We start from the raw sequence: 72,089 nt of genomic DNA, 5'->3' as shown, positions 1-72,089 counted from the left end.
CCTTCCCACAGAGGAGGGCAGATTTGCATGACTGGCCTGGGCTTTCCAACACCCATGTGGGCGCAGGTGGACACCAGGTGTCCCTGAGAGCTCCCGTGAGAGACCAGGCAGGAGTGTCCGGGGGACATGCTCAGATTAGGGGAGCTACAGTCTGCCTAGCAGATGGGTCCCCCGATGGATCAGGCATTGGAAGGACTGCAGTGGTAACTGCAGCAGGCAGGGTGTGACTGTGGAGGTGACCGGAGGTGTCCCTTTGGGCATTGTGTTTTGTCCTGATGCCTCGCCCCTGCCTTTCTCTGCTTTCTGAGGCAGCTCTCCTCCACTGAGCCCTTCCCCATGACATGGGACTCACCTCAGGCCCAGAGCCCTGGAGCAGGCCAGCCATGGACTGGAACCCCAGAAACTGGGAGCCCCAAATCAACGTTTCTTCCTCTGAGTTCTTCTGGTCACATGTTTTGGTCATGGCTGTGAAGCTGGCTAGCACACATTACCTTTGAAACCTGAGTTCTACCTTAACACTTTGTGAATCTCCTTATGAAAGTTGACTTTTCCCCAGGAAAGGAAGCCTCGAGATGGAGCTCTTCCAGGGACCTCTGCTGCGCCAGTTAGCAGACAACCCACCTGGTCCTGGCTCGGAACCCTTCTGAGCTACACAGCACAGACCCACCAAGGAACATGGCCAGCCCCAGAGTCCCCACCAGCCCTCATCAGACCCAGGAGCCCAGCCAGCCTGCTGCTCCTAGCTGGGAAGAAGGATGAGGCTGTGCTGAGCGCCAGGCTTCGTCTGTCCAGATGAACCTCAGGCTGCTCTGCCCTGCGCTGACTCGGCTCCAGAGTGACTCCATTTGTCATCTCCAGGTCACTGGTTCTTGGTGGGGAGGAAAAACACAGACCAAGTTTTCCAAACAGAGGACCCTGAGTCCAGGTGAAAGGAAACGTAAGAAGCAGGGCTGGGCGAGGAAATTCTGAGGACTAGGGGTCCCCTTTCCAAGGTGGTCTCTGTAAATGCTTGAAATTACTGCCACTATTAAGCTGCTAAGCCTCCCCAAAACATGACTCAGAAACACAGGTAGCAGATGGTAACTGGGCCTCTGTTCTGAATAAGATATTTACCCCGCGTTTTCCTTCAGCTTTCAGTGAGATCAACACCAAATGTCTAAGACACACTGCCTTATTTTTTAAAAAAGGAAAGCAAAAGAAGAGGAAATTGTCAATTTTTTAACTTCAAAATTAAATTATAGATACACAGAAGTGTTTTCTGAGTGGTTTTGCCTCCATAGCCACCCCACGTCCCTGGCCTCTTCATTAACTTCCAGTGTGAATGTCTGAGGTGTCTGTGCTCTTGCTGTTGGTTATGGGGAAAGTGGAAGTGAAGGCAAGTCCCACACCTGAAGAAAGAGACTCACTGGACTGGGAAAGGGATATATGATGGCAAGTGGTGGCTGGAGCTGCACAGGAATAGGGGGAAGCAGTGGGGGTGACGGGGCGAGGCTGTTCAGAAGGAAGAGCCAGAGAGCACCTCTGGAAGACAGACTTTCTGAGTCGCCATCTGAAAGAAGCCTGGGGAGACCTGGAGGACATCTGGGGGAAGGTGCTTCCAGCTCCTGTTGGTGACACACATGGTGTACCAAGGAAGAGTGACAAATCAGTGTGACTAAGGCAGATGACAGGAGGCTGTGCAGGAGCTGAGCTTGGAGGGTGCCTCTTAGTCCATTTTCTGTTGCTCTAATGGAGTATCTGAGGCTTGGTAATTTATAAAGCAAAGAGGTCACTTTGACTCTTGGTTCTAGAGGCTGGATATCCAAGGGTGTAGTCAGCTGCTCCCCACCCTCTGGTGGGCCTCCTGTTGCTTTGGCTCCTGGTGAAGAGCAGAGGGCCAGCAGATCTGTGTGGAGGAGAAAAGAGCCCATGGCAGGAGGAGGTTTTAGCCAGCTCTCGGGTCTCCACCCATTGGCTCACATTTCTCCCACACACCCACCTCCCAACACTGCCTCGCCAAGGATTGAGGATCTGACTAGTGAACTTACGGGACTCTCCAGCCCCAGCAGAGGGCTTTGCTGAGGACTGTGGATATCGAGCATGAGGGGAATGTGCTGGAGAAACTTGAGGAGGGAAGAGATGTGATCCTGTCTACACGTAAGACTCCTCTGGTGACTGAGCAGGGACAATCAATGGTGGAGAGGCAGCAGGGGACCCATTAAGCAGGTGCTCAGAGTTCACACTGGAGGTGAGGGTGATGTGGACTGAACTGGAAGCTGTGAAGACTGGGAAATGTTGTCTTGGGATGAACCTGAAGGCATAGTCCATGGCAGGCTGGTGTTGTGAGTGGGATAGTGGCCTTCCAAAGGTGTGTCCTCAGCTCTGTCCCTGGAACATATGGATGTGGCCTTATTTGGAAAAAGGATCTTTGCAGAGATGAGTAAGTTTCATATCTTGAGATGAATATCCTGGATGGCTCATTGGGCCCTAAATGACAAATCTCCTCACAAGGGACTGAAAGGGGAAGACAGATCATGAAGAGAAGGCTGATGATTTCAAGGCAGAGTGGAGCTGGCAGGGCCAGCAGGGTCCCCATGGTTTTGGCAGTGCACAACCCTGCAGCTCCCTGTGTTCAGACTTCCAGCCTGAACTGGGAGAGAGTAACTGTTGTTTTCAGCCACCAGCAGCTCTGGACAACAGGCTGGGAGACCAGGGATGGTGTGTGAGTCTGTAGCTCAGGGGAACCAAGGGCTGGAGATATGTCTCTCCGGGTGGTGTCTATGAATACTTGCTTTACAGCCAAGGCTCAGAGCATCTCAGCGGAGGTGGCATGGGTGCAGGAGGGACTGCAGTGCCTGGTCCCACAGCAGGCCAGCTCCAGAGGTCAGCTAGAGAGGAGGTGTGGTGGGATGAGCCATGCCCCCTGTCAGGAGAACCAAGGAGGAGCCCTGTCACTGAAGCTCAAGGAGATGTGTCCAGAAGGGAGGGAGCATTGCTTCCCTAAGTGCAGACAGCTTGACTGAGATGAGGACTGAGACTTCAACCTGATAGCAAACACAGCTCCTGTGTAAGCATCATATAGAGGAGACACAGGTGGAAGTGATCAGAAAGACCAAGCGAAAGGTGTAGCAAGTGCAGAATCTCAGAAGGATTCCAGCAGGAGTCAGGCAATCATTGACTCAGAGTAGAACCTTGGTGAGGGTGGAGCCACAATACTCAGTGGGGGAGCCAAACTGGATTATCTATACACCACATGATGCAGAAGCAGTTCATGCAAGGAGAAATCCCCCAGAATGCAGAGAAAGGATGAACGCCCCGGGTGCAGAGAAAGGAGGAATGTCCAGGGTGCAGAGAAAGGAGAAGCACCCGGAGTGCAGAGAGAGGAGAAACACCTGGGCTGCAGAGAGAGGAGAAGTGCCTGGGTGCAGAGACTGGGACACACTGACAGGTCCAAGTGGACAGAAGTTAAGTTTACAGAAGATCTGAGCAACATAAGCAAAGGAGGCCTGCTTTGTGTGTGTGTGTATGTGTGTATGTGTGTGTGTGTCCACACTTGCTTGATAACAGAGAACACAGCTTTCTTTCTAGCACACATAGGCTACTGGAGAACTTCGCCATTTTGGGTCACAAAGAAAACCTTGCCAAGTGCCTATAGTGGGCAGAATGTCCCTAAACACGTCTGAGTCTAGAACTGGCAGCCTTCCAGCCCTGCCAGACCCCTGCACAGCTGGAGTGCTTGGCAGGTGTCAGGACAGCTATAAACCCTGAAGTGCGGAGATTATTTTAGATTATTGGGATATGCCCAATCTAATCAAGGAGCCCTGGACAGCCCAGAACTTTCTTCACCTGGACTGGGACAGTTGAGTGGAAGGAGAATCCCAGAGATTCAAAGCAGGAGAGACTCACTGCTGTTGCTGGGAGGAGCCTGTGGAAGGCAGGGGAGGAATGTGGGAAGCCCCATGAGCAGATCAGCCATGGCTGCAGCCAGCCACGGAACAGGGACCACAGACCCAGGGCCATGTGGACATGAGCCCTGCCCAGGCCTCAGAGAGCCTGGAGGCAGAGTCCCTCCAGATCCTCCAGATAAGAGCCCAGGCTGTAGGCCTCTTGATTTCAGCCCTGGAGGACCAGGGCAGAGAAACCAGTCAGGCCCATCTGGACTTCTGCCTGCAGAACAGTGTACAATAAGATTGTCTTATTTTACTATGCTGACTTCATGGGGATTTTTATGGCAGCCATAGAAAAAATGAGACAATTCCAAATAGCTTAAATGATTTGAAAGGCCATTTCTGAGCACAAGATGCAATAAAAAATTAGTAAAAACAAAATTTGGAGTCAAATGGCAAACACACACTAGACTGCAAAATTTCTGAAAGAAAATTAAAATGAAATTTTATAGAGCTGAATTCTTAAAGCACAATAAAGAAAATTTATGGCCTTAAATATTTATGTTAATAGAACAGAGAGTTAAACATCTACCACAGAAGAGTAAAAAATGTATCAAAATAAACTAAATGAATAAAACAACATAATAAATCACTCTCTGAAAACTGTATGACAGAATTTAATCATTAATTTTTCAAAGTGAAAAATCATAAGTACACAAATAAATAATAAAGGGGGAAATATAATTTAGTAATTTCATATGAAACTATTTTACACAAGTCTAAACACATTTGACAACCAAATGAAGTGGAATGTTTTCTATGAAAATACATTATGTCAAAACCGCTGCCTATGGAGAGAAATTTAAAAGCCAGTTTCCATAGAACGCATAGAGAAAACCTCAAAGATGCAGGCTGGTAGGGTTTTCTGGGCATCTACCAAATCTTTTTGTTGCTGTTGTTCTTTATAGACACACATGACAGCAGACTGAATTTTGGCATTTTGTACACACATGGAGTATGCCTTATTCTAACTGGGATCCCATTCTTGGTGTTGCACATGATGTGGAGTTACCCTGGTCACGAAAGTAATGTCGGATTTACTCTCCTGTCCTTTCCATTCCCATCCTCCCCTTCCCTTCCTCCCCCTTTGTCTAATCCAATGGACTTCTATTCTTCCCCTCTCCACCCTCCCTGTAGTGTGTTAGCATCAGCATATCAGAGAGAACATTTGGCTTTTGGATTTTTGGGATTGGCTTATCTCACTTAGCATGATACTCTCCAGTTCCATCTATTTACCAAAAAATGTCATAATTTCATTCTTCTTTATTGTTATGTAATATTCCATTGTCTATGTGCACCACATTTTCTTTATACATTCATCTTTAGAAGGGCACCTAGGTTTGTTCCTTGGCTTAGCTATTGTGAATTGAGCTGCTATAAACATTGATGTGACTGTGTCACTATAATATGCTGACTTCCAAGTCCTTTGGGCATAAACTGAGAAGTGGGATAACTGGGTCAAATGGCAGTTTCATTCCAAGTTTTCTGAGGAATCTCCATACTGCTTTCCATAGTGGTTGCACTAATTTGCAGTCCCACCAGCAATTTATGAGTGTACCTTTTTCCCCACATCCTCACCAACATTTGTTATTATTTGTATTCTTCATAATTGCCATTCTGACTGGTGGAAGCTGAAATCTGAGTGTAGTTTTAATTTGCATTTCTCTAATTGCTAGAGATGTTGAACATTTTTTAACCATTCATGTTTCTTCTTCCATAAAGTTCTTGTTCAATTCCTCTGCCCATTTATTGATTGGGTTCTTTCTTTTTTTGGTATTAGTTTTTGAGTTCTTTATATATCCTGGAGATTAGTGCTCTATCTGAGGTGCAGGAGGTAAAGATTTTCTCCCATTCTGTAGGCTCTGTCTTCATGTTCTTGATTGTTTCCTTTGCAGTGAAGAAGCTTTTGAGTTTGATAACATCCCATTTATTGATTCTTAATTTTATTTCTTGAGCTTTATGAGTCTTATTAGGGAAGTCAGTTCCAAAGCTGACACGGTGAAGATTTGTGCCTACATTTTCTTCTAGTAAGTGCAGGGTCCCTGGTCTAATGCTTAGGTCCCTAATTCACTCAGTTTTGTGCAGAGTGAGAGTTGGGGTTCAATTTCATTCTGCTACATATGGATTTCCAGTTTTCCCAGCACCATTTGTTGAAGATGCTATTTTTTGCCAATGTATGTTCATGGAGACTTTGTCTTGTACAAGATCGCCGTATTTATTTGGGTTTGTCTCTGTGTCTTCTATTCTGTTCCATTGATCTTCATTTCTGTTTTGCTGCCAATACTATGCTGTTTTTGTTACTATAGTTCTGTAGTATAGTTTAAGGTCTGGTATTGTGATACCTCCTGCTTCACTCTACCTGATAAGGATCGCTTTGGCTATTCTGGGCCTCTTATTTTTCCAAGTGAATTTCATGACTGCTTTTATTATTTCTAAGAAGAATGTCATTGGAATTTTAACAGGAATTGCGTTAAATCTGTATAGAACTTTTGGTAGTATGACCATTTTGATAATATTAATTCTACCTATCCAAGAGCATGGTAGATGTTTCCATTTTCTGAAGTTTTCTTTGACTTCTTTCTTTAGTGTTCTTTAGATTTCATTGTAGAGAACTTTCATCTCTTTTGTTAGATTGATTCCCAAGTATTTTATTTTAATTTTTTGAGGCTATTGAGATAGGGATTGCTTTCCTGATTTCTCTTTCAGATGACTCATCATTGGTGTATAGGAATGCAATTGACATATGGGTGTTGATTTTACAGCTTATTGCTTTGCTGAATCCATTTATGAATTCTAGAAACTTTCTGGTAGAGTTTTTTTTTTTTTTTTTGATCTTCTAAATATACAATCATGTCATTTGCAAATAGGGATAATTTGAACTCTTCTTTTTCTATTTATATCCCTATAATTTAAAGATCACATAATCCCACTTGCAAATTAAACTTTTCAAGAAAAAATAAACAGAGAAATGCACATATTATTTTTATAATGAATGTTTAATTTTCACATATAAATGAGATAAAACTTTTAAAATAAGCATTGATGAAAAACCCTGAAATATAATTTTGGCAAATAGGATCCACTGGAACATTAAGCAATCGTGTATCAAATAAGTTTTCTTTCATTCTTGCAAGAATTTTTCAATATTAATCAATCTGTTAATAGGATGTATCATACCATTAGATCAAAGTGAAAATTATAAGACATCCCTTAGCACTAAAAACATGTTTGACCAACCAACAGACTGAGAATTGATGGATAATTTGAGATTTTTCACTTAGTGAGGGAAAGTCAGCAACATCCTTGCTAAAGTCAAGAAAAATGGGATCATCTCCCTACTTTAAAAAATGTTTGCAATTGGATATAGACACACTTGAATGCATGTATTTGCATTTTCTACCAGAAAAATGCTCTCTAAACTGTCACAAAGAAATGATGTGGGTTGATTTGGACTATTCAGTTTTAGCCTGAATTCATGAGCATTTTGTGTATCCTATCTCACACCAAAGCAGGTTAGTAATAAACAATTTTTAATTAACATGGGCATATTTTTAGGAAAAAATGCAGCTTTGTGTAATAGTCAAACACTTTTTTGCAAAAACATTGGCATAAAATCTGTGACAATTTGTGGATAAAATATGGTAAAATTTAGTCAAATCAGAAAACCTCCTTGGGTCTCCCAGATCCCTCAAGACCCACAGAGCACGGGTTCTCTGAGGCACCTTGGAAAACATGGAAAGCGTTTGAATACTCTCTGGTTGTATGCAGTCTTTATTCTCCCTAGGCTTTGAAATTAGGCAAACTAATCTTATCAAATTAGAAATGTCTTACTATGTGCTCAGAATTAATTTCAGGTAAAAAATCACAAACAGCACTTGAGTGTGAACATTGAGTCGGGCACACCTGGACCCCTGGTTCATAGGGAGAGGTCTCGGGAGCAGGAGGCTGGAGGACAGGTCCCGCTAGGCCTGGGTCTGACCCTTCCTTTCCCATGCAGGAAGCCAGGAACAGCACAGCCCAGCTGGTTACCGGCTCAGCACAGCTGACTGCTGGTGGGGTCAGTATGAGTGGTCTCAGCTGGGCAGCAGAAAGCAGAAGAGGAGGAGAGCAGAACAGGGCTCTGGGGTTGTCAATGACAAGAGGCCTCACAGGTGGATCAAGGGTGAGGCCTCCAGGACCAGCCCAGATGTGAATGACACTTACAAAATCGGAAAAATTACCTGAGTGAAGCTATGCTCTTATCATAAAGCAGTTCTGTCACAGGTTTTCCCTGGGCAGGTCTGTCTGTGTGGGAGCCTCCAAGTCCAGCACCTCAGAGGTGAGTGCATGCTCGGAGCTCTCCAGGCACAAGGCCTGGCCGTGCCACCAGTCCCAACCAGACATCCCCAAACCTCAGCTGTTCTATAGTCGACCTTTTGAGTTCTGGATTCAATGTTTGAAAACCAGAACCTTCAAAGCCAGGCATGCAGACAGGGCAAAGCTGGGCAGGATATCTGGCCTCGGGGTTGGTCTGAGGGGCAGGCTGCTGCAGGTTCCAGCTTCAGTCTGCTGGAACCACTGGTGTGCTCATCAACTTGAAGAATGACTCATTTTTTAGATTAATTTAATTGGAATCATAAAAATTTGTAATGATAGGCTGGAGATATAACTCAGTTGGTAGAGTGCTTGCCTTGCAAGCACAAGGCCCTGGGTTCAATCCCCAGCACTGCAAAAAAAAAAAAAAAAAAAAAAAAAAAATTTGTAATGACAATTTTAAGTTGGTTATAAAAATCTAAACTTTGTAGGCCGGCATGTGGCTCAAAGGGGAAGCCCACGGCCCACTGCCTCCCCATCCTGTGCTTCAGTTATGGCTGCTTGGTTTCTGTGTGAATCAATTTGGTTTATAAGAGTTTTTAAAAGTAGTCCACTATAATTTTGGTAAAAATATGCAGCACACATAACTAAGAAAAGAAATGTTTAAAAATTTCCAATTAGCGTTGCACGTTGTGAGTGGGAAATGGATGTTAAACACGAATCAGACTGCCAAGGTGGAAAGGAATCCTCCAGCATCTGCACCCCGGATCGTATACAGGGGGTGGAGCTGGGGGCCCACTGGGGCTTTCAATTAGAGCCTCAACCAGTCACCCTGCCTCCTAGTTTAATCCAGGTAATGATAGCTGACATTTGCCGAGCGTCACTGTGTGCTGGATACCATACAGAAGCCTCATATGGAATAATTCAGTAGACTGTGAGGCAGATGCTGCCACAGCCTCAATCTGGGCTGAGGAAAGAGGGGGACAAAGACATGAAGCAACCCACCCAAACTCTGGCAAATAAATGAAAGTCACAGGTGAACCCAGGGGGTTCCAGGACGTACATGATTTTGCACAAGAAGTTGGAGAATGCCTGGTTGCCTCCTGAAGGAGTCATGAGACAGAACCAGGAATTGAATGCACTCTCAATACAGGCATGAAAACCACCCCAAGTGATGAATGTGCTGATCACTGAGTGATCACTACCCAACGGGTGCGTGCATTGAAAGGTCCCACTGTACCTCACAAAAATATGCAAGTGCAATGTGTCAATCAAAACAATAAATACAAATTGCACATGAAAGCAATCCAAACACTACAAAGTACTACATAAGGTACAGTGGCAAGCATATATAGAAACTAGAAATATCAATAAATGCTGAGTCTAAAGGCAGCGTTTGTTCACTGTGATCCAAAGTACCTTTGGAGACGGTACTTTGGAAAATCAAGACACATTATATAACTCAAACTGATGGATATATATTTTAATTAAGCACACTTATGTGCACACAACCAAGAAGTTAACTCCATATAACTTTTCAGTATAATTACAAATGTCTATATTTGATATCAGCTACTTTGTAAAATATAAAATTAGGGTAAAAAGACACTCAAGTGCAAATATTTCCCATTGTGATATTTGGGTCTGTTATGGCTTGGACCTGGAATGTCTCCCAGAGTCACATGTCAGAGAGTGGATCACAGGACTCTGACCTCGTTGGTGGATTGATCCACTGGATAGATTACTAAGAGATGGCGGTGATTAGGGGCAGGAGGGCCATGGGTGCAGGAAGTTGGTCTGTCTTGTCCCTGTCCCCTCCTCACTGCCATCCCCAGCTTTCCACTGCCATGCCCTCCCACCATCCTGTTCGGTCCCCCCATTGCAGAGCAATGGAGCCAGCTGACCATGGACCCAACCTCTGAAACCCTGAACCAAAATAAATGTCTCCTCTCCTAAGTTGCTTTCTCAGATATTTGTCACAGTGACACAAAGCTGTGACACGTATGGTCCCTAAGTAAAGTGCCATCCTCTCACAAAGAGTGGGAACTTGCTAATCTAAGACGATGGGCAGGACTTCCGAGCAGGGCAATGAGGGCTGATGCAGGAACCAGCATCCCATGTCCCTGCTTTACCTCTGGTGGCATTGAAGCCCCAAGACTGTCACTGCAGACAAGGGAACAGACAGGTGATGATGAGGCCAGGAAAGTTTGTGTCTGGAAGATGAATTCTAGTGGGGGGGAGCATCAGTCAGTGGGGCCCAGCCTTCCAGGGGCCCATCCACAGGCTCCCAACCATGAGTACATAAGCTGGGTCTACTGATTGGCACTGGTGTCTCCAGAGCCACCTAAACACTCACAGCTCAGATGAAGACCTCAGCCCTGGTGTCTAAAATAAAGTATGGTAAGTTCTGAGCTGCTGGACTCCATTAGTATGGACTCCATTTCCCAGGAGGGAAGAAAGAGCTGCAGGCAGAAGGCCCCAGTCACCTGCCCTTCTGGGAAGACCCTGGACCCTGGGGTCTATGTGGGTGCAGACCTGGGTCACTATGTCAGACACTGTAAAGGATGGAGTTTAAAGCAGAGTGGGCAGGCAAAGCTTGCTTCTGCCATCTGAGTCACCTCCCTAAGTGACCTCCACTGAGTCATCTCACCTGAATCACCTCGCCTGAGTCCCCTCCCCTGCATCACCTCCCCTGAGTCACCTCCCCTGATTCATTCCCATAGGATGAGAATACATAACGCAAACACAGATATAACACTATCAACTCCCAAATTGGAGCCACAAAGCTGATTCTTTCCAATTGGTTTTTTATCTGCAGTTTGATTAGCTACCATTAGTGGATAGATTGGACTCACTTATGATTTCATTATAAAATAATCTGCTTAATTCAACAAAGCCCTCTTATGATAAAGCAAGACAGTGGTTATTTATATTAGTGGTTCTCAGACTTGATTACCCAGAGTCCTTTGGGAGCCCATGTTCATTCAAATTAGGATCATCAGTGTCTCAGTGGGTCGGATCCACATATGACACTGTTCCCCAGATGATGCCAATATATAGCTGAATTTGGGAACAATTACATACAGGGAGAGTTTAAAAACAGTAATGTAATTTAGTATGCACCAATAATGGGGAAGGCTTGTTATCTTGTTCTTGGTGTGCACCAGGCAGTGCAGAAAAAGTAAAAGCTACTCCCTATTATTGTGAATTTTATGTCCATCACTTGCATTTTATTAGCACTTTATTAATATAAACACATTTAATCCTCCCTATCACTCCATGATTGCTCTATTGCTGTCTCCATGTTAAATCTGGTGAAACTCAGGGTCATTTCTGTAAAGTTGACCACATTACAAGTGACAATGGTTTTCGCTCCATTCCTTCAGTTCTTAACCCAGTGACCTGCCTCTGGTGAACTTGCACATGTCCAGTGGAGTGGGCGCAGGTGGCTTTGATCCTGCACTTCCTGTGGAAAGTGCACTCCGGAGAGCTTCGCACAGAGAAGCAGGAATAGTAAGAATCTCTACGTAAGCACCACTCTTAGAGTAACTGCTCCATCTAACTAACACTGATTTTTATTGTTCTCTCTCTAAATAAAACTCTTCTCCTCCCACTTGCAGTCCCAGTCCCAGAACTGGTGACTGCTTGCTGGAAGCTCTCCCTGCTGCTGCTGGCTTCTCCTTCCAGGTCCTGGTCTGCCTACATTCCCCACAACCTCCTTTCAGCTTCATTGACACCTGGATTTCACAGAAACAATTACCGTGGTCCCTCAGGGCACAAGGAAGAGGAACTGCCTTCCCCGGCCAGCCTCAGCCCAACAGGGGCCTCTGCTCGCCCCTCCCACTCAGAATCTGCAGCAGCTCTGCCAGGTAGAGTTCAAAACTCTGTCAGTGTAGGAACCTTTAGTACGTACCCTGCCCTCTGGGGGTCACAAGTCAGCACACAGCACCCAGCAGAGCATGAGCTGTTCCCTCTCATGATCCTGCAACTGACTGGGAGCCTCAGCTTGTTGCCCTTGAACATCATGAGAGAGTGGTCCTGATTGTCACTAGCCTGGGGAGAGATCAAGAGCCCAAATTCAAGGTACATTTCTACTAAATGTCTTGCATCCTCAGTGTTACAGTTGGGGGACTTCTGCATTTCTTTCCTGTCCTGTGGGGATAGGCTGGATCCTGGCACCAGTTCCTTGGCTAGGCTGGGGCCAGTTGGGCCGGGTTTGGCCCTGTAACAGGCAAGTGAGGTCCCTTGGTAAGGTTGGCATGTACATGTTTGGCAGTGGTGTATGGTCTGAGCTTGGCTGTGGTGGGGGTGCATGGCCTGAGCTTGCCTGTGTTGGGGGTACTTGGCCTGAACTTGGTTGTGGTGGGGGTGCATGGCCTGAGCTTGGCTGTGCTGGGGTTGCATGGCCTGAGCTTGGCTGTGGTGTGGGTGCTTGGCCTGAGCTTGGCTGTGGTGGGGGTGCATGGCCTGAGCTTGGCTGTGGTGGGGGTGCATGATTTTACCTTGGCTGTGGTGGGGGTGCATGGCCTGACCTTGACTGGTGCTCAGTAAGCAGTTGACTTATTTCTGTGTCCACCCTGCATCTTAGCTTTAAGGATCACATCAGTTTTTCTCTTCTCCACACCTGACTTCACATTTGAGCCTCCGATATGGGCCAGACTGGGACTGTGGTCCTTTACTGTTCCCTTACACCTGCTAGCATCTGTTGTCCAAGTTCCCAAATCCAGCTGCCAGTAGGATGGCCACCTGTTGCTAGGCCTCCCTGGGCCTCTGCTTGGTCTCCTGGCCCCAGGTCTACCCTCCAGCCCTTTTGCCTCCGATTGCCAGGCGCTGAGTGTGCTTCACTTCACTGGCCCCACCCTGGGCTCTGGGGTGCTTCTGGCTTTTCTTCCCAGCCTGGCCCTCCCCCAAGGCTGCCTTGCCATCTGGCAGCCTTTCCTCCTCTGGAACTAGGTTTTGTGATAAATTGTTACAGTCAAGTGGAATTTTGTTTTCTCCTGAGCTGGGGTCCCAGGCTTCTGGCTTGGCTGTTTTCCCACCTGCCTCAGGAAATATGACAGAGACCACTCCGTTACTAAAGGGGCCAGCTCCTTTTCAGTATCATATTTGAACATCCACAATGTACAGGACACTCAGTATCTCTGAGGGCATCACTGGGCACCACCTCCCCCACACCTGCAACCCCCATCCCTTCCCCCAGCACAACCACACCCGACCCATCCTTCCCTTTACCCTGATCCCACCCCCAACAGCCCTCGCCTCAGCCTGCTGCCCAATCTGGAAACACTCAGCAGGTTGGGCTGAATATCAGAGCCACCAGGATCACTTTTAATTAAGCCAGAGGCTCCACAGGTGGCAGTGGGAGCTGGGCATGGCAGTGTTAAGAGCTCTCCTGGGCACTCCACTCTCTTTAAGCCCAAGGAATTCAGATCTGGAAAAATCCAGGCTGTTCTCTGCACCAAGGTGAGAAGTTTCCACAGCCCAACCAGCTCACACCCAGTTCCTCCTTATTCCTAGCAGGGAGCATAGATGCGGCCAAAGTGCCTTGATGAATAAACAGATGGGTTTTCCAAAATGTGTTTTGACTTTTCCCAGGGATGGAGGCCAGGATTCCTGTCTTCCTAGGCCTGGAGGCCAGGATTCCTGTCCACGGAACCCAAGTGGTAGGAAATTGAAGCAAAGGCATTCTAACTATGTACCTATCCAATTATGAAGATTTAGATTTTAACAATCTTGACTCCCCTAGTTTTTAAAAATTTAAGTATTTTCTTCCATTTTTGTATATCTAAATTATGGGAAAACATAGAAAATACTTACAACCCAAACAAAGGGTTCTTCAAACCTTTGTTTCAACCACCCAGAAATAAACTAACGATAATTCTTTATCATCTTTCCGTTTATTATGTACACATATGTATTATTGCATGCATTGCATTGAATCATTGTATTCATCAGCCATATATCATGTGAAATCATAATCTCCCTGGTCCATAACTTGTAGGTGGGTCAGAAAAACATTATGAAGGTCAGATTCAAATGCAAGACCGAGCAAGGACCTGGTTCCTGGCCTTGGGCTCAGTATTGTTTTGTGCTTTATTGGCGCCGAGGTCTCAGACAGGACGTCAGAGTGAGGTCCTGGGACCCCTTGGTGACTTCACATGAGGGGAGGGTGGCTGCTGGAAAGGGGGTTCAAGCGTCAAGTTCACTGTTTCCTCTGGTGGCCGTTGGCTGTTGACAGAAGAAATTGCAAGGTTGGTGTCAGTCAACTTTGTTCACATTCTGCACTGTGTGCTCCATGTGATTTTGTTTGTGGCTTCAGAGAAAAACAGGTAGGCTCGGGGCCATGGCTAGTGAGAGTCCAGGTCCCACACCTGCATGGGGGAGCGGGGACTCGGGGTTAGAAGGTGTCCCTGGCCATAGTGAAGGCAAACATTGTGCTGTTCTGCGAAACCTGTTCTTCCCATGTCATCCCTCCCTCCCTCCAGCACGCTCCGGAGCGGTCTCGGGGTCACAGCTTAGAAGTCCCATTTTCTTCTCGGGACCTTGGGAAGTCACCTGAACCTGGTCTTTGGACTTTTCGTGGATTTCCAATTTAAAGGATTCCAGGGTCAGCTCCTCAGTCAAGTTGGCTGAAGTCTCCTGAGGCTGCAGAGTGACACCATCTGTTGCCCTATGCAGAAGGGAGAGGTCTGGGTGGCCGTGGATGACACAGCTGAGGCCTCGATCTTCACACACCAGGACACAGCGTGGCCATAGCACTGCGCCTCTGTTCAGTCCCCAGCAGACTGGCTCACTTGCTCTAGTTTAGAGCATCTGCAGCACGGCTCCCATGCAAAGCCTAGCAGGTGACTGATGTCAGGGCTGGGGGCCCTGAGATGTGAGTGCCATGTGCTTGCAGGACTCTCTCCTCAGAGGCCACCTCAGAGGCAGCAGCTTGCCCACATCACATTGTTCTGAGTCTCTATAGAAATGGCTGTGCAGAGGTGCCACCTGGATCAGGCCATCAGCTTGCACCCTGTTTGGCATCTAGAAAGACCACGTGCAAAATGTCCACTGCCACTGGCCATGCCACCCACTGTGCACTGGACTGGTCTCATATGCAAGCTGATGTGGCTAATTCCTTCCAGAGGTGGGGCTGGGGAAGGTGGGTTCTTCTGACTCGCTGGTGGGTGTCCCTCTTCCCGGGTTGGCGAGGACTGCAGCACTCCTCTGCTCTGGCTGCTTCCTGGCTGCAGAGCTGGCAGCCCTGTCTACTGTCTGCTGCGGCTTCCTGGGCCCCAGCTTTGGCTCTGCACTTACCCGCTTTTCTTTTGACGTCCCTCACACCCCCCCCATTCCCTCTTTCTATTTCCATGCTGTCCTAACAGTTTAGCTTGGTCGGTGGTGAACACAGTGCGGTGTGGGATAGAAAGTCTGACTGCCTGGAATTTTGAGAAGCTAGTTGGTTTTACCTGTGTGACCTTGAACAAGGTTCCTGATATTGTCTAAATCCCACTTTTTTATCCATAAAATGAAGGAAAAGTAAAGTCCCTATCTCAAATGGTTGTTGGGAATTTATAATGCTGATGTGATATGGTCCAAAGATATGCTTGCAATTGTTTTTTCCTTTTCAAAAATCATGGTAACAAATATCACAGGAACCCAGAGGATCATTGGGAACTATTTGGAAAATGTATACTCCAATAAATCGGAAAACCTAGAAGACATAGATACATTTCTAGACATATACAACTTGCCAAAATTGAATCAATGAGTCATAGAAAACCTAAGCAGACCAGTAAAGAACAAAGAAAAGGACGTGATGGATTCTCAGCTGACTACTACCAAGCCTTTAAAGAAGAACTGATACCAATGCTCCTCAAATTATTCTATGAACTAGAAAGGGATGGAACACTTTCAAATTCATTCTGTGAAGCCAGTATCACTCTCATACAAAAGTCAGATGAGCACACATTAAGGAAAGAGAGCAGCAGACTTATATCCCTGATGAATTCAGATGCAGAAATCCTTCATCAAATATTAGCCAATCATATTCAACAGCATGTTAAGAAGATTGCACATGATGACCAAGTTCATTTTATCCCACAGAAGCAAGGATGGTTTAACATACACAAATCTGTAAGTGTATTCATCATATAATAGAGTTAAGGACGAAATCACTTAGTCATCTCAGTAGATGCAGAGAAGGCCTTTGACAAAAGTTAGCACCCACTCATGAGAAAAACGCTAGTAAACCAAGCATGGAAGGAACATCTTGACATCATCGAAACCCACAGCCAACCTCATAGCAAATGGGGGAAAACTAAAAGCATTTCCTGAGAAATGGAAAACTGTACCCATTAAGCACCACCTTGTCTTCCTCTCTCCCAGCCCCCAGTGGAAACCATCCTACTTTCCTCTGGTGATCAGCTTGTTTCCCTCAGCATGCTGTCCTCAGGGGTCATCTTTCTTTTTAGAGCTAAGTACTATTCCATGCTGTCTTTGCCCTGGACCACATTTCCTTTATCCATCCACCACCGTGAGCATGCAGGCTGCTGCCACCATGGGCTGTTGTAAATGATGCAGCCATGAATGTGGGTGTGCTCACGTCTCCTCCAGACCCTGCTCTCAATTCTTTTGGGGGGGCTACCCAGAGGTGGAATTGCTGGATCACACAGTGGCTCTAGTATTAATTTTTCGAGGAACTTTGGTTCTGTTTTTCATGAAGACTGCTCCAATTCTCACCCACTCCTCAGTGCAGAAGTCTCTCCTTCCCACACCCTGTCCACACTGGCCTTTTTGATAACAGCCATTCTGACAGAGGTGAGGTGACAGTGTGTGTGTTTGAATTGCATTTCCTTACCTCTTAGCATGTGAGTAAGCATCTTCTCCTGTGAAGTTGGTCATTTGCATATTCACTCTGGGTCTGGTCTTTGCTTATTTTGTAATCAGGTGTTTTGTTGTTGAGATGCAGGAGGCCTTTGGACACATTGGGTATTAACTCCTTATCGGATTTGCAAATACTTTTCCCATTCCATAGGCTGCCTTTTCAGCCTACTGTGTCCTTGGAGCTTTACATTATCATGTGGTTCAATCTGTCTGCTTCCAGTTCTGTGACCTATGCTTTCGGGGTCATATCCAAGAGCCATGATCACATGCAATGTCACGCAGGTTTCCCTGCGTTTTCTCTCAAGAGTTTGATACTTCTAACCTTATGTTGGGTTTTTGATCTGTTTGAGTGAAAAAGAAATCTCCAGGGCCAGATGGCTTCATGAGAGACGTCTAGAAAAATTTAAAGAGGAATTAACACTAATTCTATACAATCTCACCCAGAAAATAGGGGAGAATACTTTCTAATTCACTGTATGAAGCTACTAATACCTGGATACTAAAATCAGGGGAGGAAAAAGTTCGAAAATAAAGAAATTGCATCCCAATATTTCTCCTGAAGATAGAAAACCTTAAAAATCATAACTAACAAAACTCAGCAATATGTATAAAGAAGTTATATCATGACTAAATGGACTTTATCTCAGACTTTCAAGACTCATTCAATATTCAAAAGTCAGTCCATGTAATCCTCCACATGAAGATGAAAAAAGATTGCATGATTGTATTAATTGGCACAAATGTTTATTTGATGAAATTCATTTACCTTGATAAAAATTTCAAGTTAAGAATTGAAAGGAACTTCCTCACCTTTATAAAGACCATCTGGAACCAACATCAGACCTGATAGTGAAAGAGAACTGAATGTTCCCCAGGGTTAGGGACAAGAGAAGGCCATCAGCCACCTCTGTCTACTTATGGTAGGGCTGGTATCTAACCCCTGACAAAGGCAAAGAAAGGAAAGAAGAAAGAAAGAAAGAAAGAAAGAAAGAAAGAAAGAAAGAAAGAAAGAAAGAAAGAAAGAAAGAAAGAGAGAGAGAGAGAGAAAGACGAGATAAATGCATGCAGACCAGAAAGGAAGAAACAAAACTGTCTCCTTTCTCAGATGGCATGATCGTTAATAAAGAAAATCCCAAGAAATTTACAAAAAGAGAAGAAAAACTACCAAAATTAAGTGAGTTTATTAACATTGCAGGACTCAAGACCAACATACAAGATAAATCACATTTCTAAATATTAGTAATGAGCAAAAGTTAGACGTATACCTGAATGAATGCTTCAAAAAAGAAATACTTGGGTGAGAATCTAACAAAACAGGCACAAGAGTTTATGCTGAAAACTACAAAATGCCATTGAAAGAAAACCAAAGTCTGAATACATGGGGAGATTCACTCTGCTTGTGGATCGGAAGACTCTACTTTGCAAGGTTTCCTGCAGACATAGGTGAGCTTATTGTAAAATTTATATGCATGGGCACAGACCCTAGAAGATACAGTAATTCCAAAAAATAAGAGTAAAGTAGGAAAAATCACTCAATGATTTCAGTATTTATTCCTGCATGTGACTGTGGAGTGCAGAGACAAGATGTGTGGAACAGAACAGAGCCTGGGAATATAAATTGTGAAACCAAAACACTTAGACATGAGAAAAAGTGTTAAAGACCCAGGATGTGGTGAGGAGTTGCAGGAATGAACACCAGCCTGACAATCAAAATAGCGAGCCCTGTTCTGTGGAAGGTACTGTGCTGCGACCCATGCACCCAATCTCTTGGGTCCGACGAGGGGCAAAGGGGGATTGGAAAATAAAGATTCACAGACACAGATTTTGAAGATTAAGTTGGGATCAGGTGGAGCCTGCTCTCTGATGGAGATGCAGGTCTCAAGAGTTAGGCCAGCAATCTTTATATGTGTAGGTCTCATTATCAGGTTATAGACTATGCAAGTATTATTCTTTATATTCAGGAACATTACAGAAACTAGGACATCTATGTAGCTTTACCACAGTTTCAATCCACAGTTGCAAAGTGCAATGCTAGGAGCTTTGTGTAGCTCTCAAGAAAGTTCATTATTTAAAGTTACTGTAGGGCAGGCAGGAACTGGAGAAGTGGAGCTGGTGAAACACTGTGGTTGTCTAGCATAAGAGTTCCTTCCTTCCCGGGAGCTGTGTGCCTGAGATCAAGGTCAGAGCTGATAGGACTCTTGCACAGAGCCTCCTCATGCAGGGTACTGCCACAGCAGCTGAGCATCCTGTACCCTTGCACAGGAACATTCCCAGGCACCAGGCATGCCACAGGACGAGGTCATTAGAGACCCCAATCAGTCACTGCTCTTCCATCCTTCCTCACCGCTCTCCACAGTCCTGTTAACCAGAGAAGCAGCCAGTTACAGACCAGGAGGAAATACACGCAAAGGATTTGCTTGGCCAAGGGTTGTATGTGGAACTTAAAAAGGACCCTGAGTCAACAGGAAAAGATCCAAACAACTCAATTGTAGAATGGCCCAAAATTAAGGACAGCCACTTCTCTGGAGGGGGGTGGCAAAGGCTACCTAGACATTCAGCACCACTAGCTATTAGGGAAACACCCAGATAAGATCCCAGGAGAGATCCCACATCTTCCAGAACAGCAGATAACAGTGGCAACACCAAAGGTTGCCTGGGCATGGCTAGCAGAGAGGTTCAGTGGAGCGGCTGCCCAGAAGGCACTCTGGTCATCCTTTACAAGTTATAGACAAATCTAACATCTTGTCTTTGTTATGATTCTATTTATACGACCTTTGACAAAAGTTCAGAGGCAGAGAACAGATTAATGATGGCCAGGGGTTAGAAATGTTAGGGTTTGGCCAAATTCAGCATCTTAACTTGGTAGGGGCTACAGGATCTGCTCCTACGATAAAATGACAGAAGACACACTAGCTCTGTCCAATTTCTGGCTTGGTGTTTAATGATAATTCAGCAAGCCACAATCAATGGAGTCAATTGAGCAAAGGCTACAAGTCAGCTGTGGCCCGCGTTATTTCTCCTGGGGAGAAGGCGTGAGACCAGGGAAAAAGGCATGAGACCGGGGAAACCTCGATGCCCACTTTCACATGCAGGCCTGACCCAGCGCTGCTGACATGCGCGGGCTGTGCGCGGGCTACACGGGCGCGGTGGGCACTGTGCCTCAGGAGTCGCGCGTGGGGAGGCGGAGCAGGGCAGTCGCAGTCCCCTGGCTTGGGACTGCTAGGGAAGAACATTTTGGAGCGCGCCTGCGGGTTCCTGGATGCTGTCGCTCTGCCTTGGACCCCGCCTCCCTACTGCTGTCGGCCCCGCGTCGCCTGCCTGTTGTGCTCTTCAGTCGTCGCTGAGGGAGTAGAGGCTGCGGCCCTGGTAGGGCAGTCGGGCGCGGCATACAGGCGCTCAAGGCACTCAACATCACCCCGGAGCGCTTCTCCCAGCTGCTGTGCGACCACAACCTGACACGCCAGCAGTTCATCGCGCTCTACGGGTTGCAGCCGCTCGTGTACACCCCGGAGATGCCCGCAAGAGCCAAGGTGGCCTTGGTGCTCACTGGGGTGCTCATTTTCGCCCTGGCGCTCTTCGGCAACGCGCTGGTGGTTTACGTGTTGACCCGCAGCAAGGCCATGCGCACCATCACCAACATCTTCATCTGCTCCCTGGCTCTCAGCGACTTGCTCATTGCATTCTTCTGCATCCCGGTCACCATGCTCCAGAACATCTCGGACAACTGGCTAGGTGGTGAGTGCACGCCTTGCCCAGTGCCCCGCACCCTCGCTGAGGGTGTTTCTTCCTTCCCACTTTTACCAATTGGCAATCCGTGGTTTCTTTCATTGACATTGTTTTCTATTACCTTGCACGGCGTTTACTCTCAGCAGGTCAGGAGGCTAAGTCTTTAACTCCCCTCTCATCTGTAATGGATTTCTGAAGCTGCCTTAAACATAGATTTACATAGCATTGACTTGAAAGTGGCACACAGTGCAAAAAATTTTTAAATGATTTATAGATCAGAAACTTTCTCATGCTCTCAAATGCAGCTATTATATTTCGGCATTTAAAAGTTCCCTGGTGCAACTAACACCATCAAATTAAGGGGAGAATTTTGGATCATCTCACAGAACTTGGTTTTTGAGCAAAAAATGAAGGCTTACCATTTCTGCGCAAAATTATTGAGGAGACAATGTTGGAGCTGTGCTTTGAACAATAATTTAGACTTGTCAAGCAGAGAAAGATGGGGTGTTCTTAGGAACAGGGCTCACTCCAAAATTGGGAAGAGAGACAGAAGAGGGTACTTTAAGCCATTTTAGGAATGTGCAGTTTACAGGTGGAATGGTGGGAAATGAGACAGCCAGTGATGAAGGAGCAGACTTGTGAAACCTGCCATGCTGCTGTGTGATTACAGCTCCTTTTGTATGACAAGGAACATGGATCTCTTTCTGGGAATCAGGAGACCCGGGTTACCACCTTGGCTCTAATGCAATCACTTCAACATGTCTGGGCCTCAGTGTTGCAATATGATATTAGGAATCAACATCATTTGCTAGTGAAATGAGGCCCACAGCCATTCTGAGCACGGATATCCAGGGAGACTGTAATGGAGGATGTCCCCTGCTGATGGCAGAGGGGCACTGCCAAGACTTTTCTCACACCCTGCTTTCCTTGCTTCCTATTTCATGGGGGCATTTCACATTAACTTCTAAATACTGAAAAAGGGGTGATATGTGGCTGAAGTATTTTGTAGGGTGAGAGAGAGATGAGTGTTAGAAAATGTGCTTTGAAAAGGTGGGCCCTTTTCAAAAAGTGGGTGTTCAGCTGGAGGCAGCCTGTGTTTATCTGGGATGGGATTTGTAGAATAAGTGATGTGCTGTAACCAAGTAGAGGACACCTAAGTTGAAGTCCAGGAAACAGGACAGTGCCTTGGAAACAGCTGAACAAGAATCAACTTGTATGTTTTTAAGGTAGCAAAAAAAATTGCAAAAAAAAAAGGGTTCAAGAGCTGAAAATTAATTCTTAGTTTATTATTTTACAGAGCCATTGAGGACTCCTAGGTTGCAAAGTATTCTACCTTGGGGGTACAGACACCAATGAAGCTCATCTATGTCCCTGTGGGCCTCAGAGACGCTGTCCCAGCTTGAGCAAAGCCAGGGTTTGAGGAGAGGAGGGCCACTCTGGTCGAGATGGGGGTAGGTCAGGAAGGCCTCCCAGAGGAGGGGGCGTTGTGGCAGGGGCTTGGATAATTTAGGGTTTTGTCAGTAGACAAGGATGGCATTTCATAGGGGCTGGGCTCCCTCCACAAGGTGGAGAGAAGAAGAAGATGGTGCACTTTAAGAACTCCATGTAGGACTTTTCCAGAGTACACAGCTTTCAGGTGGGGAATGGTGAGAGGTGAGACAGATTAATACTGCTGGGGAGGAAAATGCACATGTTGTGTAACAACCCACCACAGGACTACTTCACAGGTGAGGCAGGACAGACAGGGCTTCCAAGATCAGCAGGTGGTAGCAATGGCCAAGGGCAGACCCCTGGGGGAAGGGCGGGGCTGCCCAGATTGGGGCCTCTTCACATATCTCCCTTGCTGAGGTGGCGATTCCCCCTCTGCAGAGGAGGGGATGTCTGTGTTTATGATGTTGGCATCGAACTGAAATGAAAGAGCATAGTGCCACTGAGTCACAGAAAGCACCTCTGTGGCCCAGCCAGACACACTCCCCACCTCCTGGTTGGGATTTCTGCAGTCCAAGCATTTCTGAAGGTGGTAGGCTGGAAACCGCTGCTGATCTTCCTTTACTCCACTCACCTCCTCATTAGGATCAGCAGCACCCACAGTGTCAGCTTCTACATCTTGATAAGCTCCTGGTGATCGTAGGCAGGTTGCGTTGTGAAAGTGCTGCTGGGTGACACTCTTGGACCTGCCTGCATGGGCATCTGCTGAAGGGCTGGACATCATCCCTGCTGGCCTCCAGTCTTGCCAGCTATGCTTGGCTCCATGGAGCCCTCTCATGCTGACTCAGTAGGGCTCTGCCCAGCTCCTCCTTCAGCAGGCCATGTTGTTGGCCTACAGTCAGTCAGAGTGGGAGTATTTACAACATAGAAACCAGCGGCTACAAATTAGTCTGCAAAACAAACAAACAAAAGTCAAACGGCTGTTTTCTGGCATCCTGTAAGCACACTGGCAAAGTCACCCATAAACACCCAATTTATTTAGGTGAATCACACTGACATCAGGAAGGAACCCGTGATCTGCGACATCCAAGTGCGCCAGCAGGGATGGAGGCAGTGTGCAGGGTCTTTTACTCACCAGGCTCTGGATCAGTGACTGGAGTGGTTTCTCACCCCAGGCATGGTCAGCAGCCTATGCTCATGATCCCCCTGTGGCTGGTGTGAGGATGAGATGGTGTGGCCCTGGCATGTAGAAATTCGTCCAGAGTCCTCTCTCTTTCTCCTCTGATCTATTTTGTCAGATGCCACCAGTGAATTTCCCCATTGCCCTCTGAGAATGACATTTACAATCTTTGTCTGGAGCTTTCTCATTTGCCTCCTCCTTCTCTTTATTTCTTCGCAACTGCAAAGTCTCCTCTGCATGCACTGACTGAGCATATTTTGCTTCTAACTAAATTCAGAACAATTGATTTTGCTGTGACTGAGGCTCAGGAGCAATGCTCTCTTCTCCAGGTCCCCCAAACTCCTCTTTTCCTCTTTCTTCCTTTTTTTATGTTTCCATGTCTTACGTTTTCTCTTAGATGGTTCTCCCAATTCTTCTTTTGTGCCAGTGTCCGCTGAAGTTTAGTGTCAGTCTCTTTTCTTTGTTAGTCATCTCTGCACGGAGCCCGTTGCCAGGTCTCACTTCTCCGCTGATGATTCTGAGCTTAGCATCTAATCTTTATCTTGAGCCATGTCTTTCAGCTGATCTGAAGACTAGGTATGCACATGTGGGTATCTGATCAGCATCTAGGACTCTTGTGCATCTCATCCTTCTGCCTGCATTCCAAACCGTAATTTGTGGTGTATGAGCTGATCCCGCATCTGGCATTCCTGGGTATCTGCTGTGTGCATGGCATGCCAAAGGTGTTGACAGAGCTGTGTCCTTGTGGGGCAGCCAGGGTTCAGTCAGATCAGGAGAAGGAAGCACTGGAAGAGAGGGGGAGGACAGGGAACTTCATCAGGGTTCCAGGGTGCATAGCACCAGTGCTGGGATCAGTTCTGAAGATCTCCCAGCGGCAAGTAGAAGTCAGCGTAAGTAAGGTGACAGGGTGTGCTTGGGGAGGGTGTGGAGCAGGCGCTTTGCAGGCACCTGGGGAGGAAGGGTCTCCCCAGGTGCACACTGAGCTCTCTGGTACTACTCTCTGCACCCCTGCTGTGGCAGCCAAGGAGCTTCCTGATAGTGACTGGCAAACTGACTAAATGCAGTTCCAAGGAAAGAGTTCCAGAAGCTTCCTGAGTGGTGGGGCACCGAGGGCAGATGTGTGTGTCCTCTCACCTGCAACTTGCGACTGCTATGAGAATTCCTGAGAGCTCCCTTCAACAGTGGCTCTCAGTTTTGGCCTCACCAGGATCTGACTGGGGAGTTTTTAAAGACGTGTATCTGCCCACCACCCACCCTGGGGATTCGGACTTTGATTGACCTGAGTGTGATAACTGGTGTCAAGTTTTCAAAGTTCCCCAAGTTAGAGAGGATCTTTATTTTCAACCAAGGCCGACACCACTGACATAGTGTAAATGCTACCAGCACCAGGACCATGGTGGGGACTGAGGACAGGGCTAACGGAGTAACAGAAGCGAGGTTTCCAGAGAGCATGGAGCCTTCACACCACAGGTGGCATGTTCTCAAAGTAGGACCAGGAGTGACACATGCCTGGGAAATGGAGAAGTGGGTTGTATAAGATGGAGTCCCACAGGACCTCTGAGGCAATTGCTGCATTGTAGGCAGTCCATATGTTTTCATGGAAACCCTGACCTTCATGCAGTCTTTCCAGATGAATGTGGAGAACTGGGATGTAGCTCATGGATAAAGTGCTTGATTTGCATGCATGAGACCCTTCTCCGTTCTTTGCTTTATCCTCCCTCCCTCTCTCCCTCCATCCCTCCCTTCCTTTATTCCTTCCTTTCCTTCTTCCTTTCTCCCTTCCTTCCTTCGTTCCTTCCTTCCTTTTCTTTCTCTTTTGACACAGAATTTAATCCAGAGGTACTTTACTGCTGAGCTATATCCCCAGCCCTTTTGTTACTTTTTATTTCGAGACAAGATCTTGATAAATTGCTGAGGATCTTGCTAAGATGCTGAAACTAGCCTTAATTGTTTGAACCTGTTGCCTCAGCCTTGGATTCACTGGGATTGCAGGTGCTCCACCACACTTGGCTAGAAGCCCTGGTTTAATTCCCAGCAAGAAGGGGAGAAGAAAAAGAATTTTGAAAGGAGTAAAAAATGGTACAGAGGATGGAATATAAGGTATACTAAGACTAGAAACCTTTTTCTGTCATCTGGAGAATAGGATGCCTGCTATAAATAAGCATACCTCTGAGCAAAGACTTTCAGTGCCTTGTTCCAGAGCCCGGGCGACTGGTGTGGGTGGATGCCAGAGTGGGCAACTCCCAGGCTTCACCAGAACAGTACCTGTCTCTGCTTTTAATAAATAGAGCTTTGCATCTGACTTTAGATGAGAAAGAAAAAGATTTTACTGGAAGGAAAGGAAGGGAGTAACATGCTCCAAGCAAGGCATAAAACATTCAGGTGCATTTTTAGAGAGCCATAGTGATCCTTGGTGACATGCGCTAAAGGAGTGCTGCGGGCTTTAATTGTGGGGTCAGTTCAGAGCAGAGGCCTGACCCTGAAGCTTCTCCAGTTTAGGTTTAAGATGCAATTAGCAATTAGAAAACATCCCTTTTTCATAATATCATCCTTTTCTATGACACTTCGGAAGCGTACATCTGTGAAACTGATATAGAATCAGGAGCAGCGTGGGGTTTAGAAAGTCTCCTGGCAGGAACAGTGCAGCTGCTGATGAAGAGTAATCTCTTTAAAGCAGAGAAGAATGACAAGAGGAGAGGAAGGAGAAGCCCACAGCAGCACTCAGTTTGGAAGTGAAGTTGGGAGGTGCCAACTGCTCGCACCTGAGAGGGAAAGCCCCTGAGCTAAGGAAAGCATCACTGGGGAAGTGGAAGGGGTTGTAACAGCGGCAGGACCCACATGGAAGGTCTTTCCTGCTGAGGACGATAGCAGTTTGCCATTACCACGATGACAGAAGTGAATCTATTACCAGGAAAGTCTGAAAACGCTCATTGCACACGTAGGAGGCACAGACAGCATCCTCTTTTGAATTTGCTTCTCTACAATGTAGGCCAGCATGTTCTTTGTCCCTGGGCTTGTTTTTTAGGGTTCTTGTTTGCAAGTAGAGAAGCCTGGCTTAAACTCCCTTTAATGAAAGGGGGAGGCTATGCGCACAGGAGACAATGCTCAGTTAGGGCAGTTCAGTCACAGCACCATTTAGATCCTCCAGCAGGGCTCATCCCATCTCTACTCCAGACTCAAAGCCATAGTTTTGTGGTCTTATTTTTTTTTTATTTATTTTTATTGTAAACAAATGGGATACATGTTGTTTCTGTTTGTACATGGAGAAACAACATACCATTTGCATATTCATACATTTACATAGAGTAATGATGTTTGATTCTTTCCATTATTTTTTTACTTCCCCCCTACCCCTCCCACCTCTCTTTTCCCTCTATACAGTCCCTCCTTCCTCCATTCATGCCCCCCTCCCACCCCCCATTATGTGTCATCATCGGCTTATCAGTGAGATCATTCATCTTTTGGATTTTTGAGATTGTCTTATCTCACTTAAGATGATATTCTCCAATTTCATCCATTTGCCTGCAAATGCCATAATTTTATTATTCTTTATAGCTGTGTAATATTCCATTGTATATATATACCACAGTTTCTTTATCCATTCATCAATTGAAGGACATCTAGGTTGGTTTGACAATCTGGCTATTGTGAATTGAGCAGCTATGAACATTGATGTGGCTGTATCTCTGTAGTATGCTGATTTTAAGTCCTTTGGGTATAGGCTGAGGAGTGGGATAGCTGGGTCAAATGGTAGGTTCATTCCAAGTTTTCTAAGGAATCTCCACACTGCTTTCCCCAGTGGCTGCATTAATTTGCAGCCCCATCAGCAATTTATGAGTGTACCTTTTTCTCCACATCCTCTCCAACACCTATTGTTGCTTGTATTCTTGAAAATCACCATTGTAATTGGGGTGAGATGGAATCTTAGTGTAGTTCTGATTTGCATTTCTCTTATTACAAAAGATGGTGAACATTTTTTTATATGTTTGTTGATTGCTTGTAGATCTTCTTCTGTGAAGTGTCTGTTCATATCCTTAGTCCATTTGTTGATTGGGTTATTTGTATTCTTGGTGTAGAGTTTTTTGAGTTCTTTATATATTCTGGAAATTCGTGCTCTATCTGAAGTATGAGTGGCAAAGATATTCTCCCACTCTGTAGGCTCTTTCTTTGCATTGCTGATAGTTTCCTTTGCTGAGAGAAAGCTATTTAGTTTGAATCTATCCCAGTTGTTGATTCTTGCTTTTATTTCTTGTGCTATGGGAGTCCTGTTAAGGAAGTCTGATCCTAAGTCAACAAGGTGAAGATTTGAACCTACATTTTTTCTATAAGATGCAGGGTCTCTGGTTTGATTTCAAGGTCCTTGATCCATTGTGAGTTGATTTTTGTGCATGGTGAGAGATATGGGTTTAGTTTCATTCTGTTGCATATGGATTTCCAATTTTCCCAGCACCATTTGTTGAAGAGGCTGTCTTTTCTCCATTGCATATTTTTGGCACCTTTGTCTAGTATTAGAAAATTGTATTTATTTGGGTTTGTGTCCGTGTCCTGTATTCTGTACCATTGATCTACCTGTCTATTTTGGTGCCAATACCATGCTGTTTTTGTTACTATTACTTTTTAGTATAGTTGAAGTTCTGGTATTGCGATACCCCCTGTTTCATTCTTCCTGCTAAGGATTGCTTTAGGTATTCTGGTTTTCTTATTCTTCCAGATGAATTTCATGATTGCTTGCTCTATTTCTATAAGGTACATTGTTGGGATTTTAATTGGAATTGCATTGAATCTCTGTAGCACTTTTGGTAGTATGGCCATTTTGACAATATTAATTCTGCCTCTCCAAGAACATGGGAGATCTTTCCGTCTTCTAAGGTCTTCCTCAATTTCTTTCTTCAATGTTTTATAGTTTTCATTGTAGAGATCTTTTACCTCCTTGGTTAGATTGATTCCCAAGTATTTTATTTTTTTTTTGAGGCTATTGCAAATGGTGTTGTTTTCCTCATTTCCCTTTCAGCTGTTTTGTCGCTTGTGTATAAAAATGCTTTAGATTTATGCATGTTGATTTTATAGCATGCTATTTTGCTGAATTCATTGATGAGGTCTAGAAGTTTTCTGGAGGAGGTTTTTGGATCCTATAAATATAGAATCATGTCATCCGCAAATAGTGACAGCTTAAGTTCCTCTTTTCCTATTTGTATCCCTTTAATTTCTTTGGTCTGTTTAATTGCTCTGGCTAGAGTTTCGAGGACAAATTTGAATAGAATTGGTGAAAGAGGACATCCCTGTCTTGTTCCCGTTTTTCAAGGGAATGGATTCAGTTTTTCTCCATTAAGAATGATGTTCGCCATGGGCTTAGCATAAATAGCTTCTACAATGTTCAGGTATGTTCCTACTATCCCTATTTTTTCTAGTGTTTTGAGCATGAAGCGGTGTTATAGTTCGTCAAATGCTTTTTCTGTGTCAATTGAAATAACCATATGATTCTTATCCTTAGTCTATTGACATGATGGATTACGTTTATTGATTTATGAATGTTGAACCATCCTTGCATTCCAGGGATGAACCCCACTTGATCGTGGTGCACAATTTTCTTAGTACGTTTTTGGATATGGTTTGCCAATGTTTTGTAAAGGATCTTTCCATCTATATTCATCAAGGATATTGGTCGAAAATTTTCTTTCCTTGATGTGTCTTTTCCTAGTTTGGGTATGAGGGTGATATTAGCTTCATAGAATAAGTTCAGTAGGGTACATTATAATGTGCCTTGGTGTGGATCTGTTGTGATTTTGAGCATTTGGTGTTCTGTAAGCCTCTTGTATTTGATTTTCCATTTCATTCTTCAGGTTTGGTAAATTTTCTGATTTTATTTCCTTGAATAGGTTGTTCATTCCTTTGGTTTGTATCTCTGTGCCTTCCTCAATCCCAATAATACTTAAATTTGGGCTTTTCATGATGTCCCATAGTTCTTGGAGATTCTGTTCATGATTTCTTACCATCTTCTCTATTTGGGCAACTTTATTTTCAAGATTAAATATTTTGTCTTCATTGTCTGAGGTTCTGTCTTCCAAGTGGTCTAGTCTTTTGGTGATGCTTTCCATTGAGTTTTTATTTGGTTTATTGTCTCCTTCATTTCAACGATTTCCGTTTGGTTTTTTTTTGAGAGTCTCTATCTGTTTGTTGAAATGATCCTTTGCTTCCTGCGGGAGCTCTTTTAGCTTATTGGTATTATCACTCATTGCCTGCATTTGCTCTCTTATCTCATCCTTTGCTTCGTGAATCATCTTAATCATGTATAATCTGAAGTCCTTTTCTGACATTTCTTCTAACATACTGTCATTGGATTCCATTAATATAGAATCTAGATTTGTTTGGATCATTTTCTTCCCTTTTTTTTCATGTTGTTCATGTATCTTCACCTCTAGCAGTGCAGATCTGGGTTATTGCAGATTTCCCCCTATAGGCTTATAGTGGCTCTGTAGGTTTTCAAAACCCTTTCTGTAAGGGGAGATCAATATTAACTGTGCCCAAATCAGACACTATACAATCCTAGACCAAATAACCCCTATGGGGACAATAACAAAATTGTCATAGTAAACAAAATGAGTTTAAATATTATCTTTGGTAAAACAAACAGGTTTGCAATAAGGTCTGCAGTTTCTAATGGATGACAAAGAGGATGCAGAGGGATGTAGAATGTGGCTGTTAATGGGATAAGAGAAGAATATACAGAAGTTCTAGAAAAAAGAAAGTGTGAGAGTGTAATCAGAAGAAATTGGATATTAGCATGCAAAAAAGGGAGAAAGAGACTCTGAGGGAGCAGGCAAACAAAAGGAAAAGAACAAGAAAAGTAAAGAAATAAAAACCAGGACAGTGTGCTAATAATGGAGATGGGGTCATACAGGAGGTGAGTCACTCCTACTCAGGGACCAGGACAGTGTGCTGATGGTGGAGATGGGAAGATGCACATGTTTCACAGAGTTGTTGCTATCCTCATGGGACTGTTTCCTACCCGTGGGAACTCAGCTCTGTGCACGCATGCACTCCTCAGGGATTTGTTGTGTGTCTGTCTCTAGGCCTCAGTTCTGAGCTGGCATCTCTCTGTCCCAGCCTGGATGGGACACTGGCATCTCCCTATGCTGTCATGGAGTGGGTGCTGGCCACTCTCTCTGCAGTCCCCTGGTGCTCCCACATCTCTACCTCTCTCTGCTGAGGGACTACCAGAGGCCTGTGAGCAGTCTGGGACCTTCACTTCAGCAGCTCCCTCAGTTCAGGTCTCTAGGAAGGATTGGGAAGAAGCTGCCTTGTTGCATTTCCTGTCCTTAATTAAGGATTTCTAATAGTTAATCTGAAGTAGTGGAGCCAGTACTTACTAGTTTTTTTAAGCCTGTCTTTGCAAAATTAAAACTATAGCTGAATTTATTCTTCCTGTGGCTGGATTGCTAAGAAATTTCCTGTCAACCAGAGAGACAGTGTGCTCCTCAGGAAAACAGGAAGCTCAGAAGACAGCATGTTCCCACATCCAGGGAGAAAGAGGACTGGGTGTGGTGCAGAGGAGCTTGAATGGTGGATTCAGACAGCCTCACCTCTCATTCCATCTATGGCTCTTCCTCACCACGTCCTCTGGATATGGTTGTCACTGCCTGGCATGAAGCCAGACCTGGTGGAGTCCAGAGAAGCTGTAACAGGACATTTGAGGCCACCCTCCAGAGGCTGGTGGAGCAGCAGAAAGTATGGGAAAGTAGCAAGTTTTGTTTCATGCTCTTTTTCAACAAAAAGCATTAATACTTATCCAAGTCTTATTTCCAGTTTGATTTCAGTATGAAGCAGGTAGTTCTTTTTTTTTCTTTTTTTAAAACAATTAAAGACTCCCTTGAAAATCCTTTTCAACCCACGTAAGAAAATAATATCAATGTTAAAAAATCTCTGGGTTTTCAAGATGGCGGACTAGAGGGCGGCTGCATTTCATGTTGCTCCAGGATGCAGGATTCAAAAGAGGAGATAATGAGAGACTTGGGACCAACTCAAAGCTGCCGGGTGAGTCTCTCCCATTGGGGAGGCGTCCCGGATGGGGCGGTAGCCCCGGAACACAGGGAACTTTGTGAAGTAGAGTTGCTAGGCGAGATGCTCCTCCCCCCGCTGGAGCGGTGAACTCGGACAACTGGTAACATCCTAGAGGTAGCTGTTCAGCACAGCACTTGGACTCGGAGCAACCACTGGGGCTCCTGGCGGCTGCCTGAAGAGGAGCTGCATGGCAAGCTGTTTGGACTCAGAGCGACTGCTTCTGAACACGGGGGGATTGCCCAGAGGAAGAGGAGAAGCGCGGCGGATCGCTTGGTCTAGGAGTGACTGCATCAGAGCCACAGGCGGTTGCCAGAGGAGGAGGCGAGTGGTGAGTTGTTTGGACTCAAAGCGAACGGTCCTGAACACCGGTGGCCTGCCTGGAGGAGGAGCGCGGTGGGTCGCTTGGTCTCCGAGCGACCGCTCCTGAACACCCGGGGGGTACCCCCCGAGGAGGAGGAGGAACAGGGTGGGTCACTTGGACTCGGAGTGACTGCCTAGGGCTACGGGCAGTTGGCAGGAGGAGGAGACGCGAAGTGAGTTGCTTGGACTCTTAGTGACAGCGTCGGAAACCGGGCGGCTGTCCGGAGGAGGAGGTGTGTGGCGGGTCTCTGGTTCTCGGAGCTATTGTATGGGGCTCCAGGTGGCGGCTCAGAGAAGGGGCTGCATAGCCAGGCGATTAGGTGCAGAGCAGGGTCCCAGGACCAGCTTCTTGGTGGAAGAGCCGCACAGAGACATGCCTAGGGGCGGAGCGAAGGTTCCAGGACTGCGGGCAGATTCTCTGAGGAGAGGCAGCCTAAGGAGACTCGACTGCGAAGGGTGAGGCTCCCAGGACCAGGAGGTAGGTCCGGGCCCCTGGGAACATTGCAGAGGAAGACAGCCCAGCCCAGGTGGTAGTTGTAGATTGAGGGGAACCTCTAGGAGGGGAACTGACCAGTGAGACCTCCCCACCGGGTGAGTCTTCCCTGCCGGGTGAGGTTTTCCCACAAGGATGGTAAAACCAGAGACACAGGAACAAACAGGCCTTGCCTCAGCCCGAAGCCTAGTTAACCTTTGGATGACCATTGGTCAACAAGTGGAGGCACCTCTGCCCACTATCAGGGAATATACCCCACCTGAGGGTCACCAACCCTAGAGAGGCAGCTTCCTTGGGGAGCACTGTATTATCAACTTCCTCCAAGACTGCAGGCTACTGAAGGACAAGAGGGGATATACTAGCAATCTTCAGGGACATTATAAGTCAATAGAGGAAATCTGCAATATCTTAATGACCCACTGATTCCTGAACAATATGAGAAAACAAGGGAAGAAAATGCCCCAAACAAATCTAGATGTTACATCAATAAAATCCAATGACAGCATGGCAGAAGAAATGACAGAAAGGGAGTTCAGAATGTACATAATTAAAATGATCAGGGAAGAAAATGATGAGATGAAAGAGCAAATGCAGGCATTGAATGATGAGATGAAAGAGCAAATGCAGGCATTGAATGATAGCCCCAATTGACAGTTAAAGCAGCAAACACAGGAAGCAAAAGATCATTTCAATAAAGAGTTAGAGATATTGAAATAAAAACCAAACAGAAATCCTTGAAATGAAGGAAACAATAACCAAATTAAGAACTCCATAGAAAGCATAACCAATACGATAGAACACCTGGAAGACAGAACCTCAGATATTGAAGACAAAATATTTAACATAGAAAACAAAGTTGAACAAACAGAGAAGATGGTAAGAAATCATGAACAGAATCTCCAAGAACTATGGGATATCATGAAAAGGCCAAATTTGAGAATTATTGGGATTGAGGAAGGCTTAGAGAAACAAACCAAAGGAATGAACAATCTATTCAATGAAATAATATCAGAAAATTTACCAAATCTGAAGAATGAAATGGAAAATCAAGTTCAAGAGGCTTATAGGACTCCAAATACACAAAATTACAACAGACCCACACCAAGGCACATTATAATGAAAATACCTAACATACAAAATAAAGACAGAATTTTAAAGGCTGTGAGAGAAAAGAATCAAATTACATTCAGGGGGAAACCAATACGGATAGCAACAAATTTTTCAATCCAGACCCTAAAAGCTAGAAGGGCCTGGAACAACATTTTTCAAGCTCTGAAAGAAAATGGATGCCAACCAAGAATCTTATACCCAGCAAAACTTACCTTCAAATTTGACGATGAAATAAAATCATTCCATGATAAACAAAAGCTAAAAGAATTTACAAAAAGAAAGCCAGCATTACAGAACATTCTCAGCAAAATATTCCATGAGGAAGAGATAAAAAACAAAGAAGCAAATCAGCAAAGGGAGGAATTATCCTAAAGGAACTGTCAAATAAAGGAGGAACCAAGGTGTGTCAAAAAAAAAAATAAATGAATAAAATTTAAAAAATGAAACAAATGACTGGGAATACAAATCATATCTCAATAATAACACTGAATGTTAATGGCTTGAATTCATCAATCAAAAGACATAGATTGGCAGATTGGATTAAAAAGAAAGATCCAACAATATGTTGCCTGCAAGAGACTCACCTCATAGAAAGAGATACCCATAGACTAAAGGTGAAAGAATGGGGAAAAACATACCATGCACATGGACGCAGCAAAAAAGCTGGAGTATCCATCCTCATTTCAGATAATGTGGACTTCAAGCCAATGTTAGTCAGATGGGATAAAGAAGGACATTTCATACTGCTTAAGGGAAGCATAAATCAACAAGATATAACAATCATAAACATCTATGCCCCAAACAGTGGCTCATCCATGTATCTCAAACAAATCCTTCTCAATTTTAGAAACCAAATAGACTGTAACACAATAATACTAGGTGATTTTAACATGCCTCTCTCACCACTGGACAGATCTTCCAAACAAAATTTGAACAAAGAAACCATAGATCTCAATAACACAATCAATAATTTAGACTTAACAGACATTTATAGAACATATCATCCAACCAAGAGTGAATACACTTTCTTCACAGCAGCACATGGATCCTTCTCTAAAATAGACCATATATTATGCCACAAAGCTAATGTTAGCAAATACAAGAAGATAGAGACACTACCTTGTATTCTATCAGATCATAATGGATTGAAGTTAGAAATAAATGAAAGAGTAAAAAACAGAAACTACTCCAACACCTGGAGATTAAACAATATGCTATTATATGATGAATGGATAACAGAAGATATTAGGAAGGAAATTAAAAATTCTTAGAGGTAAATGAGAACAAAGAAACATCATATCAAAATCTCTGGGACAGTATGAAAGCAGTACTTAGAGGAAAATTTATTTCATGGGGCGCATTTAATAAAAGAAGTAAAACTCAAAAAATAAACGACCTAACACTACAGCTCAAAGCCCTAGAAAAAGAAGAACAGACCAACACCAAAAGTAGTAGAAGCAGGAAATAGTTAAACTCAGAGCTGAAATCAATGAAATTGAAACAAAAGAAACAATACAAAAAATTGAAAAAATAAATAGTTGGTTCTTAGAAAAAATAAACAAAATTGATAAACCTTTAGCCACACTAACAAAGAGAAGACAAGAGAAAACCCAAATCACTAAAATTCAGAATGAACAAGGAAATATCACAACAGACATGACTGAAATACAAAACATAATTAGAAACTATTCTGAAAATCTATACTCCAACAAAATAGAAAATTTCAAAGATATCAACAGGTTTCTAGAGACATATGAATTGCCTAAACTGAACGAGGAGGACATACACAATTTAAATAGACCAATTTCAAGTAATGAAATAGAAGAAGTCATCAAAAGCCTACCAACAAAGACAAGTCCAGGACCAGATGGGTTCTCAGCCGAGTTCGACAAAACCTTTAAAGAACAGCTCATTCCAATACTTCTCAAAGTATTCCATAAAATAGAAGAGGAGGGAACCCTCCCAAACCCATTCTATGAAGCTAATATTACCCTGATACCTAAACCAGACAGAGACACATTGAGGAAAGAAAATTTCAGACCAATATCCTTAATGAACAGCGACACAAAAATTCTCAACAAAATTTTAGCAAATCGCATACAAAAACATAGTAAAAAGATACTGCACCATGATCAAGTGGGTTTCATCCCTGGGATGCAAGGTTGGTTCAACATCAGGAAATCAATAAATGTAATTCTCATATCAATAGACTTAAAGTCAAGAATCACATGATTATTTCAATAGATGCAGAAAAAGCATTTGATAAAATACAGCACCCCTTCATGCTCAAAACACTAGAAAAAATAGGGATAGTGGGAACATTCCTTAACATTGTAATGGCCATCTATGCTAAACCCATGGCTAATATCATTCTAAATGGTGAAAAACTGAAAGCATTCCCCCTAAAAACTGGAACAAGGCAGGGATGCCCTCTTTCACCACTTCTTTTCAATATCGTCCTTGAAACTCTAGCCAGAGCAATTAGACAGACCAAAGAAATTAAAGGGATACGAATAGGAAAAGAAGAACTCAAACTATCCCTATTTGCTGATGATATGATTATATACTTAGAGGAACCAGGAAATTCCACCAGAAAACTATTAGATCTCATAAGTGAATTCAGTAAAGTAGCGGGATATAAGATCAATGCACATAAATCTAAGGCATTTTTATACATAAGTGATGAATCTTCAGAAAGAGAAATTAGGAAAACTACCCCATTCACAATAGCATCAAAAAAAATAAAATACTTGGGAATGAATCTCACAAAATAGGTGAAAGACCTCTACAATGAGAACTACAGAACACTAAAGAAAGAAATTAAAGAAAACCTTAGAATATGGAAAGATCTCCCATGTTCTTGGAGAGGCAGAATTAATATTGTCAAAATGGCCATACTACCAAAAGTGCTATACAGATTCAATGCAATTCCAATTAAAATCCCAATGATGTACCTTACAGAAATAGAGCAAGAAATTATGAAATTCATCTGGAAGATTAAAAAACCCAGAATAGCTAAAGCAATCCTTGGCAGAAAGAGTGAAGCAGGGAGTATCACAATACCAGATCTTCAACTCTACTACAAAGCAATAGTAACAAAAACGGCATGGTATTAGTACCAAAATAGAAAGGTGGATCAATGGTACAGAATAGAGAACATGGACACAAACCCAAATAAATACAATTTTCTCATACTAGACAAAGGGGCCAAAAATATGCAACGGAGAAGAGATAACCTCTTCAACAAATGGTGCTGGCAGAATTGGAAATCCATATGCAACAGAATGAAACTAAACCCATATCTCTCACCATGCACGAAACTAAACTCAAAATGGATTAAGGACCTCGGATTCAGATCAGAGACCTTGCATCTTATAGAAGCAAAAGTAGGTCCAGAGCTTCAACATGTCGGCTTAGGACCAGACTTCCTCAACAGGACTCCCATAGCACAAGAAATAAAAGCAAGAATCAATAACTGGGATAGATTCAAACTAAATAGCTTTCTATCAGCAAAGGAAACTATCAGCAATGCAAAGAAAGAGCCTACAGAGTGGGAGGAAATCTTTGCCAATCATACTTCAGATAGAGCACTAATCTCCAGAATCTATAAAGAACTCAAAAAACTCTACACCAAGAATACAAATAATCCAATCGACAAATGGGCTAAGGAAATGAATAGACACTTCACAGAAGAAGATCTACAAGCAATCAACAGACATATGGAAAAATGTTCAGCATCTCTAGTAATAAGAGAAATGCAAATCAAAACCACCCTAAGATTCCATCTCACCCCAATTAGAATGGCGATTATCAAGAATACAAGTAACAACAGGTGTTGGCGAGGATGTGGGGAGAAAGGTACACTCAAACATTGCTGGTGGGGCTGCAAATTAGTGCAGCCACTCTGGAAAGCAGTGTGGAGACTCCTTAGAAAACTTGGAATGGAACCACCATTTGACTCAGCTATCCCACTCCTTGGCCTATACCCAAAGGACTTAAAATCAGCATATTACAGAGATACAGCCACATCAATGTTCATAGCTGCTCAGTTCACAATAGCCAGATTGTGGAACCAACCTAGATGTCCTTCAATTGATGAATGGATAAAGAAACTGTGGTATATATATAAAATGGAATATTACTCGGCCATAAAGAATGATAAAATTATGGCATTTGCAGGCAAATTGATGAAATTGGAAAATATCATGCTAAGTGAGATAAGTCAATCTGAAAAAACCAATGGACGAATGATATCGCTAATAAGTGGATGATGACACATAATGGGGGGTGGGAGGGGTTAGTGTTAAGGTTAGGGAGTGGGGCAAGAATGGAGGAAGGAAGGACTGTATAGAGGGAAAAGAGGGGTTGGTGGGTTGCGGGGGAAGGGAAAAAATAACAGAATGAATCAAACAACATAACCTGTGTAAATTTATGATTACAGAAATGGTATGCCTTTACGCCATGTACAAACAGAGAAACAACATTTATCCCATTTGTTTACATATAAAAAAAAATCTTCCTGGTCGAAATGACATGTAATTCGCTCTGCTAATGGTGTACCTTGGCAGAGTAGTGTCTGACTTGGGGCAGCCATTTGGCTTCCTCTGGCACAGCTTCCTTATCTGTCACTTGGGATGGCTTAGACATGCCTCTTGCACCTGCTTCACCCCGTGAGGAATAAGGACCTGCCACTAGGGAACCACAGACAGGATGTTAGGGTTGTTCACAGAAAGAAGTTCACTGTTTAAAATGTTATGCACACGTGTGTGTGGAGCAGATTTATATCCAACAAGAATGAGAGAAAGTTAAAAAAAATGGTCACTGCACCATTAGTAATCTCTGGTATGTACAATGGGCATCTATACAAAACAAGTGTGATCATTCTATCTATTGATAGCTTATTTAAGCTAAAATATTAAACAATTCACTTCAAGAGTATTTTCTTCTGATATTCAGATCTTTAGGATTCTGGCTAATCCCATGTGCATAGCGCACCAACAGGGCTGTTTTTGTGGGTTGCAGAGCAGGAGGCATCTGTAGGCCTGGCTCCATGGCAGAGACCCACTGGGGCTGCTGCCTCTGCAGCTTCCCGAGGCCCGGGTCTCTCCAGGCCACCCAGATGTGGGTGGGGCATCCCCTCACCCATGCCAACCAGGAGCAGTCCCTGGCCTGGGCCTGCCTCCTAGTTTGGGACAGCTCCCTTAAACCTCTTCACCAGATTCCCCAGCATGGATCATTGCCATGGGCAGCCGGCATTGTGGACGCCCATGCTGATTCATGGAAACACACATGAGGCACTTCCAGGGCCACCAGCCTCAGGCACCATTGAACGGTGGTGTCAGTTTCATGACAGTCATCTGTCGATGTCCTCATGGAGGCACAGATTTGCTCCATCTGGGCTGCTGAGGGCCCTAGAGCTCTGCCCTACACCATGGAGTAGCAGAAAGCACAACGGCATGAGTGCCAGACCCCTGAAAGAGCTTTCCTGTGCTGGGCTTGTGATCCCTCTCGGTCTAAATGCCAAGTGGAGGTGCAGAGGAGGCAGTGTGTTGGTTTTTCTGTTCTTCAGAATGGGCCTCTTAGAAGCCAGGGGACTCCCAATGTTTCTGTGGCCCGGGGGCAGAAGGTTTGGCTAGGCTTGACTGGGTGGCTCTTAGGCTAGTCTCCTGTGGGTCGCTGGAGAGTTGATTGGACTGATGACCTGACAGGTCCTTGTGTTAGCTGACCTCTGCAGGAGAGGGCCCAAGAGCCTGGGACTGTCCTCTCCCAGTGGGGAGCCCATAGTCTGTTGGAGATGGCACCACTTCCTGGAGAGAGAGCTGATGCGGACCTCAGGAGCCAGGACTGGGAGTTGAACTCATGTCACTTCTGTGCTAAAGCGAGTCACCATGGAACCCAGAAACAAACCGCAGAGGCGTACCTCCACCCACCGTGAAAGTGGCACAGCCTGGAGAGCAGGGGCTGGGGCTGTGATGGGAGGAGCGACTGCCGCGGCCTTTGTCTCATGGCTGGTCCTGTTTGGCCCATTGCCTGAGCTGGCACAGCTGGCGAGAGCTGTGTCCCGAGGACTCTGCTGCTGGGTGGGTGCCTGCCACAGTCATGCAGGACAGGAGCCTGGGCACTTCTTCAGGCTTCCTCACCTTCCCATCCACTTTGGGCAGCGTGGTCCACCACCACTCCCCCTCATACTCTGGTGCTGGTTTGGGGCCTAGAGAACAAATTCCAGCAAGGGACATTTGCTGATTATCCTTTGAGAGCCTTCATGGAGATGACCCTGGCCAATTGCCTCTCCATGACCTGCACACATGTGGACCCTGAGGTGAACACGCTCACAGAACCCCACAGTGGCTGGTGTGAGAGTGACCACCAAGCCGCTCAGCAGCAGAAATTGTGCACCTGGTTTTAATTTCTTTTTCTTTACTAAGATACCCAGAAGCAATAAAGTATTTGTTTATTTGAGGGGGTAGTATTTTTTCTAATTGGCTATACATGACAGAAAAACTCATGAGCGTAACTCTCATTCCTCTGGCTGAACATGGTGCAGAGTCACACCAGTCTTGTAATCACACAGGATATAGGGCAATGATGTCCATCACTTCCACCGTCCTTCCCATCCCCACTGCCCCACCCCTCCCCCTCACTCCCCTCTGTACAATCCAAAGTCCCTTCATTTTTCTCTACCCTGGCCCCACCATGGATCAGCATCCGCTTATCAGAGACAATATTCAGCCTTTGAAGCATTTGTTTTTATGAAGAGAAATTTTATTAGATGAATTTTTTTGCTGGGTGTGGTGGTGAACACCTGTAATCCCAGTGGCTCAGGAGGCTGAGGTAGGAGGATCATGAGTTCAAAGAAAGCCTCAGCAAAACTGAGGGGCAAAGCATTCAGTGAGACCCTCTCTCTAAATAAAATACAAAATAGGGCTGGGGATGTGGCTCAGTGTTCACGTTCCCCTGAATTCAGTTCTTTATATGCCCCAATAAATTAATCTGAGTATTAACATGAACCTGATTCATGAAGAGACATCCTCAGTGGGTTCTGAGGAGGAAACACTGGTGACTGTATTTTACAAGGACAGTTTTAGTGACAGAGTAACAGAGTCTTGGAAATTTGCCTTGCCTACTGCTCAAAATGAAGGAAGTCAGGACCAAATAGAATAAACTGAATTCTGAGCAAGATGAAGACACTGTTAAAAGTTTAGATTAAGGGCTAGGGAGATAGCTCAGCTGGTAGAGTACTTGCCTTGCAAGCACAAGGCCCTGAGTTCAATCCCCAGTACCGCAAAAAAAAAAAAAAAAAAAAAAAAAACAACAACAAAAAAACAGTTTAGATTACCCATAAATCTCTAGGTATAACAGTGAGAGTAATTCAATGTACACATTATTCAAATTCAACTTGATTCAAATTACATTTTCAGTGTTGAGGAAGCACTATCCAAACTTTGGATTCTGAAGACCTCGTTCACTTGCTGTCTGGAACGGGAGCTCCATGAGGTCCAGGGCTGCTCGGTTCTGTTTTTCCAGCACTTTCATGCTCAGCACACCAGGGTTTTCAGCAGCACACAGGAGATTCTCAGTCTTGGAGTAAGTTGATGGGCATCATCTTTTCCTTGTACTCATGCTTCTGGCTTCTCAGGAATCAGTGTTTATTCTGCAACGTGCACAAGAGATTGTGTCTGTTTTCATGTACATTGTATTTGTGCTTTTTTTATTTACAGAAACAAAGATTCTGTTTGCTGCAAATTATTGGAGTTACATCAAGGCTACTTTGTAGCAATCATGGAATTGTGAGAGTAAGGTAAGTGTCAGGGGGTCTCCAGAAACCCCAAGGAGGCCCCAGCAAAGCAGTGTCAACTCCAAAGAAAGGCAGTCCAGTGACCAACACTCATGCACACTGTCTTCCGTCTACAATGGTGCATTTCAGACACTGGAAGGTTCCAGCTAGTTACTGAACCAGGCGTTTCTCAAGCCTTCCTCCCGTCTACTCAGGTCTTTCCCGTTGCACCCAGTGGCATCTCAGGCTCTTCCTTGCTCTGCTGGGCTCCTGTCTTTCTCGGTCATGCCCTCTGTAGGTGCACGGCTTCCTCACCACCTCTCATCCTGGCCCTGACCCGCATCCTGGCTTGCAGTGCCAGCCTCATGTCTCAGGGTCCATCTCACCCTCCTGCACCTCCTGGACTAGGAGCAGGTGGAGCCAGGTAACTGGGAACCGATTATGCAGTCTGGGTCCTTCCTGCCACGCCACACAGCCTTGCCCTATGTCCTTTGTGGCCTTTCTCCCCCATCTGGACCTCTCCTTCTGTCTCTCTCCAGAAAGTGCCAGGTCCTAATTTTCTGGCATCACCTGCATGTCCTCACACACTGTGGCTTCTTAGATGGCCAGCAGAAGGAATGACCACCAAGCATCCCCTTGGTCAAGGAGTGAGGGTGCAGTAGAGAAATGAAACCAGAAGCATGTTCTTCACAGCCTTGGTGGCCTTCTGATGGGCTGCTCTGTAGGCAGGTGGGCCGCATCCTTTTTATAATGAGCAGGAATGGCAAAGGATCAGGAGAAGGGCAGAAACGAGGCCAGAAAGCCCTTGCACTCACCCTCTTTGTCTGGCTGGTGAGTCTGTCCTCCTCATTCCTGAGGCCTCGCTCCTGCTAGAGCTTCTCCTTGCCTCCTGCTGCCACCTCCCTCCTTTTCTCGTTGGTCTCTGCAGCTTCTGCCATGCCTGGGGCAGGCCATCTCCCTGCTGTAATTCTGTGCCTGGGCTTTCCACTATCCTGTGTTTTGTTCCCACGTGAGCTGGCTGTTCTGGATCTCAGGAATTCACTAGCGGGTATCCACAAAATAGCATCCTGGGATTTTGTCTTGTGAATGCAGCAGGGAAAGACTTTCTTTGTAGCTCTCTACATGTTTCCACTTTTATTTTATTTTTTTCCTCTTCTGGGATGAGGGTTATACCAAATGTACGTTTTAGAAAAAAGAGAGAAATGAAAAGACCTAATGTTTTTCTATCATTGTTAGAAAACCTGACCTACAGATGTTCCAGATGCAAGGGAAGTTGACTACATGACAATGGAATTGGCTACTGTTCTTTGAAAACATTTTGGAAAAGGGGCTGGGTCCTGGCCTGCCACAGAGTGGCTTTAGGAAATCTCTAAACAAGAAACGACTGTTGACAGACAGGTGCTGAAATTGTGCACCGAGCTGTTTGGGCTCGACTGGACTTTTGCATTTTGCAATGTGTTCACCAGGAAGAGGCGAGTTGGAGGACTGCAGAAGATTGCAGTTGTTTTTGGGGGTTCTGAGGATGGAGCCAGAGCCTGGCACATTCCTGGAAAGTTCTCTAACTCCAAGCCGCACCCCAGCTCACAATTACTGCTTTAAAAAATGTTTTCAATATAAGGAGGTAAATGAGTAGTGGTTGCCCCACTGATGAGTAGAGGAAACAGACTGGCTCCTGGGAGTCTGGAAGGGCAGCAGGGTGCAGTGTGACCCACAGAGGGGACACCAGAGAAAGGAGAGGGTGCTTTGATGAGGTGCTCTGCTGCAGCACAGCACATCAGCACACCAAGCACTCTTAGGACCACTGTGGCCTGGTTTCCATGGTGACAACAGTATTGGCATCTCTAGTCTGCAGTACATTTTTCCTTCTCTACCATGGACTGTGTCTGCCCACCACCTTGGCCTCCAAACTGTCTTAGCTCCTGGGTGAGTCTCTCTTCCCAGAAGTCCCAGGTGAGCCATATGCACACAGGAGTTGGAGACCCACTGGTGGATTCCCTATGGTCACTGTGCTTCACATTTGCTCCTGAAGGACTTGGGGTAGAGCACGCTGGTCTCTGGTAAGAGGCCTCCCCTGAGCACCTGGCACACTTCTCCCTGCTTCTGTCACACCAGTGAGGTCATCGCTGTAGTAATCAGGACCACTTGCATTAAAGTCTGTTTTCCTCATCATCATCACACCAAGGAGGGGCCGAATTTCTGCCCAGCCTGTTACTTGTCTGCTAATTCATGATGACCAAATCCAGCTGGCCCTCATCAAATGATGAAAATGTCCTCAAGGTAGATGGGCTCTTTTTAAAAAAAAATTTTTAGAGGTTGATAGACCTTTATTTTAGTCATTTATTTATATGTGGTGCTGAGAATTGAACCCAGTGCCTCAAACATGCTGGGCAAGTGCTCTACCACTGAGCCACAACCCCGGTCCCAGTAGACAAGCTCTTCATGACAGGCTTCCTCTGTGAATTAGTCCATTTTTTGTTACTATACTGAAATAACCAAGGATGGATAATTTATAATGAAACAAGGTCTATTTGGTGATTTTTCTCCTCTCTGTGTCCTGTGGCTGGATTTTCACACTGAAACCTGAAAGATGTTATTGTCAGAAAACATTCTTCTGGCCAGGCATGGTGGTGCACACCTGTAATCTAGCAGCTCAGGAGGCTGAGGCAGGAGGATCGTGACTTCAAAGTCAGCCTCAGCAACTTAGCAAATCCTTAAACAACTTAGCAAGACCCTGTCTCTAAATAAAACATATTTTTACAAAGAGCCAGGGATGTGACTTGGTGGTTACGTGCCCCTGGGTTCCATCCCTGGTATCAAGAAATAAAAATAAAAAGACTACTTCTGAGTGGATTTTGATGAGGACAACATCCCACTGAGGCAGTGAATTTAAACTGGGAGCCGCAGCCTCTAGGTGAATCCTGAAGTCTTTCAGCAAGTCCACATTAGCAGTTTCAAAGCCTGAGCTATGTTGGAATAGTATGCACTGAAGAGCACGTCTGCTTGGGCCATGGCCCTGCAGGTGCACGCCACACCTTGCACCTGAGCATCCCCAGAGGCACATGCAGGCCTGGTCTTCAGCCTAGTGCCTTGGGTGGTGGCAGAGCCTGAAGGGGTGAGTCCCACAGGGAGGCCTTGGGTCACTGGGGGCCAGCCCTGAAGGGGAGAGGGAGACCCCCGCCCTTCTTTCTCTCTCTTTTGTTTCAGGCCATGGTTGAGTGGTGCTGCCTGGACAGGTGCCTGCCTTGTGCTGTGCTGCCCCCCACAGGCCCAAAAGCAGCAGGGCCGGCTGCTCGTGGACCCGGGCTGTGGTCCCAGATGGACCTCTCCTTTTCATGGATTGATTATCCTGGGTGTTTATAGTGGTGGCAAGCAGACCAAGGTGTGTACACAATGGCTTGGTCAGACGTCACCGAGAGGGGAGTCGGGTGTCAGCAAGTACAACTGACCATGGGCAGCCCCATGGCCATGCCCATCTCAGCCAACCCTTGGGACTACTTGACTAAACCAGAGGAACTGTTGTAGCAATTTACAGGAACACAGCCAACTGAAATATGCACCTACCCATGGGCAGTTGCTAATGAAATGGTGTGTTTTGTCCACTTGGAATGTCTGTGCTGGGTGAGACCATGACAGTGTGATGGGATGCCACCATAGCTGAGTGGGGACAGTTGTCATATTGTGATTGTGTTATGACCTCATTGCTTCCTGAATATTTTTATTATTGTAATACATGCAGAGCTCAGTTACTGAAAAAACATCTCATGCACTCGTGTGGATAGTATACTTCAGTTCTGGACTGTGCAGGCCGGAGACTGCTAACTCCTCATTCATGAAGTGAGTCTAAATCCCAGGAGCTGGCAGCCTCGGCCTGGTGGTGACTGCAGACATGGACTGGCTGGAAGTCCTAGCAGTGGCTTTAAAAATCCCCAATTCCCCTTACCTCTCTTGCAAAACTGTTTACCTATTGTCTCCTTATTTTCCCAGCTCCCTATATACCTGCCCCATCATGGATCTAAGGTTCATGGTGATGGATTAATAATACACTATCATTATCATTGGGGCAATGATTCTCTCCTGTTTCATCACATCCATATATATTTAAAACAAATCTCCATTCCTGTCTTCATTCCTCTCACACCTGCAGAGGAAGCTGCAGTCCTTGCTGATGAGCATCCTCTGGTTTGCTGTGTCCTGGCTGCGTGTCTGCATGGTCAGCCGGCCTGAGTTGTTCTTAACATCTCTCTGAGCTGCTGCTCAGCTAGTACTGGGCAGTTCATCTGGCTGGAATCTGACTCTGCCTGCAATGGAACACAGGAACCCTAGCTCATTTTCTCCAAAGAGTCTCCTCCACACCACCAATGAACACCTCACCTCTTCCCCAGGGTTTCGTGGGACTGCCTGGTCATACATCCCTTCCCACCTCCCCAGCTGTCCAGGACTAGTGTTGATTGCAAATGCTTTCAGCATATTTGAATATTGCAAAGGAAAAGTCTTCCACCCCTTTGTCCTTCATTTCATGAGTTGAGGTAGCTACGTATGGGACCTTTACTTTTGTACATGCATTTTCAACTTCCAAAAAACTTCTTCTAGGATTTTGATTGTCATTTCAATAACCTGCATATTGTTTTGGAGATAGTCAACATCTACAGCACTGTGTTTGCAGCATGAAGGCAGGTGGGTTCCATGTGTCAAGACCTAACAAGGCCCCTCAAGATCTGAGCTGCCAGATCAGTGTCCACATTTTACTTTCCCTGCCAGTGGTGGTCAGCAGATTCTGGCCCTCAGGTCTGAGGCTTTCCTGGAATGCCTGTTCTTTCTTTCCCCATTGGGTCTCAGAATGTTGCTGGGATGCAGTGCTTGGAGATGCTGTGGTCATTCTGTGTACACAAGTGACCATCTAGGAACTAAAGCAGAGGCACAACGAGGAGGACACAGTGGCAGGGCGGAGGGAGCCTGGTTGTGCGCAGCTGTCCTGCCAGGTCATGTTGTTGAGGAATACATTCCTGCAGTGTTCAAGCCTCCCAAGTTGAACTCTGTATTCCTTGTCACCTAAAATATCCTAATTAATATTGAGAAAAAAATAGAGAATTTAACTTATTTATTATGATGATGATCAATTTAGTGTATGGCATCTGGCGTGGTTTCTATCTCTAGCAAAATAGAAACAACTCCCTTGTTTGTTTACTGTGTGATTTTAGTTAGTTTTCTGTTGCATCCATAAATGCCCTTTCCAAGTGGATGTAATGGTCTGTAGAATGTGAGCATGCTGCTCTTCCACACCAGGTAACGCTAACTCAGAGCTGCTGTGTCTGATGAGCTGCTGAGCACGCACTCCCGCCCCATTCATCACACATGGCCAGCTGGTCACCACCTTCAGTAAATCCCTCTCTGCTGGCCTGGACCCTCTCCACTTCTCGGCCAGTACACAGGTTTCCTCCTCCATATTTCATGCTGCGCCACTGAAAAATTCTGAACATAGCAGAACATGTCATTTCTGCATTATCGTCCTCATGGCTGACCTGGGCTCATTTTCTTTCTATTATTGGAAAAGTATAATTGCTGTTATTAGTGGAAAGTATAAAAGCAACACAGTTATTTTCCTAATGGTATTTGTCACTATTAGAAAAATGAAAACACAAGAAAAAAACCAGAATAGTTGAACTCTGGAGAGCCTGTTTTCTGACTCAGATGCACATGCAGATGGCTCTCAGAAAGGAGTCAAGGAAGCACCCTGGGCAAGATACAGGGCTGTGTGCTCTGGCCCACCAGGTCAGGCTCCTGTCTGAACTATGTAACAACAAGTCCTGCTTCTCCAGTGGAATTCCTGTTGGCTTCTGCAACCTGCCACTTGCATGACAATTTTTAGCTGATGGTCATATTAGAAAACTGCGTGTCCCCAACTCAATGCAACCTTCTAAACGGTAACAGAGAGGATAATTCTCTGGCTGTATTCCAAAAGGTTGGAAGCACATTGGAAGCACAAGTGCTTTCTTTGAGCAGCGTGGCTGGAGTTCCCCCAGGGTTGAGAGTGCCAGACGTGGCTGATGGGGAGAAGGAAGCACCCCACCAGCTTACTCACTGTGAGTTGCTCAGCTCATGCAGAGAAAATGGGCTTTGAGAAGAGATGGGAGAAGAGGTTAAAGACTCTTTAAATGCCATGCTGAGAACACAGACACCCAACTTGTTCAGAACAGCAGTCCAGGAAAGTCAGTCATGGCGATGTTACCCAGGAGGCATTAAGTCAAACTGAAAATAATCTGAGCTGTGATGAATGATGCCCTTGAACTTGATGCACTGGGACTGACTGATGTCTCTTATTGCACCATGCAGAGAATTCCAAGGCCAGACCAAGCAGAGCAAGGAAAACTCAGTTCCAGTTCTTCATCCTGCACTGAGGATCTCCCATGAAGAGCCACGCAGATGTCTCAGCCTGAAATTGCCCTGTTTCCACCCAATCCCCCATGACCATCCCAACCTCCCTGCTTCGTTGGGTTTCCAGTGTACTCTTTCCTTTAGGAATAATATCAGGTCATCCCAGGCAATTGCCCTGTTTTATTTGCAGATTTTACTGGCATTTTTCTCAAGCACGTACTGATGACTGTGCCTGGTTGCCACCCCCTGTGGGAAACAGTGTTCCTGGTCATGGTGAGCACTGTGTGAGGCTGGCACCATACACCTGCAGGTGACAGCAGCATCCTCATAGTCCTGCAATCATGGAGCAGCAATTCAGGCATCTTGTCTGTGGTGGTCCTTCTGTTTCCGTTACATGTAAGGAAACATGTTGGAATTTCTTCAGAGTCTTAAGTTAAGGAAAATGGGCCACCCACACTGACTGCTTCATTTTCAGGGTGGGTTCCTGACACAAAGTGGGGGCATCTGGGTTTAAGAAGATCCTGACCTGGTAAGTCACCAAAAAGCTGCTCTGAAAAGAAATTTTTCAAGAGCAAGATAAAGCCCTCAAAAGTAAAAAATATATGATTGCTGAAATTACATATAAAAGTGTTGGAAGAAAAAGAAAATGCATCCCCACAGACAGAATCTACAAACAAAACAATCCATATGAACGGAAGGTGTGCCCGTGGGAGGATCCATCCAGTATCCCAGCCTCTGATCAGTGGGACTCCCCACCAAAGCACCAGATGGCTTAGAGATGAGGCGGTGATGTCTCCAGGGCAGACGACTTCCAGGGCCCCAGGAGGAGGAGGCAGCCACACACGCTTCTCACTTGCCCAGAGTCCCAGCTGCAAGGAGATCAACCCAGAGTCAAGTGGAAACCAGACTGGCAACGTCAACAGCAGCTGGATGCCAGAGGTTGAGAAAGCAGATCTTAGCACTCGTGAGGAAGGCAAACTGATGGAAGTCCCAGATGTAGCCACGTGCAGAGGCCCAGGAGCTGGAGGTGGCTTGCTTTTTATCTTGAAGAAGATACTTGGAAAAGATTCATGTAAAAACAAGAATAAAACACAAGGGATAAGAAGTTGTGACATTAAAGAAACTGAAGAAGGAATTCTTACAAACCCAGTTTAAAGAAGACAGCTGTAGAGCAGCTGATAAGAAGAAAATGAAACAGAGTATAGACTGCAGTTGTCAGAACTGGAAGTTGATGGTCTTCCAGAACAAAGCCCCAAGAGGCCAGATGCCCAACTGAGCCAAAGCAGCACTGTGGCATGCTGGCAGTTGGGCCAAAGCTGTCCAGACACTGCCACTGCTGCTGCTGCTGGCAGTACTGGCATGGCCGATAGCTGTGAGTGAGTTTTCAGGGGGTCCAACCACTGTCCTCAGGCAGATGCTTGCTGAGGATCCTACAAGACACGTACCGCTGTCCTCATCTATATTTTATAGGTGTGGAAACCCAGGACCAGAGAAGACAGGTGCTGCTGTCTGTATCTGGCTCCAGAGCACCCTCCAAAGGCCCTAGTGTCATAGGTCTGGGCCTCACTGTGGCCTTGGAGACAGGTGAAACTCCGGAGATGGGGCAGTGGGGTGATCATCAGGTCACTGGGTGGGTATGGCCCTCAGAATGGATTAGTGCTGGTCTCACAGAGTAAGTTCTCATGATGGAGGTATACAGAGCAAGACTGGTCCGTGCTTGGCTTCTGACTTGATCTGTCTTCAAGGGTTCTGTTCCTCTCTTGTGCGTTCCTGCCACCTTGCCATCTTCCTTGCCGTGATGGAGCATAAGGGGCCTCTACCAGAGCCTAACAGATGGGCCACCCAGTCTTGGACTTCCTCCCTCCATGACTCAGCAAATGAACCTCTGTTCTTTATCAAGTACCCAACCCCAGGTGTTTTGTGATAGCAACTTAGAGTGGACTAATGTATTGGGTTGTTAGCTTTAGGTCACACAGTTAGCCAGCAGTGGGCCCTTGATGCTTGCCCAGGCAGCCCAATTTCGGAGCCTGTACTTTATCCATTGTACTGTTGATGGAAAGTACATGTTTCTTCTTCCAACTTCAAAAATAAATGCAATCCAAAACTCCAGGGAAAATAATCTACCAAAAAATCATGGCCCATATATGAAGCAAAAAACAGTATGGTAGACATCAGAGCAAAATGTAGATGCCTGAGGATCTTGACCACATAATCACTGGATGCATGGAAAAGTTCGCTGTGATATAAGGGATCAAACTCTTCATCAATGTGATCATAAGCATAGTCACAAGCAGCAAGAAGGACCCTTGAGGAATTGGAACTGCTCAGAGTCTGCACTGTGCAGCTGGTAATAAAATCATGCATGGCATGCACAGGAAAAGCCAGGAAGTTGGAATAAAATCAGGGGACCATGTGAAAGTCAAATCTTGATTGTGACATTGTACTACACTTGCAGAATGTTGTTGTACAAGACTGGGCAGAGAGCACAGGGGGCTTGCCATACCATTTCTCTCCACTGCTTGTGAATCCACAATAATCTCCTTTCAATTAATAAAAAGAACAAAACAATGAGAACACATTGCTGTTCAGGCAGGGTGGGAGCAGCCCGCAGCCCCCAGCGTCTCTGGGCAGGGGCTGATAGCCCCTCAGGGCTGCTCACAGCAAGGCCACCTCCTGGCTGCTGGGCTAGCGCCTCCCCACTCCTCCACCTGCTGGGCACAGCTCACTCTCTCTTTCCTGCAGCATTTCAGTTCTTCTCAGTCTCTCTTGTTTGGGACAAGTGTCCTTCCTGAGGGCCAGCTTTGTCCTCCCATGAATCCAAAAGAAACCCCAGGGGACGTGGCTGGTCTTCTCTCCTACCAGTTTGCCCACCACTTCTTCCCTTCTTCCCCAGGCCTGGCACTGGGGTTGTGTCTCCACTCCCTGCACTCTGCAGAGGCCGGGCTCTCTGGCCTCCTCCCATGCCTCCCTCTGTGCCCCGAGCCATGCTCTCCTTCCCTGCCTCCTGCCACCAGAATGGAGCAGCAGCCAAAGTTCCTATGCCACAGGATATTGCTGCTGTGCTCTTGATGGTCATATGCCAGGTGGGTGATGATGGAGAGGACATTTTCTAGGGGAGGCAGGGCTCACACCCTTGTAGAAGAATTTAGTAATTATGGTCCTCTTCTTCAGTCTGCAGTTAAAATCGCCAGGGTTGTCCACTTCAGGGTTTTCTGACGTCTCTAAACTGGTGGGTGGCTTCTGTGCTGCAGCCCCAGCCACCGAAGCTGGACAGGCTGGAGACTGGAGCCTCTCCCAGAGCTCTGGACCCCACCAATCCTGGTCCTTGCTGGGAGTGCTTTCCAGTGAAGGGACGTCGTGGTCTGCCGCCCTGTGGACCTCAGCCATAGCACGTGTGGCAGTTCTGACCTGGGCCACTTTAAATTTCTACCCCATTCTCCTGTAGGACACAACTGAGGTATGAAAGTGGCCAGGGGCCCATCAAGCCCTGCCCAAAAGTCACACTGGGCAAAGCTAGAAACTTGCAGGCTGTATGGGGACAGGCATGTGGATCCTCTGGACACAATTTGGTGTAGGAAATCAGGGCGATGGCATGCAGCTGCTGTGGCCTGTGGAACCATGCTTTAGCTGTATGAGACAGACTTTCTTTTGTAAAACTGAACATGCCCACTAATGTGGTTTTTCTCCCACCTTGGAACAGATTCGTCACAAGCAGAGAACTTATGCTCCTCAGTTACTTTCATGCCATTATAGTTCATTACGTCATTTTCTAAACTAATAAGACTTTTTTTAAGATCTTTTCTACGAGTGGATGCTCTCTTTTCAAAACCCTGTTCCTTCCACGTGGATCCTTTTTAAAGTCACTGTCAGGCCACAGTGGACAGGGACACTGTCCCAGCTGTTTCCGTTTTCAGGCATGTTGTCTCGTTTTTCCCTGGATCACAGACCTGCCCTCTCTGTGGCAGGGGTGTGATAAGCAGGTGGTGACTCTGCACCCTTTCCCACCAAGGGTGAAGTTTCATGTTGGGGAGAAGAGCAGAGTGAGTCCGGGCTGGATTGGCAGGTGGCAAGTACTGAACCGCAGCATGGCTTCCCGACCTAGTCGGCCAGGCAGATAATGGAGGTTTCCCACCAATAGGCAGACGCAGCAGACAGGAAAGCAGCGTGGGCAGCCTGCATGGGAGGCTCAGGACTGTCTTATCTTAGAGGCAGCAGAACACAGGAACTCCAGCCATGGGGCGCCGCTGTAGGAAAAGTACCTCCCAAAGAAAGAGACATCAGGAAAGCATGTCAAAGTTTACTTGGTCACAAGCAGCAGCTGGTATGAAGTCCTTTCAGGAAAGGCGCTGGAGGAGCTGTGGGTCCAGGGCATCAGGCTGAAGCTTGGGTGTGAACTTCCACAGGTGGGGACCAGGTGCCCTGGGCAGCAGCAGTGGAAGCAGATATCTGGTGAGCAAGGACTTCCCTTCTCAAGCCTCCGCTCCTGCACTGGGACACCAAAGCGTCTTGCCTGTCTCTCTTCTCTTCCTCGGTAGGGTCTCCTTACACAGCCTGCCCACCAGACAGCACTGATGCTCTAGAAGGAAGTTGTTGCCAGCAGGAGAAATGCAGGTGGATGTGGGATCACCAAACTACAGGGAAATGCCTGCAAGGCCGGGTTAAGAAACAGCTCTGCTCTCATCATCAGGAGTCCTGCGGGGAAAAGCACGGACGGGCATCCTGAGAAACCAGTGCTCTGTGGAATGATCTAGGCAATAGCAGTTCAAGTGGCTGATTTTGAGAGGAAATGTCACCAGGGACATCTTGTTACAAAATAGCTTAGACCTGTCTGATTTGCCCTGGGACTGCTAAGGCGTGGAGCGGGCTGACGGAAGAGATGACAACAGAGAAGTGACCACAACAGGAACTGATGGGAAAGGGAGGGTGGTGTGGAGGCTTGCTGCAGGGCAGGGGCTGAGATGGACTCCAAGTTAGGGCTGAAGGAAACAAACACCCAAGAGAAGAGGGCAGGTCACAGAAGCACATGCCCGTGGTCGCCAGAGTGCAGACCTGTATCCCAGACAGACCAGGGGCCGCACATCACAGAGACTTGTAGATGTGGTCAGGCAGCCCCCATCAGGGGCCTTTCAGAAAGTGGTTTGAGGGTGTCAGGAGTTGAGCCTGTTCCATCGGGATCCATGAGAAGGGTAACATGACAGATCCCAGAACTTTGGTGTGGTGTGCAGTGCTCGAGTGGGCTCTTGAGCAGAGCATCTGTGAGCACACAGACAAGGAGACTGCCACTTAGTGCGGCCACATCAAGACAGATGAGGGTGACGTGATGTGATGGTTGGAGTCAGGCAGCTGGGTTCACACCCTCGCTCTCTCCACAAGTAGCCTGTAGACGTGAGCACATTGTTTAACCCCTTTGAACCACAGTGTCTTTTGTCTAGAAGATAAGTTTTTAAATTAGATGTCTTTTAATCGTCCATTTAGCAACAAATAATCCATTAGCCCCAAGAGTTCAAATTGACCTCAGTTCTTTTAATTGGGCTGCCTGATGAGAGAACTGCCATTTACTAAAGACCACGTTCTGTACCGAGCACTCAGGCCTTTTAACAACATGCATTGGCTTGTGGCAGGAGGGTTTCTCTGACCTCTTTTTATAAATGATGAAATTGAGTCTCAGTGTGGCCAACAGATCAGTCAGGAGTCAGAGTATATCCTGATACTGAGAAATCAATTGACATGTATCCCATGTTATCATTATGGACAAAAATGAAAATGTTTGTGATGAGATAACACTACAGTGAACTCTGCAACACAATTCTTATCTGCTTGTTTCGTTATCCCTAAAATATACTAAAGTGCCCATGTGTTCATTTCATGAAAATTTCCATCTGGCATTCCCTTATCCTTGAACTGGTCAACACTTTTATGAACAATTTGGTCAAAAAATTGAGAAATCCAATCAAGCTTTCAGAAATAGTGGGGAAAAACCTACAAGAAATAGGATTTACAGTTATTCACATATTCATTTGTTCAAGCATCACATTTGTGTGAGTTTTCTGTTGCTGTGTTAAAATACCTGAGAGAATCAACTTAAAGGAGAAAAGATTTCTTTTGGTTCACAGTCTCTGAGGCTTCAGTTCATGGTCTCTTGACTCTATTATTTCTGGGCCTAATCATAGGCCCAGAAACATCATGTCAGAAAGGCATGGCAGAGTGAAGCTGCTCCCTTCCTAGCAGCCAGCAAGCACAGGGGGAGGGGGGGAAGGGCCAGGGCCGATGCACACCTTTCCAGGGCATACCACAGAGCCTCCTTCCTCCCAGTTCCACCTTGCACAGTTTCCACCATTGCAGTAGTCCATGTGGCTGTGATTCCATCACTGGATGAAGCCCTGATGATCCAGTCATGTCCCCAAAGTCTCACCTCTGAACATCAATGTGTTAGGGACTAGCCTTCAGCACATGAGCCTTTGGGGGACAATCCAGATCCAAACCACAACAACATCCAAAACAGGATTTGAGGTGAGCTAACTTACTCGTGGTGTAAGTATTCAGACAGAGAAAAGGGTCACCACTGGAAGTCATTTCTGCACTTGGCATCTAAAGTGGCTTCTGAACAAGGAAGGGCCTTCACTTGGAGCAGGGTTAGGATTTGGAAGACTGGGGCAGGGACTGGGTGTGCCGGAGATTGGCTCTTGGGTTGTTCTTTAGAGTCCTAATGGGATGGAGTGACTCTAAGTCCCCAGTTCCCTGTAGTCCTAGGAGACGAGGTGAGGGCATCTTGGATTACCAAAGTCATCTCAGGTTGATTTCAGGGTCCACAGAAGCCCGTGTTTGCAAAGGCTGGTGTGAACTTTCAGAGGAGGTTCACAGGCCAGGAGGCTTCTGCCTTGACCTGTCTGCATCCTCAGCACAGGGGGCTCCTGTCACATGGTATAGCAAGCACAGAGGTCTCAAGTGTGTGTTGGATGAGGAAGACCGAGGGACATTAAGGAAGCCTAGGCTCAGGAGTGGTGAGAAAGCACTTTTTATATACACATTTGGGAAAAGTAGTTGTCCAGTTCTGAGATTCTCTGAATGCAAAACTCAAAAGAGATTGAAATTGAAAAGCACCTTTTCCAACTACAGCCTCTTCAGTGGGATCAATGGGATGCCTTTGGAGGTTAAGGGCTTCCTGGTGATTCATTTTTTCAATTCAATGAATATTTATTGAGGGTCTACTTTGTGCCATTCTAAATGTTGAGAATACATCAGTGAAGAAAATAGACAAAAGGTTCTTGGGATGTTTATATTCTAGTAGGGGCAGAGAGACTGTCAATAAATAATAGCAACAAATCAGTAATTATGTGTGTATCTGTTACAGCTGTCTGTGTTGGTAGGTCAGAAGGTGAAAGAGGTATGGGACAAAAATAAGATGAGGAGCCAGAGGGTATGGGAATGGAACAAGAGAGGCTGCTTGAAACAGGGTCATTAGAGCAGCTGGGCATCAGTGGGAAGGTGACTGGTTCAGTCATTCTGCTCCAGAGAAGCAGAATGTAGAGATGTTAGAAAGAATCATGTTGAGGGATTGGCTGAGAAGCCCTGCAACCTGCCATCTGCAAGCTGGAGGCCCAGGAAAGTCAGGAGCATAGTTCCAGTCCATGCCTGAAGGCTGAGAGCCAGGGCTGCTGAACTCCAAGGTCAGGAGAAGATTCATGTCCCAGGGAAGTAGAAGGCAGGTCACTCTCCCTGTGCTCTCTTTCTATCTGCACCCTCCACAGGCTTGACACCACCCACCACAGAGGTGAAGATGGAGCTCTTTACTCTGCCTCTCAATCGAAAGGCTAGTTTCTTCCAGAAATATCCTTAGACACAAAAAGAAAGTGTTCTGCCAGCTGTTTTGGTATTCCTTAGTCCAGTCGACCTGACACCTAAAATCATCCATCACAGTGACATGTGAGCAGACTCCAGTGAGTCACGTGAGGGAGTTATTCCTGGGAGAAGCAGCCACATGGAGGCCTTCTCTGCAGGGACCTAAGCTAAGCCTGGCCCAGCACTTGTGAGACAAGATGAAAACATTTCTTTCTGCCTTTGGTGCGAGCCTGGACTGCATGACCTCCACGATCTGTTTCAGGTCTTCACATGCTCAGAGCTTCTGGTTCTCTGATAGTTGGGTGGCAGGGAGCAGGATGGATTCACGAGTAGAGATGCTAGACCAGAGCTCACAAACCCAAATTATTAAGGGAGTCAGACAGGTCATATAATCATTTAAAGGATTGGCAATGAACTCAGATCTTTTTTTTTTTTTTTTTACATTTACACTCTATATCCATATAAATCTTAAAAAAAATCAAATAAAATGAGGAAAATCAATGGATACAATCAAACATTTTATATCATTTTAAAACTAAATTCAAAAGAGATGTTGATATATTTTATAAGATTTTTTAAGGATTAAGATGACATGGGATCTCAGATGTAGTTAGAATAAATTTTAAAAATATATCATCTGAAACAAACGAAGCTTGATTGTGGGCCATAGCTGGCCTGGCTGCCACCAGCTTGAACCTTTGCATTAGAGAAAGTAAAATCAGCTAAAAATGCATGGCACGATCTCCATATAGAGTTTTGGACAGGAGTCAAAGAGAAGAAATCAAAGGTGATGTTAGGAGTGTTCAATGAGAATTGTGCCTTTGTGATGATTTTACAGGGAACCAAGAAGGAAGAAGAATCTAAGATTCTTGTGCAGTTTAGACCCCAGGAGACCACTTCACGCTGGCTGTCCCACATGATGGTCCTGTTGATTGTTTCCTACCTGTTATCAATGACTAGATATCCATTTGTTCCCCACCATTGCAGTATTGTACATAATTATGTGGCATTTAGGAACTAAGAGTCCAATCAGAGAGAAAGCAGAAGTCAAGGCGCCATTTCCCCTGCTGTGTCTGTGTTTTGCTGTAGTGATGGGGTCCTCAATCCGAGGCTTGTGCACCCACCTGCAGCAGGAAGACCTTGCTCTCTGAGTGACTTGTCCTGTTTCCCTCCTGCAGATGCCTTCATCTGCAAGTTGCTGCCATTTGCCCAGTCCACCACCATGGTGATGGAGATCCTCACCATGACCTGCATTTCTGTGGAAAGGCACCAGGGCCTTGTCCACCCTTTTAAAATGAAGTGTCAGTACACCAACCAGAGGGCTCTCACAATGCTAGGTGAGTCTCAGGGAGGACCTCATGCATGCCCTGAGGCGTGCACCCCTGAGCCTGCTAGCACTGGGTGTCATTAGAGGGGTTCAGACTGCCCCTGTTTGCTTCTAGCCCACCCATCACTGCTTAGGCCTGTCCCAGCACCGACTTCTTCAGGACATACCTCCTCAGCAAACTCCTCTGGAAACCTGCCAGCAGCCTTGGTCTTAACCTGCAGGACCAGTAACTGTCTGCCCAAGGTGACTGACTCTGAGCTGGGCAGGTCCTGAGGCAGCAGGGAATGTGTGGTCAGAAAAGCAGAGGACTGAAGCGCTGCCTAGGGGTGCTGCCCAGGAGTGCTACCCAGGGGTGCACTTAGTGGTGAGCACACCCCAGGAGGCCACTCTGCCTGAGAGCAGAGTGGCTCCTGGATGCCTGGCCAGATAAGCTCCCCATGTTGCTCCTGTGCCCCAGGCATCACTGGACCTTCAGCTTGTTCTGGCTGCTTGTTTAGCCACACTGGTGAATGTGCCACATGCCAAGTGGCACATCTGAAGTGTGTCCAGTTGCCTGACACAGTAACACAGGAGACCTTTCCTGCTCTGTAATGGGTAGCTGAGAACTCAGACACTGAAGGATCTATTGCTGCTAAACCAACAGAGGCATAGCAGACCACAGAGTGGTCATCAGAGAGAGCAATTTTTATTAATATATCATGTGAAAGTCATCAGCAAACATTTATTTCCACTAATGAGCATTTAGCTAGCATTGGATTGTGGAATTACAGAAGAATTCCTGAGGGCTTTCTAATCTAAACTTTAAATAGTTGGAAATGAACAGGTAAATCAACAGGGAGAAATTCATCAGTTTCAGTTATCTTCAAATGCATGTCACATCTTTCCTGCAAAGAATTTAAAGATCTCTGGGCTTTGGATAATTGACAACCTCCTGGCATTGAAGTGTGTGAGACATTGTGGGTCGGGAGGCAGGTGAGGAAAGGGACGCCTGGAGGAAGAGTGACCAGACGGAAGGAGGAGTGATTGGTCTAACACACAGTAGGCCAATATGGCAGACCAGTTCAGCAGTCAAGCAGACCTCCAGTGCTACCTGACCCTGCATCCAACATCTCCCCAGAGGTGGTCTTCTGGCCTCATGAACCAGCCTCCTCAGTCACACCTGGGTCCCTGGCCTTTTGCCTCCTTCTAGCTGACTCTGTCCCCCAAGTCCCATCTGGGGAGCCTCCCAGGCTTTCAGCCCAGAAGTGGTCATGGGTTATATGAGCCTGTCCCTCTCACTCTGTGCCAACCGTCCAGGGCTGGTCGAGGAGCCCAGGAGGGTTGGCAGTGAACCAAGACCAGGAGACTCAGTTCCTCCAGATTTGCTACAGATCGGGAAAAATGGCCAGACACATGGCAGCTGCACTGACCTGAATAGAATAGATATGGACTGAGGTGTGGACTGAGGAGACAGGTCCAAGAGCCCTGAACCACCTGGGATCACTGGGTCATGAGGACTTTCTGCTGGTAGCGCCAGTTCAAGTATCTCCTCTAAAAACCCCAGATTATAGCCTGAGTCTCAGCTTCTTGGAAACCAGAGGAATGTGCTGTTTTATAATGACTCACCCAGTAAAAGAAAAAAACAGAGTTTTATTTACCCCAAATCAAAGAGGGGCCTTTGACTTGTTAAAATTCACAGGTTGAGATGCTCCTTGGTAATTCATATCCTTTTTCTTCTTTGCTAAGAGCCTATCATTAAGGTGACTCCTCTCAACAAACGCATGACAGAGGTGTGGGGTATTTAGAAAGAGCATGCTGGTTTCTAAAGTTACACTTATTTGTTTTCTAGATCAGAGAATAGTGCCCGGGGCTAGGCTGCCTGGTCTGGGGCTTTGCCGATGGCTGCCACTGGAACTCTTTCCTTGGTGCTCCATAGTAGATGTGGGTAGTGTGGGAGAGGGTGCATTACCAGGTGGGAGAAGGGCAATTATGAAAGAGGAGGTGGGAGTGTGGGCCCAGCATGTCCCTTCCCAGGGCCAGCCAGGGGATCTGATTCTGGTTGTCCTAAGTGCATCCAAGTGTGCTGTTGGAAAGCCTAGGCCTGTTCCCAGTCCTGCAGGACCCTGTGTGGATGCCACCAGTCTCAAAAGCAGCTGTGGGATGTTGGGACAGGCCCTCGTGACTTTGTAGGGCCTGCTCACCTGCAGTCAGAATGAGTTTCCTTTTGTCCTCCTATACCCAGAGAGGTTGAGGCTTAGAATTTTTTTCCCACTATGTTACTGTTCCTCATTTCATCAACACCTGGATCAGAACTTGAGTTTTGTTACCTTTTCAACTGATGTTGAAGATTTGTGATAGAATTTGCTGGGAATGTAAACAGAATATGGCTGATACCTAAGTATTCATCAGGAGCCCTCCAGCATGATTGAAGTGTTTTGGTAGTTTGGATAAATTCCCTCATTGCTATTCCTGTCACACAGACATGATGTTCAGATGTGTTCCAAATGCTTAGTGTGTCCTGGAAATCAGCCCTTTAGTAACCATGTGTTGTTGTCATGGTTGCCAATAATATTTTTGAACGTACAAGACAAGTCCTCCAGAAACCATAAGAACACATCAGCAAGTAAGTACAATCTGACAGAAGTCTGAATCCAATTTCTCTTCCATCCCAGAATCCATCCATTGGCCTTTGATACCTTTCCAAGCAACCCACTCATTCCACTATAAACTGTAGTAAAAATCATGGCTTTCAGAACCTCTTGCTAGGAAGAAGTCTGAGAACTCCCCAGACCTGGTTCCTCAGCAACTGAGAAAGAAAAGGTCAATTAATTACCTCAGGGAATATTGAGCTTGCTGGCCTCTCACACAGAATGTTTTCAACCTATACTTCATTAATTGTGCTTTTTCAGCCAACTGAAAGCTTGTGGCCCATGGAAATAAGAGTTGAGAAAGATAAAAATGAAAGTAAAAGCACAAAAGTTTGAAGATCTTGAGCAATTGTGTGGTAATATACTTTATAACCAAATAGCAGTGGGTAAAGTGATTCTCAGGGAGATACCCAGCAGTGAGTCTGAGGAGCCGAGCTTGGCAGCTTCCACCCTGGGGCTGCTGCCTGCTGACCGTCCTGACCCTCTGTGTTCTTGTAAAGGTCAAGTACGACTTGCTATATGACCAAGAGTATGTGTGCTGCCTGGAAGAGTGGGCCAGTCCGGCGCACCAGAGGGCCTACACCACCTTCATCCTGGTCTCACTCTTCTTGCTGCTGCTGCTCCTCATGCTGGTCCTCTACGGCAAGATGGCTACATGCTCTGGGTCAAGAAGAGGGTGGGGGACTGCTCTGTGCTCTGGATCATTCACTGGAAGGAAATGTCCAAGATCACCATGTCGGTCCCACGAAATGCTCTTCTCTCTCCAAGTGCTCTCACTCAGTTATGCTGCAGGTGGGGTGCGGGGGTGTCCGGAATTCCATCCAGTGCTTGACAAAGATCCTCTGGAGGATGATTGCAAAGGCTCATCCTAAAAGGAATTGCTGGATGTTTTGCTCCGAAGCATGGTGTTTTCTTTGCTGTGTTTCTCTGATAATATATTACTCATTTCAGTCTGAACGGATTGCTTAAGGGGATGAAGGGAATACAACAAAAATTCCAGAAAATATTACCTACAATCTGAAAAACAATGGGTCTTTACCACTAACAAAAAAAAAAATAATAATTTCGCAACCGTACAATGAGTCCCTGAAAGCCTCTGGAGAAAATAGTTGTAGATCTGCCTTTGTCTCCAACAGGCTGGTTAAATTTTAATGATGGTTTTGTTCATGTGTGGTGGTGAGGTAAGAGAATAAGGTTTCATAACATTCCTTCCTTCCTACAAAGAATATGTCACCCCTATAATAAACGTTGGTACACAATTACAATTGGGACTGCTGCCCTACTGTACCCCTTAACTCAGCAATTCAGATATTAACCAGATGGACCTAGTAGAGATAGTCACATGAGATTACTTGTCTATTGTTTTAACCGTGAGAATAATAAGAATAGTCTTAGGTCACATAGAGTTTAGATATTAAGGAAATAAATATTGTATTAGTTCACCGACGTAGTTAGATATTCTTAAAACAATTGTGATTAGGTAAGGATAATCTGTAAGGTTACTGTTTTCTCATAATTTTCTGTTCCTTGTTAAAAACAATTTCTGCCTATGCTTTGAAAACTTCTTTAATATTAACCACAAGACTGCCATTATAGCCTGAAGAAAAATGTATATAAACCCAGCCTTCCCCAGAATAAAGTGGGATTGATTGCACCAGAACTAGAGTCTGTGTCTTTCATTCTCCATCCATCGCCGACGCTGTCTCCCCATACCCCATTTACCGGTGTGGAACCCATGGACTCCTGCTAGGGCTGGACCCCGGCAGTGGGGCATTCACCAGGGATTCAGAGCCCTCGGCGATTTAGTCAAAACATCATTCTTTGTTCAAAGGTAGAGCATGACTGGACTATAAAGTCTGAGGTTTTATGAGATGGCGTGTGAGGCAGGAAGAGCCAGGTCACCAACTCTGAGATCAGAACAGAAGCTCTGGTTATAGATAGAAACTTCCTTGGCATTGGGAACATGGTTACAATGTTATCTGTGTGTGAAAATGGTTGGGTGGGAGCTGAGGGCTGGTGCCAGGACCTGTGGTCCCCTGGGGTTCTCTCAGAGGCTGGCCAGCCATGATGTAGGCCAGCACCCTGGAGAGAGGCGCCTGCTTTCCTCATAGTCAGAGGGGCCTGATACCTCCATTCTTCTCCCCACCAAGGATGTCACAAATACATGCAACAGCATGTGTGAAAATTCTTCCAAACTGGAGCACTGTATTTTATTATCTTTGTTTGTTCTAGTTAGTTACACATGACAGCAGAATGCATGTCAACTCATTGTACACAAAAGGAGCACAGCTTTTCCTTTCTCTGGTTGTGCATGATGTAGTCACACCATGGTGTAATCATACATGTATGTAGGGTAATGATGTCATCTCATTCCACCATCTTTCCCACCCCATGCCCCCTCCCCTCCCTGCTCTCTCCCCTCTGCTCAATCCAAAGTTCCTCCATTTTTTCCTTGCCACTCCCCAATTATGGATCAACACCCACATGTCAGAGAAACCATTTGGCCTTTGGTTTTTGTGATTGACTAATTTCACTTAGCATGATATTTGGAGCATGTTATTTTTTAAAATTAGTATTATTGATATTTTATTTGTATCAAGACTGTACTTTCTGATCTGATTCACTAAGAGCATTTTAAAACACTACTTACTGCTATGACACTGGCCGTCCACGTGTTTTATTTTACAGTCTGTACTTCATGACTACTAGAATGCTAAGCAATGCCCAGTATTGAGAGGTTGAGCGAGTCCATGGGCTTCCATCAGTCTGAGTGTGCAGTGCCCCCTGGTGCCCACCTGTATAAAGAACTCGTTCCTCGGACTTAATAATGGGCTGCGTTTTTGTTCCGTCCTTGGGGCTCACACATTTCATAGACATTAACATTTTACTGTTAAGGGTGTGAATGGTCTTTCACACGCAGTGAGCAAGAGCATGGCCACTGAAGTTGGACGGCCTAAATTCAAATCCAAAGCACCCCTCCGTTGGACCTTGGACTTGGCAAAGGACCTCAGCTTCTCTGTGCCTCTGGCTGCACCTGGGCAGTGGTCTGATGGAAAGGTGTGTGGCAGAGTCTTGCCAGTCACCTGTCGAGCACCAGCTCGCAGTGAGCACATCCTTGATGGATGCCATCGGGCACACCTTACCAGGGCAGGATGACCAACCAGTGTCTCCCTGTGGGTCTAGGAGGAAGAAGCGAGCGGTCATCGTGATGGTGATGATAGTGGCCCTCTTCGCTGTGTGCTGGGTGCCATTCCATGTCATCCACATGATGAATGAGTACAGTGAGTGTCCTTGCCAGGTGAGGGCTTCTCGTTTGTGGGCTGCTGATGGGAGAGGAGTCTGTGGGATTTGTTCTCCCCACTTGAAAAATCACATGCAAATTACAGAATGCTGTTCCTTCAGGCTGAGGACTGCCAATCATTGTGTGGGAGGCAAGTAGTCACAACTGTGACCAAGTTGTCAATAATCATAAAGACAAAGAGAAGCTTCATGACTTTTCTCCTCCACGACCCCTGCTCTTCTTCCTGGTAACCTGGTCGAGGCTGGCACCTCACAGACCTTCTTTATTTAGAACCAGTCTTCCCAGCATAGTGTTGAGAGGCTGAGGATTTCAGTCAGACTCTCCGTGAATCCTACCTGGTGACCCAGGACCCAGCAGGGGTCTTGGTGTAATCCTGATCTGGGAACACTAGCAAACATTCACAGGTGACTGTTGCTTCTAGCTGGCAGGACACTTGGAGCCTTGGGTTGAAGGACAGTCCATGTGTGGGCACCAGGCTATACATGCAGGGCTAAGTTTCCTAAGAACGCAGCCCCATCCTAGAGGTCATTTATTCAGATACCAGGTGTCTCCCCAAGTGGTCTTGGGAGTTTCCAGGCCTCTACACACTGTGTAAATGTAAGTTTGTGGTGAAGACAGGGCACAAGCCGCAGCCTGTTTAATTCTTGATGAAACAAACAAGCATTCTAAAGTATTGCTTTATTCCAGGTAATTTCAAAAAGGAGTACGATGACATCACCATCAGGATGGTCTTTGCTATCATGCAAATCATCGGCTTTTCCAACTCCATCTGCAATCCCATCATTTACGCATTTATGAATGAGAACTTCAAAAAAAATTTTTTGTCTGCCTTTTGCTATTGCCTAGTAAAAGAACACTTCTCCCAAGTGCAGCAACCTGGACACTTGGGGATTATGATGATGCAGAAGAAGGCAAAGCTGTCTGGGAGACAGAACCTGGTAGAGGAGACCAAGGTGGAAGACTTCAGTGACAGCAACATCGAGGTCAAGCTGTGGGAGCCACCACCAGGCCCCAGGAACCTCAAGCACCTGCTTGCCCTCTTCAGCTGGAAATGCTTAGAGAGCCCTGCCCCAGGCAGTGGGTGTTAACTGGAGCAGTGCTGGGGTCATCATTCAGGATGTAATCCAGATCGTGTTGAGCCAAGGTCAGAGACTTTATTTTTAAAACAATGACAAGAAGGAAATATATCATTTTTTCCAGTTTAATCTTGCATCGCACATGAAGATAGAATTTAGGAGAAGTATTAAACCATCCTTGTTGATCATTAAAGTGGTATTTTAACTGTCTTGTACAGAAATCTTTGTTCTTGGCTAGCAGTTTTCCCCTATGCAGTCAATAGTGTGACTTTCTGTGAATTACTGAATTGAACGAAAACATAAAGCTGTTACTTCTTCCTGACTGTTAGATTAACGGCTGAAGGCCGGGCTGGAATTTTTAGTGCCCTGGTGGCTTCAGGGGATGTGGTCTTTTGTGCACAAAGTCTGTGCCATGAAGTCAAAGAAGATGGGAAGCAGCGAGGCCCAGGGGCAGACACCTGTGTGGCAGCTTTGTGTAACTCTGGAGTGCCCACTCTGAGCTCTCTGCCTTTGTCCCGCCTGAATGGCCGGCAGGCCTGCTCTATTGCAGTCCCTGGGGACACAGTGTGGCCAGGGTGGAAGGGCCCCTGTCTTCTGAGCTCCTTAGCTCCATAGCCTTGTCCCAGCTGCTCCCCCAGCTCCTCTTCTGTCCCAGTTCCTCTGAGGTCTGCCCAGCACTGCACAACTTCCCTGTGCCTATTCTATAACTGGTGTCTCTGATCCCAAGAAGAGTTGGAGGTGCCATTTGCTGATGGACTGTGAAGTACTGAGACCCCTCTACCAGTCTCCACTAATATTTTTAGCCCCTTATTTTCACTAGCAGAATGGGAGACTCTTCCTAAATGGAAGAGACTTTCCACATAGTAAGCAGATGAGGGAGGGTCCACACCATACCCATGACATTTTGCTGTGCCCAAGGCTAAGCCCCAGAGCTGGCTCAGGGGGGAAATGGAGTCCCCACTGGTGCTCCTCCCTCAGCCTCCTTGAACCCAATCCTGCTCTCTCCAGTCTTCCAACTCCTGACTGTCAGGGACCCCAAGGCCACTGTACTGCCCTGTTGTTTCCCCTCTAAATCTGAGATTCCCAGAGCCCAGTAACAGTCTCTTGGTCAAGGTGACTTTTATGCCCCCAGTTTTCCAGCACTCACTCATCCAGTGAGGTAACAGGAAGGAAGAGAAGTCCAGCAACTCTCAGGACCTTTTAGGATTTAAGCTTTAAGACTTGGGAACCAAAGAACCCAGGCCATTCAAACCCTTGAGTTACCTTTAACTTTAGATGTCAAAGCTTCTGTGATTGACAATGATGAAGTGTGTGGCCATAGGAAAATGCCAAGGAACCATAGAAACTAGAGCAGAGACAGGGCAGAGGGCCCAGCTCAGGTGGAGATGGATCATCTTGTAATTTACCTGCTGTGTCCAGTTGCCCTGTGGCAACACACTGTCATTAAACATTGACCATTAAAAGTGGATCAGATTCACTGATGTGGGCTCTCCTTACTTAACCAGGAAGTATTTGTCTGACAGTCTAAACAGGGTACACACGCTCCAGAGAGGACAGAGGAAAATGACCCATCAATGGCTGTTGACTACTTAATTTTTGGTTTTCTGAAATGCTTAAGCCTTGCAGAGCTTGGTATAGGAACATGCAAATACTAGGTACTGATGACTGTTTACTGTAGAATCTCTGGACATCCCAGGAAGCTCCTTTTATACACAGCATCCCCTGCTCTGTTAGAAAGTGCAGAAGGAGCACAGGGGAGCCCGTGACAGAGGGTGTCCTTCTGTTGGCCAAAGCTCTGGGCCCATCTGGAGGCCGAGTGGGGAGGATGGTGGGCGGCCTGGTTTGGGGAGGGCCCCTGAAGACTGCCTGGTGACCGCCCTCTCCCTCGTGTCTGACCTCCTGGCACCATCTTTCAGCCCTGCCATTGCCCAGCCCGCTTTTCTCACCATATTCTCTTCTGCAGACCTCACTCATGTCCCCCACCTGGTTTTCCTTTATCTGTGCCTGGAGTGAGAACTGAAAGGCTTCCTGGGATCCAGGAAGAAGAGTTGGGGTACAGAAAACTCATTTTCCATGTATCGACAGGGTGAGACATCTGGGAAGGCAGGAAAAAGGTCTGTTCATGGCTAGAACCTGTGAGCCTATTTTTGGTTTTAAGTCAGTGCCAAAGGGTGGTGGATATTTTTCTCCTCCCACCCGGAGCATGCCATGCTCCTACAGCCTGGGGAGGGTCTGGATGGCAGTGCTGTGCATCCTATTTTTGTTAAGGAACAACCCTAGTTCCAGAACAATTTTAAAAAGAACTCAGTGGCAGACCTTCACTGCCTCCCTCAAGGTCTTATAATATATCACAGTAACCAGGACAACAGGGCAGTGGCCTGAGGGCAGGTATTCAGCAAATACAAAAGCATGCAATATCAGATAAGACAGATGCACGAATGTGTTCAGATTGCCCTGGTCAAGGGGGCAACACAATTTAGTGGAGAGTTAATCCTTTCAAACAAATGTCCCAGAACTGTTCAATATCCAACTACCAAAAGTAGGACCTTGATCTATAAGCTATACACAAAAACTAACTCATTATGCACCATAGATTTAAACATAAGAGAGAAATCTATGACATGCACAGAAGAAAATTCTTTTACCCTGGATCCATTGGTCAATAAATGCAGAAAACATAAAGGAAATAAGTGATAGAATTAAATTTGCCAAACTTCATGACTTCTACTGTTTGAAAGGCACTACTTCAAAAATGAAAGATGAGCCACAGATTACAAGGAAATGTGCACAAACCTATGTGGTGAAGAGCACATCTCCATTGTTTATGAAAAACCCTTAAAACTCCATAAGAACACCAGCAAATTATTTGATCAAGCACTCCACCTAAAAATGCACACGAATCTCCAATAAGCATATGAAAACATGCTCAATGTCTGTAGTCATCAGATATCTAGGAGCTGATGTGACAATTAGACACTGGTGCAGAGCAACCAGAATAAAAAGCATTGGCAGTGCTGAGTAACCAGAATTCTCATGTGGGTTTGGTGGGGATAGGAGATGGCACAGCCACCTGGGAAATAGGTGCATTTATTCTGCAACCCAGGAATTCACCCCTGGATATTCTTCCAAGAGCCATTAAAATATACAATCATAAAAAAACCTGGACAAAAGTGTTCATAACAGTTTAATTCATAATAAAAAAATAACTGGAACCAAACCAAGTGTTCATCAGCTGATGAATATATAGACAAATTGTGATAAAGCTACCATAGTGCATGACACTCACTCAGCAACAACAAGGAGTTAGCTAATTTTGCTTGATATATGCAACATAATTTCCAAAGCATGGTGCCAAGTGAGAGAAGCCCCACATGAAAGACTATATACTCCATGATGGCATTTCCATGAAATTCCAGAGGACACAAAGGTCCAGGGCAGAAAACAGTCAGGTGGTTGCTAGGAGCTGGCTAAGTTCAGGCAACTGAAAACAAGCAGTGTGACAGACTATTTTGAATCATAGAAATGAAATTTTGATTCCGATTATGCTCACTTGACTTCAGATATTTGTCAAAATTCACTGAGTTTTATACTTTAAAAGATGAAATTCTTACACAGGACTTATGCTTCTGACCTGAAGAGTAAGACCCACCATAGCAGGGAAGGTCTCTGAAACTGCCTGCCATGCCTCTGACCAGATAGGGGTTCCACTGTTTCCTCCTGGATGAACACAGACCAGCTGCTCCTAAGGGTGAGTGCTGAGGCAGGTGTCCCCAACCCAGATGGCCTGATTCCCTAATCCAACTTCTACAAACCTGGGTGGAGTGTGACCAATGACAGTAGGTCATCACAGACCTGAGCAGTGGCCTTGGGAGTCCTGTGGTGCCGCAGGACCTGGCCGTGGGTCACAATGGCCACAGGCATGCTGTGTGCAGCTGCTGGTCAGGAAGGTGTGATGCTTCTCAGCTCATCAGAGGCAAGTCAGAGAGGTGCACAGGACACGGTGGACAATAGAGCAGAGTCCTGTAGACAGGGGTCTGTTTGCTTTCCCCTCATGATGCAGTCCTGATGAAGACCTGAGCCTGCCTGGGTCATCTAAAGAGGGTCGTCTTGGCCCAGGTTACTTGTGACATGATGTTACTTACACCTGATCAGCAAAAAGGAAAAAATAATGGGGAAGATTCCACTCTGGAAGACTACATGTGCCCAGGAAGTGAGAGATGGTAGAGATAAGTTGGAGAAATTTAGAGCAGTCTCCCTGGGGAGGTGTTCAGGGGTGGACGCACCTTTACATACGTCACCAGCCTTTGTACCCTGAACTCCTACCAGAACTCCTACCATCAACCCAGTCACAAGCCCTCGGGGTCTGGGCATGTCTCTCTGCTCTAGGGGACACAGCTTTGACCTTCCACTGGTGGAGTGGAGGCTGCTGGCTTTCAGTGTGTCCCAAAGTGTGTGGTATACTGTGGCACCTGGCTGTGATACAGCAGCCTGTGGCTGAGTCCACATGACCCAGAGACCCCATGGTGCAGGTTATAGCACACAAGAAAGTCCATCATTTGGCTCAGTTGACCTGTAAGACACTGTAGTCCTAAGATGTCTGTCTGTGTAGACAAGGGTGCATCCTGGGGCCTCTGGTGGGTCCCAGTATGGGAGCTGCAGGACTTCTGGAGCTAGTGGCCCATCTGCAGTTACAGCTGTCCACTGTCCAGTGGGGCCAGGTGTCAATGAGCTCTCTCCAGCACTCAATGGCCAGAACATCTTGGCATGAGCGGCCCTGTCATTATCACTAGCATCAGTAACAAAGGGAAGTCATGCCTCCAGGATCACAGGGAGCAGGTGCAGAGCACACAGGTGAGCTGCCCATGCTTCCCATCATGGCCACCGTGCCCTGGGGCTCACATCTGCACTGTCCATGGCTGAGAAGCCAGCCGTCTCCCACCCAGTCTTCTGTGGGTCGGTTTCCCATCACAGCTGCCAGTTGTTGCTAATGTGCCACGGTGTACTGTCCGGTCCCCGCATGGCAAGGATGCTTATGTCTTTGGGATGGTCCACTCCATCATTACAAATTATTCCCTTTTGTCTTTCAGCAATGGGGACATCTTCAAGCAAAAACTGAATTATTAAAAACCATTTCATTTCTAAGTATATTTAATGTAATGTTAAAAAGAATAGAAGCATTAAGTTAAAAATAGAAAAAAAATGTAAAAGTGTGGGGGGCGTGGCTCAGTGACCAAGTGCTCTCCCTGCATGCTTGAGGCCCTGGCCATGATTCCCAGCACTACAACAAACAAAAACAAACAATACACACCATGGGGAGAACCCAGGAGCACCCACCAAGGAGAGTGTGGTGGGAGTGGGCAGCCACCACGCCTTGTTTCCTGAATACTAACCACAGGTCGGGCAGCAGTGTGTGCCATGAGACTTGCAGCCCCACTCCGAAGGCCTGAGCGAACTTGACCTTCTCCCCACCACCTAGTGGACAGAGCAAATCCTTTCCAGCCACTCGCCAGGACTCTGGTTTACATCCTGCCACTTACCCCATTCCAGATAGTGATCTGCATCTGCGAGGCTGGCAGGCTCTGGATAATGCTGAGAGGTGGCTTCTACCTGTAAGTGGCATTGGACCTATTGCTGAATGAAGCATTCATAGACTTGCTGGGGAAGCATGGGTCCTCCCACACTGAAACAGAACCTGCTGCAAGCACAGACAGGCAGGGCTCTTCTCTATTCAACAAATAGTTCTGAAACTCAGGCAGAGAGGCCCCTTCCATTCCAGATCAAGAAAATTCTTTCTTCTCTATACCACGTAAGTTTGGCAAAGGTTGGCTAATTAAGTAACAGGAAAGAAATTTATAAAACCCAGGTGACTCGTAAGCTTTAAAGGCGGCCATAGCTTTACTGACTCAGAACTCAGGCCCCCTCTACTGCTGACCCAAACTTTTGTTTTTCAGAACTAATAATATGACTTGTTGATTATTATCATCTTCAAATTTTTTGGCACTGGGGAATGAACACAGAGGTACTTAACCACTGAGCCACATCCTCAGACCTTTTTATGTTTTATTTTGAAAGAGAGTCTTGCTAAGTTTCTTAGGGCCTCACTCCTGCTATTGCTGAGGATGGCCTCAAACTTAGAATCCTCCTGCCTCACCCTCCTGTAATTTATTGATTTTAAAAAAGAAATAAATGAGCTAACGTGGAATTAAGAATGAACAATGCGGGGTGGAACAGGAGTAAATGAACAGTTGCTCCAACCCCAGTGGCTTCTGTTCACCAGGTCAGTGTCCTTGGCTGCTGCTGCTGTCTGCAGGAATACACTAACTTAGGAAATCTTACTCACAGAAAAGACATTTTTAAAAAAAAATCTATCACTATTGACTTAGAAAATGCAACTCTTAAAGAAGAAATTTGAAGGAAAGAACAGATGAGAAATGGCACTAGGTGTCCTCCCTGAGGGGAGGGGTCTTGCAGGTGGGACAGCCACTCTCTGATTCCACTGAGGGGAGTCAGAAGCAGGTGTGGAAAGTCTCCTCCTACAGAAGGGAGTGAAAACATGTGTATTCCTCTCCCCCTTGGATTCTGTGAGAATGGTTTAGAGGAGCAGCCAGAACCCAGCACGCTGAGGAAGAAGAGGGCGTCAGAGTGAATGATGGTTCTCCGTGTCTTGATGAAAACTGAACATTGATCATGTGATTATGTAACAGAGGGTAACAGGAAGTTGTGCCCGAGCAGAGAATGTGCTCCTCAGCAGAACATCGACTGGGAGCTTTTACTTTCAGCTAATGGGGAGGTGGGAGGAGATGGGGGAAGTGGAACTGGGGAGCTCCCATGTCTCCAGAGAACAGCTGGCCATCCTGGTTAGTCCATCAAGCACCAGGAACAGAACTGCATCCCCAGGGTGTTCATCTTCAGTTCGCCCAGCACACACCTGTTTCTTCCGTAAAGAGATCAGAGGCGTCTGGGTGAGTGGCCCAGTTAGTGTCAGTATTGGCAGATTCTGGGGGACTGGAGTGCCCATGCCTGATGACCGGCTCCACACCATCACCCTGAGCCATGGCCAGCCCCTGGCCACCTGCAGCCTCTGACCCCAAACACACTTTTCTCTATTCTTAAAGGATGTTAGATGTTTTGGAAAACCCTGAGAAATGGAGGAGCAAGACTAAAGTAAAGAGGTAGAAAACTCCAGTAGAAAAATCAAGTAGTGTAAGATAGCAAAAGAGAACTTAGAAATAAAGCCTTTGGTACCCTCACAGAGCCCAAGAGTCTGCTTTTGTAAAATCTTGATCAAGTGTGCCATAAGAAGGAAGAACCGAATTAACAAAGCTCTGGGCAATTAAAGGCAGATTGCCAGGTTCTCATCTTCATCTCCCAGGAGCTGGAGGAGCCTCCAGCGACTCCTGCAGAGGTGCTCTGCACCATGGCAGGGGAAGCCTCTGGGGGCTGGAGCCCCGTCAGAGCTCAGCCTGGGAACTGGTGCTTTCCCCAGTGATCTGAGGACAGATATGCAGAGGGGCCATTTATGTTTTTTTTCATTTTCTTATGCTTCTTTGGTAATTTCTGGGAGGTTTTCTAATCTGACATTCTTGCCCAGTAGCTGCTCCGCTGTGCCTGTGAGCTGTTGTTCCCTTTTCCTGCTGCGGGATGCCCTCACTGTCCAGGAGCACATTTGTCAGGCTTACTTCAATTCTCTGTCCCCCATTCCATTTATCTTGCCTAGTGACTATGGACTGAGTTTCCACCTTTCTCTGATGGCAGCTGTGTTCCTCAGACATCTTCTAACTTACCTTTGATTTCACTCAACTCCCAGAGGACAGGGCAATCTCACCTGGTGATAGGCACAGTGCCCAGGGTGGTTCCTAAGCTGGCCCTGCCAGGTGCCCTTTTTGTGATTTAGAGGACAGTCATGGTGGTGTGCAGCTCCGACATCCCAGATAACTCAGTCCTGTGACCTCGGGCCGTGCTGTCCAGCTGGCTATCTTGACAGCAGAATTCCTTAGTCCAGTGAGGATGGTCATCTATGTTGCTGTCCTTCTTATTTTTCTGCCTAACCAATATGCATTTGTCTAATGACTTCCATGTGCTATGTTTGGATTTGGAAGACAGTTTTCTCGGGCTGTTGCTGAGCTTGGTCTACAGGATGGGATATAACTTAGCAAAGCTAAACAATTAGCTTGAAGACAAGTGTAGGCTCATAACTTTATTATCACTCATGTTCTAAATTTTCAAGAACACGAGGAAGCTAGCATTTATAAAATGTGCAAAAATTAGAATATTTTTGCCCTTGAAATAATAATTCATGCTTTGGTGTACAGTCTTAGTAAGGGTACTGAA

The 72,089-nt window shown here is 45.9% G+C and overlaps 1 protein-coding gene across 1 annotated transcript; it reads left to right on the top strand.

Moving 5' to 3' along the window:
• The first annotated feature begins 20,200 nt into the window (after positions 1-20,200).
• Positions 20,201-63,805, top strand: LOC124974901 (pyroglutamylated RF-amide peptide receptor-like). The gene is given in 9 exon segments (XM_047537858.1): positions 20,201-20,233; positions 20,480-20,822; positions 56,606-56,764; positions 57,212-57,315; positions 59,882-60,026; positions 60,029-60,116; positions 62,565-62,662; positions 63,370-63,684; positions 63,687-63,805. Coding segments are annotated over 9 exon segments (1,404 nt in total).
• Positions 63,806-72,089: the final 8,284 nt, after the last annotated feature.

The sequence above is a fragment of the Sciurus carolinensis genome, unplaced genomic scaffold (assembly GCF_902686445.1).
Source record: "Sciurus carolinensis unplaced genomic scaffold, mSciCar1.2, whole genome shotgun sequence".
NCBI classification, from domain to species: domain Eukaryota; kingdom Metazoa; phylum Chordata; class Mammalia; order Rodentia; family Sciuridae; genus Sciurus; species Sciurus carolinensis.
This window is presented reverse-complemented; position numbering and strand designations above follow the sequence as displayed.